We start from the raw sequence: 65,808 nt of genomic DNA on the forward strand, positions 1-65,808 counted from the left end.
TCAGATAATTTACTCCTTTTAAAGTTAAACGTGGTTGTGGCGGTCTTTTTGGGCAACTCCCTATTTATACAAACGGTGAAATCAATAACATTATGGTCACTGCTCCCAAGTGGCGCAGTCACTTTTACATCTCTCACCAAGTCTTGGGCATTACTTAGGACCAAATCCAGGATCGCCCCACCCCTGGTAGGTTCTGAGACCATCTGCTCCACAGCACTGTCATTGAGAGCATCAAGAAACTCAATCTCTTTCTCTCGTCCAGAACACATATTGACCCAATCAATCTGCGGGTTGCTCAAATGGCCATTTCTGAAACATCATCGGCCTCAGACGAAACTGCACAGATGTTTCTCGTGCCTTTGTACATTAATTCCACAGAGTACAAGAAGTGAATGAAGTTGCACTCAATATTCACTGGAGTTTGGACACGTTTATCGATATCTGAGCTCTTCTCTCCATAATGGTTCTGCTGATTTAGCAAACAAACTTGGAGGATTAGCTCAAGCAGCTCATAGATAGTGGGGTCTCTCGGAGTTCTGATACTGGAATCGTTGCTTCCAAAAATCAATACAGCCATTGGTCACCCCTGTTATAATGGAATTGATGAAGCACTTCAGGAAAGTATGGGCTCGGATTCTGTGCACAAGCTGCATGCATGAAAGATGGGCTCTGCCTCTAAGAATGCTTCCTGTTTCACTAGTACTTCTGTTTGCACAAGGGACCATTGAAAATCACTGATCTTGGACAAATAGAAGCTTCAGTGGAAGAAAAAATACACTCAGTGGCAGAGACTATCTAGCATGCAAGAAACTTATCCATAGGATGCAAAGCTTAGAGCAGGGGTGGGGAACCTTTTTTCTGCCAAGGGCCACATGGATGTTTATAACATCATTCGTGGGCCATAAAAAACTATCAACTTAAAAAACAGTCCTCTGCCGAGGGAGAATGATTCAGGCTAGCAAAATTAATGCAAATAATTGTTTTTCTGTTTGAAGTCATGTGGGGAGAGCCTAATCTGGCGCGCACACACACACATGGCCTGCTGCCCTAGGCAAATGCATAGGGCCAGGGCTTTTTTGTAGAAAAAAATCCAGCAGGAACTCAGTAGTATATTAGACCACATCCCCTAATATTAGCATATTAGGCCACACCATCTGGGATAATCAAGTGCAAACTGAACTCTGACAGTAACTTTTCCAGGCCCTGCAGGAATTCTAGCCGGCCAGCCAGGCCCCAGGGAGGCTTCCTCACAGTACATCTGGGCCCTGTGATCCCTGCCTGGCCCTGGAGAGGCTGCTGCACAGTGTGGCTGGGCCCCACAATCCTCGCTGGCCAGCCAGATCCCAGGGAGGCTGCCACATGGCAATCTATGGATCTGTCAGCAATCCCCGAGGGCCACACCAAGTGACCTCGAGGGCCGTATATGGCCCTCGGGACAGAGATTCCCCACCCCTGGCTTAGAGTCATAGAGTTGGAAGGGTCATCTAGTCCAACCCCCTGCACAATGCAGGAATTTCACACATACATCCCCAGTGACTCCTGCTCCATGCCCAGAAGATGGCAAAAATCTCCAGGATGCCTTGCCAAACCGGCCTGGAGAAAAATTGCTGAATGACCTCAAAGTCAGCCATTCCAAAAAAGCCAGCAAGGTCCCTTCTATTGGTTTGCTTTTCTTTGTGAGCTCCCTTGGATTTTCCTTTGATAGGATCAGGGCTTTTTTGTTTTTAAAAAAGGCCCGTAGGAACTTATTTGCATATGACGTCACCATAGTTTCACACAGGTTTGGGTAGAAAAAGCCCAGCACAAATTCATTTGCATATTAGGCCACACCCCTTGATGCCAAGCCAGCCATTCCTGTGCATTCCTGCTCAAAAAAGCCCTGGATGGATGCAAACAGCCTTTTTTGTTGTAAGAACTCCTTTGCATATTAGGCCATAAACCTGAGGTAGCCAAGCTGTTCCCTCCAAGAGTTTACAGGGCTCTTCTTACAGGACCTTGGAAGATTGGCTACGTTGGTGTGGGTAGCTGAATATGCAAAGGAGTTCCTGCTACAAAAAAAGCCCTGGATGCAAATGTAATAAACAGGCAATACATAAATGCATTGGCCCTTGCTTCAGACTAACCACCAATGTTTGTCCCACCCCATGGTCTGCTCTAGGGAGGCTGTGGTTGAACACACCAACAATCTAAGTCACCCAGACTTTTTAGATCGGTAGACTGCAAAACATTATACCAAACGTTTTTTGCATTTATTGTAAAAACACCCCTACAAGACAAGGAGCTACAGTACTAATGTCCCTTTTGGGCAGGTAAAAAAAACTGACACACGTACTCTTTAACGAACAAGGAGTCTCTCAGTCACCTCTAGAAGCTAATCTCAGTCACTGTAGTCACAACAGTGGGTATCCTCAAGACACCTGCAGAAGGGAAACTTCATTCCATCATAGCTTGGAACTGCTGTGTGTATTGAGACAGCCCATCAGCTTGATCCTGAAGTTCCCTTATGGCCTCCGGGCTTGGATATTGCATGGCGGCATTTTTGGTGGCGACCGCCATGCTCTTCAGCAGGCCACAGAACTTGCTGCTGCAGCACAGGACCTCGTTCCGCGTGGCCTTCTCCAGGGCTTCCTGGCACAGGGTGTCTACCAACTTTTGGCCCACCATAATGATCAGTTTGCTCTGCGCAATGAAGACTTCCGGGGCTTGGTTTCTGCTCAGGCTGTCATGTAGAACGCCAATAGCTTTGTGAACAGCACCGAAGTACAGTCTGCAGAGATCGGAGAGCTCCATTTTCTTGGCAGGATCCTGCTCGCTCGGAACATCTGGGTTTGTTTTAGGTGGGGAACCCTGGAGAGGGAGACATGAAATAAGAAAGCTTCAGAGATCCTGGCGATGGTGGATTTCAGGAACGCTTCCTACAAAGCTTCCTTTATCAAGCATAGTTAGAGTTACATTACCTGCCAAAGAAACAAAATTAGAGTATAGTGGCACCTTTGAGACCAACAAAACTTAATTCTGGGCTGGGCTTTTTTTGTAGCAGGAACTCCTTTGCATATTAGGCTACATCCTCCTGATGTAGCTAATCTTCCAAGAGTTTACAGGGCTTTTCTTACAGAGCCTGCTGTAAGCTCTTGGAGGATTGGCTACATCAGGGGTGTGTGGCCTAATATGCAAAGGAGTTCCTGCTACAACCCCCCCCCCCCCCCCGGCAATTCTGGGTATAAATTTTTGTGTGCATGCAACCTTCTTCAGATCTGAGAGAGTAAACTTTCTTCTGTTGCTTCAGACCAACATGGCTACCCACAGAATTACTTACCAGCATAAGACATCCAAAAGTAATACAGCTGATAGTGTGAATTGTTATGGTCTTGGAATCTAACTGGACTTAAAATTGCTATGGTACAAATTGTTATGGTCTTGGAGTCTAACTGGTCACCTCTTACTAGTCTTCACACAGTCAGTTATACACTCTCAGCCTAACCTACATCCCAGTGTTGTTGTAAAGATAAAATGAAGGTGAGGAAAATGATGTATGTCGCTTTGGCTCCCCACTGGGGAGAAAGATGAGGAAGAAAAGAAGTACATAATGAATAATAACCAAGACAAAATGCTATTATTATTACTATTATTCAGTGCTATTATTGTTCATTGCATTTATTTTATAGCATTTAGATCCCGGCTTTATTCAGTTGAGGCATTCTCAGAGAACATAAGAAGAGCCCTGCTGGATCAGATCACTGGTCCTTTCAGCCCAGCATGTGTCTCCCACAGGGGCCAAACAGTTATTTTGAAGGCCCAAAAATAGGGCACAGAAGCTAAGGCCTTTCCAAGATGTTGCCTCCTGGCACTGGGATTCAGAAGTTGACTGCCTCTGAATGTGGAAATTCTTTTTTGTCGGAGTGGCTAGTAGCCTTTGGCAGGTAGGGCTGCCAAGTCCAATTCAAGAAACATCTGGGGACTTTGGGGGTGGAGCCAGGAGGCTTTGGGGGTGGAGCCAGGAGCAAGAGTGTGACAAGCATAACTGAACTCCAAAGGGAGTTCTGGCTATCACATTTAAAGAGACAGCACACATTATTTCCTCCATTGGAAATAATGAAGGATAGGGGCACCTTCTTTTGAGGCTCATAGAATTGGACCCCCTGGTTCAATCTTTTTGAAACTTGGGGGGTATTTTGGGGAGAGGCACTGGATGCTATACAGAAATTTTGATGCCTCTACCTCAAAAAACAGCACACACACACACACCCCGGAGCCCCAGATACCTGTAAATCAATTCTCAATTATTTCCTATGAGAATAAGTCTCCATAGGGAATCATGGAGTGCCCAGCAGACATTTCCCTCCCCTCCCCCCGCTTTCTGATGACCCTGAAGCAGGGAGAGGATCCCCTGCCCCCATCTAAGGATTAGCAACCCTACTGGCAGGTCATAAAGTTGCAAGGAGGATATGAGCCAGAGGCGGCCTACTTGCTTTCAGCAAGGCTGCTATGTCACATATCCTTTAAACATATCCTTGGTCTTGCATTTGTGTATGGTATGTAGAAGCGTAGGGGTTTTTTCCCATTTACAGAATACGTTTTGTTTCAACAACCCCGAAAAATCTAGCAGACTAAGAGTGCACGTAAGTTAAAATTTAATTATACCCCACTTCGCTTTGCCTTGTGGTGGAGGGAATTCTGAAGGAATTTATCGTGTGAAAGGTGGGGTGCTGTGATGTCCTTCCCCATGTGTTTATTCCTACAATCACAGTGTGACCAACCTGTATCTGAACATATTCACAATCTTCAGTGACTTCAGCCCTCGCCCTCTCCATGTTTGGGCTGTTTTCTTTGGATTTATTCAAAACGTTTCTTAGAAGCGAATTATCTTCCGTCCGCCGCTCGAGACTGCCCTTTGCCGTTCTGCGTCTCAGCTCTTGGCTGTCCTTCTCTTGGCTGTTCTTTCTGAAAAGGAGCTTCCCGTTGGCAATGACGATGGATACAAATCTCTTGATGTCATCCGGGATGGTGCGGGCCACCATCACAAACCGATCCAGGTCATCCGGGCTGCTCTGTGGTTTCTTAATGACCAGGACCTCGAGTGACCATTTGCATTTGTTCAGTGCTTCTCTCATTTCCACCAGGATCTGAAACGAAGCTGCGAGGATACTCAGCTGTTTTTTAATTCTCACCTGAAGCTTACTGTCGGAGGCCCAAGCAGCGTTTCCTTCGATGGTTTGAGCAAAGTCCAAGAATTCTCCCAAGGAGACTTTGATGTGGTCGACCGCTCGACGGATTTCCTCAATGTTCCCCTCTAGGTGCTCCTGGTACCTCCACCTGCTGCTCACAAAAATCATTAGACTTGCAATGGAACTGGATACGCCGTGCTGCAGCTTTGTCAAAGTTTCTATGGCTGCGTCAAGCTCCATGGACGTTTCTTTGCTGGGTTCGTCTGAAGACGACGATGGACTAGAGGAGAAGGACTCGGAAGAAGCACTGGAGGAAGTCGAGATGGTGCTGGTCCGGCTCTCTACGCTTGAGACAGACAACCTGTCTTGGTTCAGTTTGGCATCTCTTGGTAACTGTGATGGGAAGCTGTAAACATTGTCTCTGGAACTATCGTTACATTTTTCAATCCCTTTCTTTTGTGAAATAACTCCTTTCGGAACATCGTAAAGGACTTGCTGGTGGTTCTCCTTTTCAGTACTGGAGGGCAAAACAGCTGGAGGAACATCATAGTTTCCATTTTGATGCAGGACTAGAACATCATGTGTGGAGGGTACATCGTAAAGTGGACTCTCTGGAAGAATTAATTTCCTTTGGACAGGTGGAACATCATACAACTGTGGACTCGTTGATGTACATTCCTTGTTCATTGCTGGGATTTTCTGTACATCAGGGTCAAGCCTCGCTGGTGGGATGTCATAAAACAAAAGCTTATTTGGGGACTGGCTCTGAAGAGTTTGTTTTAAACCTGCTTTTTCAGGTATATCGTAGATCCACTCTGATTTGCGAAGGTTCGGCAGTGTATTGTAATGACTCAAAAGCTTCCCTGTTTCTGTGGCTTTTCCAGGTGCTCTTGAAGCTGTTGGGAGTATGTCGTACACCTGGAAGACACCAAAATAATTGCAATTTATGCAGAATTAGGAATGCCCCACAACCTCTCTATAGTACACAACTCTTCCCTTCTTCTTTAATTTCTTGCCTTGACTTAATTTTTCCTTGTGGATTCATCATTTCACCATAAATTATAGTCATTATTCTTCCTTATGTGCTTGCTGTAATAAGCATCTATTGGTGACATTACTAGCGAAATTGAGGCACTGATTCTTCTTAGCATTTCCCATATTTTAAATAAGCTATTTCATAGAATCACAGAGTTCGAAGGAGCCATACAGGTGATCTAGTCCAACCCCCTGCTCAATGCAGAATCAGCCTAGAGCATCCCTGACAACTGTTTCTCCAGCCACTGCCTAAAGACTGGCAGAGAAGGGGAGCTCACCACCTCCCTTGGTAGCTGATTCCACTGTTGAACAACTCTTACTGTAAAAACGTTTTTCCTAATATCCAGCTGGCACCTTCCCATCCTTAATGTAAATCCATTATTGAAAGTCATCTTTTCTGCTGCCAGCAGGAACAGCTCCCTGCCCTCCTTTAAGTGACAGCCCTTCAAGAGAGCCATCATGCCCCCTCCCCTCAGCTTCCTCTTCTCCAGACTGGACATTCCCAAGTCCCTCAGCCTTTCCTCATAGGGCTTGGTCTCCAGGCCCCTGATCATCCTCGTCACTTTCCTTTGCACCCACTCCATTCTGTCTACATCCTCCTTGAAGTGTGCACAATACTCCAGGTGTGGCCTGAGGTTAAGCTCCAGCATCGCAATAGAGTTAATCCAGATCTCCCAGTTCCTCTACTCTTGTCTACACTAGCTCCTACTCAAGCCCTCCTCTCCAGCTCCTGACCTCGAAGGCCCTAGATGTCTGAAACTGAGTTCTGCCAGTCACAAACACTGCCCTGGCCCCCTTATAAGGGCAGCTCCTATTGACAAAGCTCTGGACTTGCTCTCGCCAAGTGGCACTTACATTACCCACAGATGACTTCGGTGTGCAAATTCTTGTTTTTTGCGCGCTTGGTGGGATATCGTAAAGCTGTGGTGACTCTTTCAGGCAATTTTCCACACAGGGGAAAAGTAGGGTGCCCTTCCTGGAGGAGGGCGGTGTGACAAGACCCTAATTAAGGGGAAAAGAGAACAAGAAATTAATATTTCTAGCCGGAATAACATATCCTTTAACCCTTGCAAAGATGACTAGCTTTTTTACTTGACCATGGAGAAACTAGAGAACTTTTCCCAGTCAAAAGTAGGACAAAGGGAAGAAAAAGAGGAGGGGGAGACTGGATTTATACCCCACCCTTCACTCGGAGTCTCAGAGTGATTTACAATCTCCTTTCCCTTCCCTTCTCCACAACAGACACCCTGTGAGGTAGGTGGAGCTAAGAGAGCTCTGACAGAAACTGCTCTTGAGCTGAACAGCTCTGCAAGATTTATGACTGACCCAAGGTCACTCTAGCAGGGAGGAGCAGGGAATCAAACCTGGTTCTCCCAGATAAGAGTTTGCACACTTAACCACTACACCAAACTGGCTCTCAGATATACTAAGAGTGTTGAGAGATGTACCAAGAGTGCTCACTGATATCCAGGGCTTTCTACATCCTTTATCCCTTGATTCTTCCACATTCTCATTTTCCTCACTTGCGTGTCATTATTGCTTTGGGTCCCCCCCCGCCCCCCTTTTCAGCATGTGTTTTGCTCCTGGTAGTGGTTGATTCAATCTTACATCACTGTATGCCAGACATAAAGCAATGTAGTATCAAATCGACCATTAGCAAGAACAAAACACATGCAGAAAAGGGAGGGGAAAAAACCCTGAAGCAATGGGGACACGCAAGCGAGGTAAATGAGAATGCCTAAAGCCCCCCCATGATAGCCCATGCAAGTGTGGGAAAGGAAGTGGAAGGACTGACGGGGAGAGGAAATCGTCTCCTCTGGATCTCCTCCCTTCTCATCATTTCCTTCTCCTACTGTTTGGACTGATCCTGGTCACTGCCCCCTCATGGGCAGTGACAAATTCCAGGTTGGAGAAATTGAGGGCGGGGGGAGGCTGAGAAGGGTTGAGATTATAGAGAGGCGAGAGAGCTCAACAGGGATGTGATGCTGTTACAGTTTGTCCTCCGAAGCTGTTTCTTCCCAGGGAAATGAGCTCTGTAGTCTGAAGATCAACTGTAATTCTGGGAGACCTCCAGGCTTTACCTGAAGGTTGGCAACCTGACTGCTTCACTGTTGGCAGCTTTTGCACCCTATATGATGCTCAAATTCCTCCTGCTTTTGTGATACCTGCTCGTGCTCGGTTGTGGGGAGGGGGGGTTGTGGATTTAATGCCTAAATCAATCTCTTTTTTAGCAAGTCAGATTTTTTTCTGCTAACCTGGAATCCCCGCAGGTTGGCCAAAACCTACAACATGGTTGTGGCTGGGAAGCTTTCCATCTCTTTTTTTTTTTTGTCCACACGGACACCAACCCCTTGCTGTTTAATATAGTAACTGAGCAACTTGAGGCCTGATTTGTGCATGGAAGAGAATGAGATGGCCAAGACCTGAGATAACAGAATGGATAGTATGCAGGGCTTTTTTTTTTATAGCAGGGACTCCTTCGCATATTAGGCCACACGCTCCTGATGTAGCCAATCTTCCAAGAGCTTACAGGGCTCTTCGTACAGGGCCTACTGTAAGCTCTTGGACGACTGGCTACATCAGGGGGAGTGGCCTAATATGCAAAGAAGTTCTTGCTACAAAAAAGCCCCGATGGCATGACCTCAGACTGCAAATAAAGGTTTTGAGGGTCAAAAGCCCTACGCCCTATAGTGATGTCATCTTTTCTTTATTATTTAGGGTTATAACACAGTATGTTATATTTTAATGACTAGATTAACATACTGTGTTATAACCCAAAATAATAATCTAGTCATTAAAATATTGTCCATATTTTTATTAAGCCAGTTAAATGCTTTCAGTGGTTCCTTACTTTTTCCCATTGCTGCTCTGCCTATTTTTTTGCTGCTGTCAACACATTCATAATAAGCTGAAGATCTGTTTCCGTTCAACTAGCATGGCAAACAAGACCTTGGGATCCATTAATGATCCAGGAGGAGTGATTTAAATCCATGAAAACTAAAGAGGGGCTGTGAAATCTGACAAACCAGAGCAGAGCTCATCAGGACTTTCACCAAAAGAAGGCCCATTTGGAGCTTTTGTGGAGAAAAATGTGGTTGCATTTGGTTAGAACACGGAGTTGCAGTGGAAGAAGATGAGCTCTAGATGGCGAAGTGGTCTAATGAACTGAACTTTGGAAGGCAACATCAACAGAACACCTGCTCCCCACCCGATCAATAGCACTCTACAGCAGGGGTGGTCAACGGTAGCTCTCCAGGTGTTTTTTGCCTACAACTCCCATCAACCCCAGCCAGCATGACTGATGGCTGGGACTGATGGGAGTTGTAGGCAAAAAACATCTGGAGAGCTACCGTAGGCCACCCCTGCTCTACAGCAGTTAGATCCAAGTAGTCAACTGCGTTGGTCTGAAGTAGTAGAACAAAGTAGGAGTCAAGGAGCACCTTTAAGACCAACAAAGTTTTATTTAGAATGTAAGCTTTCGTGTGCTCTCTAAGCACACTTCATCAGGCGAGGAATCCAGCACAGTGAGCAAAGCCACACGTAGCTGGTAGTCAGTGGCTCAGAATGCAAACTAATAATAATAATAAATTTTTATTTGTATCCCACCCTCCCCGCCGAAGCAGGCTCAGGGCGGCTAACAAGTCACACTGGTACAAATTTAAGAACTAATGACAGTATAGTAAAATTATCTGGTAGGGAGTGGTTTAGAATGCAAAATGGTAAAAAAAAAAAATTAAGATTCAATGACAGAATAGTAAAATTAACAAATTGAGCAAACCTTTGATCTGAGTAGCATGAGCATGCAAAAGCAATAAAACAGTAGTATGTCAAAATGTGAGAGTGTCTGTTAATGACTATATTGTATTTCTCTCTCTCGGCTTGGCTTCGCGAACGAAGATTTAAGAAGGGTGCAATAGTCCACGTTTGCTGCAGGCTCGCTGGTGGCTGACAAGACCAATGCAGGACAGGCAGGTCCGGCCACAGTAGCTGCAGGGAAAAGTCTGATTTGGGGTTGGTGCTGTAGCAGTGCGATTCTTCCTCAATCTCCTTTTGTCCTCAAGACCAGCTATGCGTGCGTTCTCAAAGGAAGAGACAGCCTGGTGGATGGTGTGCCTCCATGCTTTGCGATCTGAGGCTAGGTCAGACCACTGGTGATGGTTGATGTGACAGGTGCTAAGGGATTTCTTCAAGGAGTCCTTGTACCTCTTCTTTGGTGCCCCTCTATTTCGATGGCCGGTGGAGAGTTCGCCATACAGGGCAATCTTGGGAAGGCGGTGGTTTTCCATCCTAGAAATATGCCCTGCCCAGCGCAGCTGCGTCTTCAACAGCAGTGCCTCGATGCTGGTAACCTCTGCCCGCTTGAGGACTTCAGTGTTGGTCACAAAGTCACTCCAGTGGATGTTGAGGATGGTGCGAAGGCAGCGCTGATGAAAGCGCTCAAGGAGTCGCAGGTGATGACGGTATAAAACCCACGATTCGGAGCCATAGATGAGGGTTGTCATCACAACAGCTTTGTAAACATTGATCTTTGTGCCTTTTTTCAGATGCTTGTTGCTCCACACTCTTTTGTGCAGTCGGCCAAATGCACGGTTTGCCTTTGCCAGCCTGTTGTCAATCTCCTTGTCGATCTTGGCATCTGAGGAGATGATGCACCCCAGGTAGCTGAACTGCTGGACTGTCTTCAGAACTGATTCACCCACAGTGATGCAGGGAGGGTGATAATCTTCCTGGGGTGCAGGCTGGTGGAGAACTTCTGTCTTCTTCAGACTAACTTCTAGGCCGAATAGCTTGGCAGCCTCTGCAAAGCAGGACGTCATATGCTGCAGAGCTGATACCGAGTGGGAGATGAGTGCAGCATCATCAGCAAACAGTAGCTCTCGGATGAGTTTTTCCATTGTCTTGGAGTGGGCCTTTAGTCGCCTCAGGTTGAACAGGCTGCCATCGGTGCGATAGCGGATGTAGACACCATCGTCCTCATCTAGATCTACTGCGGCTCTTTGAAGCATCATGCTAAAGAAGATCGTAAAGAGAGTTGGCGCAAGAACGCAGCCTTGCTTTACACCTGTGCCTATTGGGAAGGACTCCGAGAGGTCGTTGCAGTGTCTGACTTGGCCTCGCTGGTCTTCGTGTAGCTGGATGATCATGCTGAGGAACCTTGGGGGACATCCTAAACGTTCCAAGATTTGCCACAGGCCTTTCCTGCTAACGGTATCGAAAGCTTTGGTAAGGTCGACAAAAGTCACATACAGACCCTTGTTCTGTTCCCTGCATTTCTCTTGGAGCTGCCTGAGAACAAATACCATGTCGGTGGTGCTCCTGTTAGCTCTGAAGCCGCACTGGCTCTCTGGGAGGAGTTCTTCTGCAATGGTGGGCACCAGTCTGTTCAGGAGTATTCTGGCAAGGATTTTGCCTGCGATGGAGAGCAGGGTTATCCCCCGGTAGTTGGAGCAGTCTGACTTTTCCCCTTTGTTCTTGTATAGGGTGATGATGATTGCATCGCGAAAGTCCTGTGGTAATTTGCCTTGTTCCCAGCAGGTGACAAGTACTTTGTGAAGTGAGCTATGTAGTACTGTGCCCCCATGCTTCCAGATCTCTGGTGGAATTCCATCAACTCCTGCTGCCTTGCCACTTTTCAGTTGCTTGATGGCTTTAACAGTCTCTTCTAGGGTGGGGATCTCATCCAACTCTGTTTTCACCGGTTGAAGTGGGGTGAGGTGGATTGCTGAATCTTGAACAACGCGGTTGGCACTGAAGAGAACCTGAAAATACTCCGACCACCGGTTCAGTATGGATGCCTTGTCTGTGAGGAGCACTTGGCCGTCTGCACTATGCAAGGGACTCTGAGCCTGATATGATGGACCATATACTGCCTTCAGGGCTTCGTAGAACCCTCTTAAATCACCAGTGTCTGCACACAGCTGGGTTCTCTCTGCAAGCTTGGTCCACCACTCGTTCTGAATGTCTCGAAGCTTGCGCTGGAAGTTGCTACATGCAGCGCAAAAGGTTGCTTTTTTCCCAGGACAGGAGGGCTGAGCAAGATGTGCTTGGTAGGCAGATCTCTTTTTTGCCAGTAATTCTTGGATCTCTTGATTGTTCTCATCAAACCAGTCCTTGTTCTTCCTTGTGGAGAACCCGAGGACTTCTTCAGAGATCTGCAGGACGGTAGTTTTTAGGTGTTCCCAGAGTGCTTCTGGAGAAGGGTCTGTGGGGCAACTGAGGTCCTCAATTCTTGACTGGAGTTTTGCCTGGAAGGCAGATTTAACTTCAGCTGACTGGAGGCTGCCAACCTGAAACTTCCTCCGAGGGATACCTCCTCTCCTGGGGGTGGGTTTAAAGTGAAGACGGAGATTGCAGCGTACAAGACGATGATCCGTATGACATTCTGCGCTGGGCATTACTCGGGTGTGTAAGACATCTCGAAGGTCTCTCTGGCGCACCAGAATGTAGTCGATAAGGTGCCAATGCTTGGACCGTGGGTGCATCCAGGTTGTCTTCAGACTGTTCTTCTGCTGGAAGATAGTGTTGGTGATGGTGAGCTGGTGCTCCATGCAGAATTCTAGCAGGAGGCGCCCGTTGTCATTGCAGTTGCCAATGCCGTGTTTGCCAAGTACTCCTTTCCAGGCTTCCGAGTCTTTACCTACTCTGGCATTGAAGTCGCCAAGGATGATCACCTTGTCCTCTGTAGGGGTCTTCCGTACGAGGTTGCGTAGATCAGCATAGAACTTGTTCTTTTCTGCAGGATCTGCTTGAAGGGTTGGGGCATACACACTGAAGAGTGTTGCATGCTGCTTGTTTTGAAGTGGGAGGCGCATGGACATGATGCGATCTGAGTGACCTGTTGGAAGGTTTTCGAGTTTGGAGGCAATGGAGTTCCTGACCATGAAGCCAACGCCAGAAAGGCGGCTCTCAGCCTTTGACTTACCCGACCAGTAGAGGGTATAGCCAGCACCGTGTTCTTGAAGACTACCTTCCTCAGGGAAACGGACCTCACTGAGAGCTGCTATGTCGATATTCAACCTGAGAAGTTCGTGGGCAATGAGAGCAGAGCGTCGTTCAGGGCGACCACTGCCTACTGTGTCAAGCATGGTTCTGATGTTCCAACACGCAAGCTTTAGTCTTTGCACACTTTGTGAGGCAGGTGCATGCCTTTTCTTTGTTGTTATTTTTCGACTGCAAGTAAGGATGCCCGTTGACCGCGGCTAGCCAACTGGGGTGGGGGAGACGAGCTTTGTTTAGGCCACCTTTTCTAGGCCCCTCTCCGTGTGGAGCAAGCAGTGCTGTCCCTAGATAGGGCTGCTTGGTCGTTCAGGGTGCTGCCGAAAGATGCTTTCGTCTCCGGGTTAGCATCAGGCGACCAATATCCTGAACCGCCTACATGCAGGATCGGGACTGCGGCTTCCAGTGGCACCTTCCACCTGCCGTTTCGCCCCTTGCCTATCGCTGCAGGACTTGATGCGTTGTGGGTTGTGTGTGTGGATATGCCCTTCAGGCCTGCGCAGAGGAATTTTTTAGGTGAAGCGCAGTGTGCGCGGTACTGGCTCCACCCTTTCACCTGGGGGTCATCTGCCATGGCCCAGTAAGCCGGGACGCCGGTAGTGAGTCCTCCAGGTGGTAGGTGTTACATTAACGAGCTCTATCTGCCCGGGTTTGATGTTAGAGTTTTCCTTCTCTTAGGCTGACGAAGTTGGTGGGCCCAGCCTGCCCATCCGGTTATACCGCCGGACAATTCGGTCGCACCATGACGCAGCAAACTCTGTGAAAACGGGGGGGACCAGCGAGAAGGTGTTGCTACGGATGCAGTAATGCAGGAGAGGCCATTGCAGTGACCATCTGCCAGGCATAGCCAGACAGTGACCACGCGGCGTTCACTACACCAGGAGAGGAGAGGCTATGTATTGCGCATGCACTTTCCCTGGGGGGGTAGGATTCCCAGAGGGAGCCCACCCCCCAAACCCCCCCTTGTATTGTATTGTATTATTGTATATTGTATTGTATTAAGCCTGGGTCAAAGGAAGGTATTTATATCTCAGAAGATTTCCCATCCAACTAATTTACCTTTTAACATGTAACATACATATAGTTTGCCATAGGAGAAAAATACATTAAAATTAGTGGGAGATGGTTTCAGTATATGTAATGGGATAAACAGCCAATATCCCTGTCTGAGTATGTCAATACAGCTAAAAGAGAGATACACTGGATAGTGATGTTCTTGTCCACCTAATTTACTTTTTAACATGTAAACATCATTCAAATTTGCCATACTATTCTGTCATTGAATCTTAATTTTTTTTTTTTTACCATTTTGCATTCTAAACCATTCCCTACCAGATAATTTTACTATACTGTCATTGGTTCTTAAATTTGTACCAGTTTGCATTCTGAGCCACTGACTACCAGCTACGCGTGGTTTTGCTCACTGTACCGGATTCCTCGCCTGATGAAGTGTGCTTAGAGAGCACACGAAAGCGTACGTTCTGAATAAAACGAAGTTGGTCTTAAAGGTGCAACTTGACTCTACAGCAGTGTTTCTTGACTTGGGACAAAATACTTCCTCTAAGCTGTGGAGTCTTTGTGAGCAAAAATGCTACTTCATGAGCCACTGGCATTAAAGTTGTGGGCTGCATTAGCTCAGCTACTGCATAAATTAGTTCGTTCTGGGGCCATTTATCCTGAGAGAAGGCAAAAATGTGTGAGCCAGAGGCTAAAAAACCTCTATGAGCTAGCTATCTCAGCTAAGAGGGAACACAGCTTGGGACCCAAAAGTGGATCATTAAGCCTCTGAAAGTAGGTCATGGGCCAGCTCTTCCTAATGGCCACCTCTGCTCTTTCTGTTTTTTCTCTTTGGTACTTTGGAAACCAAAATCTGACCATGGAAACAGCATCTTCCACTCAGACATGCTTAAGTGAAACGTGTCCTAATAGTTACTAGGGTTTTCTTCAGCTCTTAGAAGGGATTAGAGGGAATAATGGAGAAGACAAAGGCAATCAGAGGCTGGAATGTAACCTTTATCACACACAAAGGCTGTGTAGGTTGGAATGCTGCTTGTTTGGGGTTGCTGCTTTCTCAAAAACATATGCTTAGCTATTGTAAAAAATGGAATGCCGAATTAGATGGTACCAAGGTCACAGTTTGCCTAGGATGCAGAAAACCTCAAACCTTGGGCCACCAAACTGAGTGAGAATAAAACAAACCCTACCACTGAAACAATGTTATTTAATCTGGATAGTTGATCAGATCTTCAGTAGTCAGTCAGAAGACCACACAGGCAAGATCCTTACCTGTCCTCACACACTTTCTATAACCATTTGGTGGCCACCAGGAAAGGGAGTAGGCACCACACCGGAAACCCATCTTAAACCATGTTTCCAACAGTCATGAAGACTTTGTATGTGTGATTAGACCAGGTCAATTGAGAGCACTAGGGAATCAGAGCCATGGAGACTAAAGGGAACACCAACGCCAAGAGACCATATCAGGGGAAGTTCTCAGTCTCTATGCCCTGTTGCTACACCATCAGAGGAACCGGTTGGCCACTGTGTGAGACAGGATGCTGGACTAGAAGGACCACTGGTCTGATCCAGCAGGGCTCTTTTAAATTATTTTTTAATCTATCTACCATTATTAGAGGTTATCCGCCACCCAGGTAAAGAGACTCACCTGTGAGAATAAGGCTTCATGGCGCTGTGGTGATGGGACATCATATATATCGCTTTTGTTACCCAGTGTTGATGCCCAGCTCGCTCTCGGAAGCGTAAAGAGGTGCTGGAGAGGGGGGAAAAGAAGATGAAAGAAGTAGGACTTGCAGGTTCTGCAAAAAGGTTCTGTCACTGTTGTTGAAAGAAGCCATTAGTGGGCTTTCGTTAACCTTCCATTGATAGTCACTGACCCTGCCAGATGGCTTTCATCCTCCAATACAAGCTCCAAGTCTGCTGCTTGAAGCTGAGTTTGTTTTTCACAAAGTAATTCCCGCCTTGTACCTTCTGTTTGACTGTTGTGCCGAATTACTGATGTGTGAAAAATGGACCCACGAGGGGGGAAAAGAAACAAAACCTTTTGTGGCTACCAGAGAGACAGGCCTCAGAGAGGAAGACAACAAGGAAACCGATCTGGTCACAGTTAGGAACCATACTTTGCAGAGTCAAAGAAAGCTACCCATTATTTTCCCCTGTAAGTGTTCCTACCATAGCATTTCTGGAGTTGCTCTCTCTCCCTCTTTGTGTGGCTAAATAAGTAGGGTTGCCAACCTCCAGGTAGCCTCAGATGAATTTCTGAGGAGGAATTATTTTTCTGAGGACTTCCATTATAACTGCATTTCTCATTTGCCTTGCATTGTTGATGTTGCATTTGTCTATCATTTCTCATTTGCCTTGCATTGTTGATGTTGCATTTGTCTATTATTTACTGAAGGTTATGATACTTTATGCTTTGTTATGACTTGAATATTATGCTGTGTGGACAACTTCTATTTTATACTTCATTGTACTAAACATTTATCATTTGCTATGTTTTGCTCACAAGCTGCTCTGGGTTCCTTCCCAGTGAGGAGAAACCTGGACAGCCCAGGCAAGCCCAATCTTGTCAGAACTCAGAAGCTATGCAGGGGCAGAGTTGACTAGTATTTGGATGGGCGATCTGCAAGGAACACGAGGGCTTTGATGCAGAGGCAGGTAATGGCATGGCAACCCACCTGTGAAACATCTTTTGCCTTGAAAACCAGCCAAGCTCGCCACCTAGTGGTGCATATCAATAAAAGAGAAGACGACTGCAGATTTATACCCAGCCCTTCTCTCTGAATCAGAGGCTCAGAGCCGCTTACAATCTCCTATATCTTCTCTCCCCCCAACAGACACCCTGTGAGGTGGGTGGGGCTGAGAGGGCTCTCACAGCAGCTGCCCTTTCAAGGACAACTCCTACGAGAGCTATGGCTAACCCAAAGCCATTCCAGCAGCTGTATGTGGAGGATTGGGGAATCAAACCCGGTTCTCCCAAATAAAAGTCCACGCACTTAACCATTACACCAAACTGGCTCTCCAGAGCTAGCTGCCAGACAATCTTAGGATCTCCTGGCTAAATTACGCACTCTCCATACAATAACAATAGTGACTGGGAGAAAGGTGAAGTGTAAGTGAAGTAAACAAATAGATGTCTGAAAAAGCTACCAATTCGCGTGGGGGGGGGACCCTAGTAGAATTCTCTTATGGAGCAGTATACCACCAGATCCTAACATAATCATAAATAAACTGAATCAAATTTTGCCAAGATAGGTTACATTTTGGGCACACTGAGGGCTTGAGTTACGAAGAAATGCAGGGACCTTGCAACGTTGCACAGTGAGGTATTCTTGACCGCCAGAGTCATATTCGAGGATCTCAACCAGACAGACTGTACCCAGCTGCTCAGAGAACAGCTGATTGCCCACCGGCTGTTTCAGAGCAATTCAGCCCACCCTGTTTCTATTCCTGCCCTCAGCTGGCCTCTTTGCCTCCCATGTTCTTTCAGTATGTGTCCTGGTAGAGCATTAGGGCACAGTTGTTCCTTGCAAGCAGCAACTGTGACGTGGTGCGGGATGCCATCCCCAGGAAACTCACAGTTCTAAGGATTAACATCTGAGAGATCTCACTTCCTCAAAGAACCGATAAGCTTCAGTGGAAGACAGCCAGGATTGCTGTTCATCATTAGCCTTATCCATCCCTTGAGAATAAACAAGCTGCCTTGATGCTTCAGACTAACATCCATGTAGTTCTGCACCAACGAAAAGATTCTGGAAAAGCTTCAATGTTTGGTTCCAAGAGGAGGAGAGAATGTTATTGGAAACTACTTGGGGGGGGGGGGTGTGTGGAGGGTGTCCATTAGAAAGAAAATCTTAGTAACAGTGAAATTAATGAACAAACAGCAAATCTGCTAGTCAGTATGGTGGTTTCATTCCTCATCCTTATTTTCCCATGACTTTACCTGGTAGTTTAACACTAACTACCATCCTGAGGTGGCAAATGTATTCAGTATGTTAGCAACACATGGTTCAAAATTCTCTTTGCCTCCTCTGAACACAATGCCAGTAATTTTCATTGGATAATACCCCAAAATATAGTGCTGGGGGAGGGGGATTTTGTCAGTTCATACCAAATTCTAGCATTACAAGAGAGAAAAAAAATAAAATATATAAAATTCTTTCTCTTAATCATCTGTTTTTCCCCCACAGCAAAGAAACTCCAAGAGGTCTTTAGACTTTTCCTAGCAGAATGTTCTTTTATTATTCTAGTACATGAGGGGGGGAATTCTTCTAAACACTGAGAAGAAAAAGAACCAGGCCTTTAAAAAAAAGAAAGAAAAAAAAGAAGCAGAAACGTACAGAAACCGTTCCAGCTGGCTTGGTGTCAGGGGTGGGGCCTAATATGCAAATGAGTTCCTGCTGGGCTTTTTCTACAAAAAAGCTGTGTGTGAAACACTGGTAATGTCAGGGGTGTGGCATTTAGGTAGGAAAAATCTAATGCATGGTTGTAGGATGGGGGAGACTTGTCTTAGCAGTAGTATGTGCAAAAAGGATCTTGGGGAATCCTAGAATGTTTTATGACACAATGAGGAATCCTAGAGTGCCCTATGATATAGTGATGTCATCTTCCATTATGCAGCCAGGCGTGATGTCATAGGATGCTTCTCTTCCCCTCACATAGCGAGAAGACTCTTAGAGTGCCCTATGCCCTATAGTGATGTCATCTTCTGTTATGAAGCCAGGCATGATGTCACAAGATGCTGTCCCCCCCCCATTTTCCTCACCTAGTGAGAGGAACCCTAGAGTGCCCTATCATAGTGATGTCATTTTCTGTTATGCAGCCAGGCATGATGTCACAGGATGCTATCCCCACCCCCATTTTCTTCCCACCAATCAACTGAGTGCCAGTTGGGGAGCACCAAAAGGGGTGCCTGAAAACTGCACCTTGTGAAAATCAACCGAGAGAAAGAGCAGAGTGGGAAAGCAAATATAGACAGACAAACAGATAGATATATTTGTGGGTCTCCATGATGGCTGTTTGCAGCTCATGGCTACTCTCCCTTTCAAGGCATGGCTTCCTTCTTTACCTGATTTGATGAGCTCAGAGTCTTTTCACTGAGCAGTTTTGCAGCCAAGGCCGGCACTTGGTACAAGTCTTGGTTTGGCAGGGAAGAAGAGCGAGGCTTAATCCAACTGTCCATTCTCTCATAGACGGGAGCTGCTGGGCCTACAGATCTGTGGGCAGAGGGAACCTGATAGATGGTTCCTGGGCTGGTTTGCAGGCCTGGAGAGTTAGGCAGGTTCGAGGGGACTTGGGAAGGGGTCAGTAGCTGAAGGCGATTGGCAGGAGCGAGGCCTTGCTTCCCATGGAGGGAACATTTCCACCATCCTTCGCTCCCAAGGGGATCCTGCTCGAGAACCGTTAGGATGTCCCCTCTGCGGAAGGCCAGCTCATCGGGACACTCCGCTTTGTTGTCGTATAGTGCTTTCGCCAAGGCGCTCTGAGGAGAAGAAGGAACACACAAAGGCGATCAATGACTTCTTCTGTAGGTGCTAATGTACACATTTAAAGCCCCAACCAGGACGAAGTATGAGCTGCAGTTCAACTTCATGACCTCTGCGATGAACCCCAGAACCTATTTCTGCCCCAGCATCTGGTTCTTTTTCAAACTAGCCACGGGCGCCACAGAATTTCCTGATGTTTCTGAGCTGTTAACAGAACCGGGGGGGGGGGGGGGGTGTCAAAGCTGCTGAAATGATTGAGATTCTGAGGTCGCCCCCTTCTGCTTCCCCCCACAGCAGTGCCCCAAACCTATGTGGTTATTAGTCAACCTTGTTTTGCCAGTTTAAGATTAGGAAATTCCTGAAGATTTGCGGGCAGAACATAGGGGTGGGATGCCATAGAGTCCAGCCTCCAGAGCTGCCGTTTGTTTCAGGGAGAGTAAGTTGCCAGCCTTCAAGTAGTCTAGTCTGCAAACACTGAGGAAGCACAGTGTGTGAGTTTGACCAGAATACCACAAATCTCAACCGATTATTAAATGCTACCAGTATAACAATACCTATTTGCAGGGCTTTTTTGTAGGGGGGGGGACAACAGGAACTCATTTGCATATTAGGCCACACCCCCTGACATCATTGTTTCACAGGGTTTTTTGTAGAAAATGCCCAGCATGAACTAATTTGCATATTAGGCCACACACACCCAATGCCAAGCCAGCTGGAACTGCGTTCTTTTGTGTTCCTGCTTTAAAAAAAGCCCCTCCTATTTGACTAAACCAGTGCAGTAGCATCTGTTTACCAGAAACTGTCTTCCATTAAATCATCCATTGTACACTCTTGACTTCACATATGATACAATCCTCTCTATATATACCATATACTCATATGCAATTTACAGTGAGCTTAAATATAACACAATTTATAAGGCTACATTAAGTCCACTATGTACTATTTGAAAGTCCCATCTCTTTATCCTCTCTCAGAGTCAACAAAGTGTCACCCTGAAACACTCTCTGGGTTCAAGCACATTTCTGTACTCTTCTTCAAGGTCACGGTTTCAGAAAAAACCTCAACTTTATTCCAAAACCACTGCCTTAATTGCTTCTCATGCAGTTTACGATCATTCCATGGATTCTTGAATGTAGTAGCTGCCTTGTCAATTTCACATTCCCAAGGCAAGGTTCTCCCTAGATTGTGAAACTGACAAGACCCAAACCACTCGGTATATCCATACATCCCTAATATTCCTGTCCAGCACAGTGTATCCTTTGTGATTCCCTTCATAACGATCCTTTCAGCCTACATGCCTATAGGGCAAAATGCAGACCCCTTTGCAAATCATTAATTGCTTTAAATCTGTTTCAAATGTATTTGAAACATTTTTATCCTGCCTTATCTCCTTGGACTCAAGTTTGTATAGACATATGTGTAAACATGCAGATAATTCGCATCAGCTCACCTTGGAGGTAGGGCTGGCCCTAGACTGTCCGGCACCCTAGGCAAGGCTAACTTCTGGCGCTCCCCCACCCCCACATTGATAACATCACTGAGTCACGTGGGAGGCGCTCAATTAAGCGCCCCAAGAAGGCCGGCGCCCTAGGCAATCACCTAGCTTGCCTAGTGGCAGGGCTGGCCTTGCTTGGAAGTTCCATCTACTTTTATAACAAAGTGCTACAAAATATATTATTTATTTATTATTTATTCTTTTCAATTTATAGCCCGCCCTTTCCCAAATGGGCTTCGGGCGGATAGCAACCATCAATAATACAAGATTAAAATCAAATACATGTAATAAAACAACATACAATCTAAAAGCAATATAACAATCTGAAAACAAACTCCAGTTCTGCAGTGAAATGCACTGCATGTGAAACTGCATATGAAAGAGTAATGTTGATGCCATTAAGCAGCACTTTGCCAAACCTTGTTCTAAAGGCTAGAGAGGGGCGGCCAAACTGGGGAGCCACATGGAGGTCTTTCACACATTATGTGCCTCTCGAAGTCCCCACCACCCTGTTGGCCAGCTTGGAGAAGGCATTTCTCTCTTTAAATCCATTCTCGAAGCCAAGCCAGCTGGCAGCTTGGAAAATGCATGCAAAGTTAAAGTTGCTTTCTTTCCACCCCCACTTCCTCCCCTCCATCTATTTTCCTTCCTTCCTTCCTTCCTTCCTTCCTTCCTTCCTTCCTTCCTTCCTTCCTTCCTTCCTTCCTTCCTTCCTTCCTTCCTTCCTTCCTTCCTTCCTTCCTTCCGATGTTCATGTCTTGTGGCTCTCAAATGTCTGGCATTTATTCTATGTGGCTCTTACATCAAGCAAGTTTGGCTACCCCTAGGCTAGAGTAACAACTCTCTTTTCCACAGACACCCTCAGGCTGCTTACACAAGAGATTAACCATTGGTAGTGTTTCTCCCTTGCTGGTTCCTCCACTCATCTGTTCCTTCATTTTTACCTTCACCCCTGCTACACAGTTGAGTCATCCACAAACCACCAAGAGTGTGATGGCAGGTTAAGCATCAGGGACTAGTGTAGTACTTTCAAAAATCATCACACAATGTCCCTGCAGCCCTTAGCGCTAACAGTAGGGTGTGTTGCACTAATATTGTTGCAGAAAGGCTCCCGGTGAAAGAGGAAAGGGAAGTGAGCTGTAGGACACCAGATAATGGTATTATACCACATACAGGATGCAACATTAAAGAAGTCTGCTTTGCTTGGAAATGGCCATCAGAGAGCAGCAACCTTCAAGGAAGGAGCTGTGGCTCAGTGGCAGAGCATCTGTTTGGCACACAGAAGGTCCCATGTTCAATCCCCAGCATCACCCATTAAAAAGGTCAGATGGCTGATTAATTGAATGCCAGAGACCCTGGAGAGCTGCTGCCAGTCACAGTAGACAATAGACTTTGATAGACCAATTATCTGATTGAATATAAGGCAGCTTCATGTGTTCATCTTTCTGGGGTGACTCAGCGGCAGACTGTGTGTGCTGCATGCAAAAAGTCCCAGTTTCCGCACCTGATCTCTCCATTTAAAAGGACCAGGTAGGAAATTATGTGAGATGCCCTGGAGAGGTGCTGCCAGTCACAGTAGACCAGGTAGACCTGATCTCTCCATTTAAAAGGACCAGGTAGGAAATTATGTGAGATGCCCTGGAGAAGTGCTGCCAGTCACAGTAGACCAGGGGTCCCCAATCTTTTGGGCACCTTTGGAATTCTGATAGTGTGGTAGGTGCTGCCACAATAAAGTTGCCAAGTCCAATTCAAGAAATATCTGGGGACCCAGTGTGCCCTCTAAGATGAGTTAGTGTGAACTAGCTCACAGATTTTTAGCCTCCAGCTCACACATTTTTGTCTTAGCTCAGGAAAAATGGCCCCAGAGCAATCCAATTTATGCAGTAGCTCACAACTTAAATGCCAGTAGCTCACAAAGTAGAATTTTTGCTCACAAGACTCTGCAGCTTAGAGGCAACACTGCAGGACTTTGGGGGTGCAGCCAAGAGCAAGGTTGTGACAAGCATAATTGAACTCCAAAGGGAGTTCTGGCCATCAAATTTAAAGGGAACGCACACCTTTTAAATGCCTTCCCTCTGTTGGAATTAATGAAGGATAGGGACACTTTCATTTGGGGCTCATATAATTGGACCCCCTGGTCCAATCCTTTTTGAAAATTGGAGGGTATTTTGGGAAGAGACGTCAGATGCTATGCTGAAAATCTGGTGCCTCTACCTCAAAAAACAGCCCCCCCCCCCAGAGTCCCAGATACCTGCAGATTAATTCTCCATTATACTGTATGGGAATGGTCTCCATAGGGAATCATGGAGTGTCTAGCAGACATTTCCCTCCCCCCACCACCCCCACACACACCATTTTCTGATTACCCTGAAGCGGGGGGAAGGCCTCCAAACTGGGAGATCCTCTGTCCCCATCTGGGGATTGGCAACTCTAAGCCACAAAATGGCTGCCTCAGTTCACCCTTAATCACAACTGTGCTTGTGCTGTGGTGGCAGCTGCTGCCAAAGCAACTGTATTTAAAAATCTGCAGAGCCAATCAGAAGCCCTGCTGGGCTAAGGCCCTACCCGGCCCTGTCCACTTTCTAAAAACACTTGATGGGCATCAGGAAAAGTGTCAGCAGGCACCAGGGTGTCCACGGGCACCAAGTCGGGGACCCCTGCAGTAGACAACAGTGACCAGTGATCTGATTCAGTCTAAGGCAAGTTCACATATTCAGCCTTATGCCTGATGCAGAGAGGTTTGAAACGCATTCGACAGTCTGTAGTCTCTCTGCAGTGCATCATTTCAAGCAAGAGTTTCTGCCTCTACCCACAGTGGTACGGAGAAGGTCATGAAGTTGGTGCAAAGCAGTGGCCTAAAAGTTTCCAGAGCCTGCTGCTTCTACCGGTTGCTGTGGTTCCTTGGTTTTTAGCTCTCTCACACCTTTATGTGAACATTTAACACCCCATGTACCTGTGACTGATGTTTTGTAAAACTTTTTCTTCTTGCCTTTGCTCTGGGGTCTTGTTTCTCCACCAATTTTTTCCCCTTTTAAAGCAGATTTCACACACATCTACCAAAGTGACTGTCTTTCTCACATCTTTCTCACATCTACCAAAGTGACTGTCTTTCTCAAAGTGACTGTCTTTCTCAAAAAGTGCAAGGTGGGGAGGGGGAGTCCAGAAATAATTCAGTTCCTCCCATTTGTATTCCAAACACACATGCCCAGCACCTCCCCCCCACCCAAAAAACCCCCCAATCCTTGTTTTAACCCACAACAGCTCATCAAACCTGACACGAGACACATACAGGTAGTTCAACTGGTTTTTATTCCTCCCATCACTGTGCTACTTCTGTGCCCCTGGTGGGTTTCCTTTGCCCTTCCTGTGATCTATCCCAAACTGGATTTGCTGAGAGATGATGTGGCATTAAAAGGCTAAGGTTCAAGTCCCCATTCATGCGGCAAAAGATCCTTGGGTGATCTTAAGCCAGTCATACACTATCCACCTAGCCTACCTCGCAGGGTTGTTGTGAGAATAAAACAGAGGAGAGGAGAATGATATACAAGCTGCTTTGAGTCCCAATTGAGACAGAAGGTAGGATAGATACAGATGAAATGAAATGGGGGGGAAGACCTCAACAAAGCCAAAATGGACGCAGCAGAGCAGAAGGGATGATCTGTTGGCATCCATGGTGACACCATTTCCCTACCCAAGTCTACAATGACAATTTACACCCCCAACACACACAGAGAGAAAAGGTGAGATCTTTTTAAATTAGAAAATGACATGTTGATGCTACTGTGTACACTCTGTAGGGTTGCCAAGTCCAATTCAAGAAATATCTGAGGACTTTGGGGGTGGGGCCAGGAGCAAGGTTGTGACAAGCATAATTGAATTCCAAAGGGAGTTCTGGCCATCACATTTAAAGGGACCACATGCCTTTTAAATGCCTTCCCTCCATTTGGAATAATGAAGGATAGGGGCACCTTCTTTTGGGGCTTGTAGAATTGGACCCCCTGGTCCAATCCTTTTGAAATTTGGAGGGTATTTTGGGGAGAGGCACTGGATGCTATGCTTCATATTTGGTGCCTCTACCTCAAAAAACAGCCCCACTAGAGCCCCAGATACCCACAGATCAATTTTCCATTACATCCTCTGGGAATCAGTCTCCATAGGGAATAATGAAGTACTCAGCAGACATCCCCCACTCCCATTTCTGATGACCCTGAAATGGGGGGAGGGCCTCCAAACCGGGGAATCCCCTGCCTCCACCTGGGGATTGGCAACCCTAACACTTTGTGTTACCTCAGAGTAGTAGAGTGGTAGAATCAAGCTTCCGTGGTTGTACGTTGTAGATCTATTAGCTGTGTCACCTCCCCCAATACAAGGAACTTTTCCTTATGGCAAAGGCTCCTTGCATGGAAGGAAAGTTAGCAGGATGAATCTGAGAGACCTAACCTAGCCAGGGTGGTGTAGCAGTTAAAGGGGGTGGGCTGTAATCTGGAGGACTGAGCTTGATTCCCCACTCCTCCTCCATAGGAAGCCTGCTTGGTGACCTTGAGCCAGTCACAGTTCTATCAGAACTCTTTCAGCCCCACCTACTTCACAAGATGATGGTTGTGGGGAAGGGAAGGCAATTGTAAGCCACTCTGAGACTCCTTAAGTTGGAGGAACACGGTATAAATCCAGGTGGGTAGCCTTGTTGGTCTAAAGCAGTAGAATGAAGTCTGAGTTCAGTGGCACTTTTAAGATCAACAACATTTTATTCAAGTTGTGAGCTTTCATGTGCACACACAGTTTCTCAGACAAAGTTAATATTTAAAAACCAACTACTACTACTGCCTTCCTCTTAGAGTTGCCAATCCCCAGGTGGGGGCAGAAGATCCCCTGGTTTGGAGACCCTCCCCTTGCTTCAGGGTCGTCAGAAAGTGCAGGGAGGGGAGGGAAATGTCTGCTGGGCACTTCATTATTCCCTATGAAAACCGATTTCCATTGGGTATAATGGAGAATTGATCTGCAAGTATCTGGGGTTCTGGGGAGGCTTTTTTTTTTTAGGTAGAGGCACCAAATTTGCAGCATAGCCTCTTCTCAAAACACCCTCCAAGTTTCAAAAAGATTGAACTAGGGGGTCAAACTCTATGAGCCCCAAAAGAAGGTGCCTCTATCCTTCATTATTTCCAATGAAGGGAAGGCATTTAAAAGTTGTGCTGTCCCTTTCAATACGATGGCCAGAACTCCATTTGCTGTTCAGTTATGCTTGTCACACCCTTGCTCCTGGCTCCACCCCCCCAAAGTCCACCGATATTTCTTGAATTGCACTTGGCAACTACCTCCACCACCACCACCACCCCCCCTTGACTAGTTTCACAAATCCTGTTGCCATTTCTCCATCTCTCCAATGCAGCTGGGGGGGGGGGGGTTATTTTGGAGGCTGAGTACTATTCCACAATTAGAACTCCACAAGTTCATTTATCTAACCATTGGTGTAAAATTGGGTACAGCAGCAAAAAGAAGCCTTGTGAAAGTCTCCCATGAGTGACCTGAGGGCCCTTCATCTCTGTTCAACAAAGGCTTTGATTTCCTTACTCAGTCTAATTTCTCACAGGACCCACGTTTTAGAAACTTTAATTGGCTATACTTAACATCTACCACCCTACAACCCTTTACTGATGGTAGTTAATTTCCTCATCCTTCAGACAGGCTCTTCCTTGATTAGTTGTAATTTATCCAACTTCATTCCACATTTATCTTCGACTCATGAGTGGTGAGGCTGAAATCTCCGACTCTGCTCATCATCCATGACGTGTAACAATATAATCTGCTCCAGTCCCTTATCTTACCGGATTTATGACACTAAGCCTCTTTCTTTTTAGGTTCATTTTCCTTCATCTGCCTTTCTCCCCACTGGGAACTCAAAGCAGCTCACATTGTTCTTCCTCCTGCACATAGAAAATACTTTTGTGCCAACATTGCTCACAGATCCAGGGCAGGATGTGTGTGTGTGTTGAATCCCAAAATTTCTCAAACTAAATAGGATACATCACCTGAACTCCAGTCTGAGCTGAGAGCTCCTGCCCCTAGAGACTGAGTTCTCCCCAAGAGGTAAACCACACTGGGAACAGGAGGCTTGTATTTTTAACCCCTAGCATTTGCTAAGGAGCGACAGCTGCTCTTGGGAGTAGAGGCAGAAGAAATATGTTGGCCGGCTCAGAGGATGAAAGTAGCCTATTGTAGACAGCACCAGTTTCTTTTGCAAGGATAGCCTCAGAACAAGGGAGCTCTTGTGATGCCTGGATTTGCAACAGCCTCCATTGCTGACCGTTCCTGCAGCTGTCAGGAGAAAGACAGCAACAGTTCTTGTTCGCCTCCTGCAGCACTTGACTGCCAAGCAACCTGTCTCTTCTGGCCAAGCCACCATCAAGATTTTGTTTTGATGATTCAGAATGGCCCTTGAACTAATGACTGCGTTTAGAGTGCATTTCTGTACAACCAGCCAGCAAATGCACTGTGCAAACACACACGCATTTGATCTAGTCCAACAGGGGATGTAACTTAACTTGGCTTCAACATTAATGGATCCAGTGATTGTGAGGGGGGAGAAGAGGAGGTTGGATTTATAGCCCACTGTTCACTTAGAGTAGTTTACAATCTCCTTTCCCTTCCCTTCCCCCCTGTAAGGCAGGTAAGGCTGAGAGAGCTCTGACAGAACTGCTCTTCAGAGAACAGCTTTGCTGAGAAAACTTGTGGCTGACCTGTCACACCAGCAGCTGCACGTGGAGGAGTGGGGAATCATAAGAACATAAGAAAAGCCATGTTGGATCAGGCCAATGGCCCATCCAGTCCAACACTCTGTGTCACACAGTGGCCACAGTGCCATCAGGAGGTCCACCAGAGTCCTCCCACTGTGACCCCCCAAGCACCAAGAACACACAGCATCACTGCCCCAGACAGATAGCCACTGATGGACCTCTGCTCCATATGAGTAGTCTTTTTGCTGAAATTTGCCCCCGACTGATTCCCCACTAGCCTTATGCCACTCTCACACTTCTCTTCTCTGCAGGGCTTCCATCGGATTTCACACTATTATGATGATGATGATATTGGATTTATATCCCACCCTCCACTCCAAATCTCAGAGAGGCTCACAATCTCCTTTATCTTCCTTCCCCACAACCCCCCTGTGAGGTGGGTGGGGCTGGAGAGGGCTCTCACAGCAGCTGCCCTTTCAAGGACAACCTCTGCCAAAGCTCTGGCTGACCCAAGGCCATTCCAGCAGCTGCAAGTGGAGGAGTGGGGAATCAAACCCGGTTCTCCCAGATAAGAGTCTGCACACTTAACCGCTACACCAAATAGGCTCCCACTATCTTGCCCCGGGGCTGCAACTAGCTTCGCCTTTTTTGCACAGCGAACAAGATCCTCTAAAAACTGGTTTCTGTTTGCTGTGCGAAAAAGGCAAAGTGAGTTGCAGCCCCGGGGCAGATAGTGTGAAATCCTACAGAAGCCCTGCAGAGGAGAGGAGAGTGAAAGCAGGATAAGGCTAGTGGGGAATCGGTTAAAGCAACGACTAGATTCACTTATCAAGGCAAGAAAGAAGGGCTTTAGAACTCTGAATTACATAGATCCGGGATTGCACGAAGTGGAAAGCCAAAGCATCTTGTTTTGTAATTAAATGCTATAAAAGGAAGTTCACCAAATAGAACTGACCTTTGGTGGGCAGAGAATCATGCTGTTCATTGTTCATTGCATCAGTGGAAGAATGAAATAAGATGGGGGGTGGGGGGAAATGATGGGTGTGGACAACATGGGTTGGAGAAAGTAGACAGTGATTTGTATTTTTCTCTCTCTCCCATAACACTAGAAGTCTTGGGCACCCAATGAAATTGATGGGCAACAGTTTCCGGACGGACAAAAGGATGTACATCTTTATGCTGAGAATAAATCAGTTGTTGAATGTCAGTGCCGAAGGATGTCCTGTTTCTTAATCCTCCAGAGTGTCAAGTCGGCCACTGTGTGAAACAGAATGCCGGGCTTGATGGCCCACTGGTCTGATCCCCGGGGCTGTTCTTATCTTCTCAGTTGCTCCCTGCTGGAGTTTGAATGATGCAGAAGATGCCAGGTTCAAGCCCACCTATCTTAGAAAGGTATGGTGCCAGAGCAGGAGAGCTTTCAGCATTGAGCTGTGTGGACCAACACTTCCACACACACACACACAAACACACACACAGAGTGCAACCACATTCCACAAGGTCAATCTGCTAGCAGTTAGTGCATTATCGAGTTCAAAACTACCTTGCCTCTTGTGTAACAGCTATCTCCCCAAAAAAACATGCTCATTTCCTGGGCAATGACACGATGCACTTGATGACAGATCTCTGAGCAGGACTTCAAATAGTATGGAAACTGCAGTGTAATCCTAAACACAGTTAACCCATCTGAGTCCATCAACTAATGCAGGGATCCCCAGCAGTGTCCCTTTCTTGCTGCTTGCCAAATGTTTTTAGAAAGTAGGGGGGGCAGGTTCTGATTGCCCATTTGAGATCTGATTAGCCATAAAGATGAAAACAATATTTCAGCAACAGCTACTACAGTCAGTGCCGGATTAAACCGTGTGGAGGCCCCTAGGCCGTTAAAATCTTGAGGGCCCCCTCACAAATTATCTCAGAGATAGAGTGCCCGCCTCACTGCCTACAGCCCCTGCTGCAGCCTGCGGGCACCTTCTTAAAAGCCCCTTTAACTGAGCTGTGGGGGAGAGGTAGAGAGAGGCAAACTTGGCGACAACGCCAGCAGCCGCCACACCAGGCAAGTCAGGCAAAGAGCGGCTCAGACACTGGCTTTTTGTGCAGGCTGAGAGGGCTGCAAGCAGGAGGGAAAACGGGGGGAAGCCAGTCCGGGACTCCTAAAGGCATGGGGGCCCATACCAGTGCCTACTTGGTCTAATTGTTAATCCAGCTCTGACTACAGTATTGGTTTTATCCTCTCCCTCTGACTTTTCTTTCCTAGTATTTTTTTTCAAATTTCCCCCATTTATCACCTGTACTTGGGCTTTCCAGGTGGCCATTTTATGGTTCTGTTCATCACGTTGTGTCAGAATTCAGCACAAGCTCACAGGATTGAAAAGACTGAGGAGCTGTGAATTAATGGGCTCACAAGAGGGCAACTCTTAGAACTGTACTGTCACTCACAAACCGTAGCACATTTCTCCTAGTGCAAAAGTAACTCAACGTGGCACATTTCTCCTTGTACAAAAGTAACCAAAGTATAACCCTCAACTTGATTCTATCAGGTCCAATCCTATTTTCTTTCTTACCTAGACTGTACCCTGCAAAGATGATTATTTGTGAGCCAGCTTCCTGCTATATTTCCCCCCTCCCAGGTGGCTTGGAGGGACACATGTACCAAAAACAGTGCAAGCGTTTCAATAAATCATGATTCATCCTCACAGCAAGCATCACCTTTCATTCACCTACAAATAAGGCCAGGGAAACAGTTTTTCTTCCTCTGCTGCCCCTGCTACAGAGGCAGATCAATGAGTCACAATCCAAAGAGGAAGCACATGATGACTTTTTTTTTTTAATTACCCCAGATCAGCGTAGTCCAAATATAGGGCCTGAAGCACAATGCCTTCCAAGTTTCACTGGTGAAAAGAAGAACTTCATTTGCCCAGTATCCAAGCCATCAGTCCCAGATCTGACTGGCTGTTTCAGGTCTATAAACCGGGGTGGAATTCTAGCAGGAGCTCCTCTGCATATTAGGCCACACACTCCTGATGTAGCCAATCCTCCAAGAGCTTACAAAAAAGAGCCCTGTAAGCTTTTGGAGGATTGGCTACATCAGGGGTGTGTGGCCTAATATGCAAAGGAGCTCCTGCTAAAATTCCACCCCTGCTATAAACGAATGACAACTCTCCATCGTAGGGTTGCCAGCCCCACCCATGCTACCAGCAGGGTATGGGGAGATACGGTTAGCAGATCCAGGTTGGAAAGCTCTTGGATATTTCAGGATGGAGCCTAGGGAAGATAGAGACCTCAAAGAAGCATAATGCCACGAGTCTATTTTCTCCAGGAGAACTCTCTCTGTAATCCAGAGATGAGCTGCAATTCCAGGGGATCATGAGGTCCTTCCTGGAGGCTGGCATCTCTACATCCTCAATTCTGCAGTTCCTAGGGCCACAGAATTCCAAAGATGGTCGCAAGCTCAAAAAGGTCGGGGACCCCTGCTCTATCTGCTCCACTTGTCTGAGGGCACCATGAAACCTTACAGCCTCTGTAGGTCCAACTCATGAGCAACAAAGTCCAACGAGTGAGACCAGTTTTCAGAAATGAAGCAAGCCTGCACCATGCATGAACCCTATGCTGGGGAGCCAAATCTAACATCTCGGTTGTCCCTTTGAAACAATCAGACACTCATCAACGTCAAATTTCATTGAGGATAGAAACAACTCAACCAATGGACTGGATCCAGCCAGCTTTTGTACTCAAGTCACACAAGCCCTTCTTTATTACTGTCCTCTTCCCACCTGGCTTTTGTTTCAGGCAGGCCCCATGATCCCCAGCCTAACCTTTTTTGCATGGTCAACATACGGTTGCTAGCCTCTAGGTGGGGCCTGGAGATTTCCCGCTTTTACAACTGATCTCCAACAGGTAGAGATCAGCTCCCCTGGAGAAAATGGCTGCTTTGATGGGTGAACTCTATAGCATTCCACCATGCTGAGGCGCCTCCCTCCTCAAACCCTGCCCCCTCCTGGATCCACCCCCAAAGTCTCCAGGGATTTCCCAACACAGACCTAGCAACCCTCGGTCAATAAAGACCCCCTTCCATCTATTTGCAGCAGCAGAAGAGCTGGCTGGCTACAACTCAAAGTCAGATCACCTTGTTAGTCTTCCATCAGGAAGTGACAGTACAGATTCTACTCATCACTTGGTAAACTTCATTTGAACTTTAGTGTGCACGCAGACTTCTTCAGATACGTTTGTAAAGATGTGTGTGTGTGCACAAAAGCTTATATCTTGAATGAAACTTAAAGGTGCCAGTGGACTCAATCTTTGTTCTGCTGCTTCAGACCAACACGGCTATGCCGCCTGAATCTATCTTTGTTTGAACTGCTGCATTAATTTCTGTGAATCAGAATCTAAAGAGCTGAGAAACTTGAAAGCGCTGAGGAGAATAAGGTCCAGAAGGTCAGTGAGATGGCTGGAAGAAGGAACTGGATGTTCTTCACATTAATATAATGATATAAGCAGGAAGGGAGAGCTAAAATTCATACGTATCTTTCCTAAAGAGGAGTTAAAAGCCCTGACAATATACCAGTGGTGTTAGAAATACTGTCAATGAATAATTGTGTATGTGAAGACCAAACAAACGTCATTCTTCAATATCTCTTGCTGTGGGTTTGCAAGCTATTATGTTTTTAATCACAGCACACTTTCTCCTTACATCCACATTTCTCCACCGATCTCTGAAGCGCTGAGGTATTATCTCATGGAAACACAATTTCATCCCTGTCACTTGAACACACTGTCCATTTTTAGCAGCCCCCATGAGAAGGGCTAACGGGAAACCTTAACCACTTTTGACAAAACCACCACTGCAACAAACAAAGCCAAAAAGCAGAAGCCTTTTGAAGATTATTATTCTGGTTAGCACATGAAGAAGGCAGCCGGAAGGCCCCATCCCTCCCCCACGCAGCGTCTCTGTGTCTACACTTAGAAGGTGTTTGACTATATGTAGAACAGCCGATCAATACTTGACTGACTGGGACCTAGACCAATAGCTGGGACCCTATTATCTCTTCCCAGTGTTGAAAATTGCACTGAATCAGACTGTTAGTCCATCAAGGTCAGTATTGTCTACTTAGATTGGCCACTAGAAGTCTCAGCTAGAGGTCTTTCACATTACCTAGTACCTGAACCTTTAAACTGGAGATGCCAGAGACTGAACCTGGGACCTTCTACACACAAAGCTCTGCCACTGAGACACAGAATTGTCATCTGTTTAAGGCTAGAATTACCAAGTCTGGAATTAAACAAGATATAGCCCAACCCAAGCTGAGTCATATCAGATGCATTCTTTGAGATTACTATGGGAACCAAAGAAACTTCTTTGATCCCCTGGCCTAGGAAATATCCAGTCACTTTACCGCCTCCATTCTGTATACGGTTGCAAAGTCCATTTTAAGAAATATCTGGGGACTTTCGGGGTGGAGCCAGGACACTTTGGGGGTAGAGTCAGGAGCTATGCTGAACATTTGGTGCCTCTATCTCAAAAAACAGCCCTCCCCCCGATACCTGTGGATCAATTCTCCATTATACCCTATGGGAATTGGTCTCTATAGGGAATAATGGAGTGCCCAGCAGACATTTCCCTCCCTACCCCTGCTTTCTGATGACCCTAAAGCGGGGGTAGTATAGGGTGGGATATAAATCCCTCCTCCTCCTCCTCCTCCTCCTCCTCCTTCTTCTTCTTCTTCTTCTTCTTCTTCTTCTTCTTCTTCTTCTTCTCAACCCTACTTCTGTAGCAGCTTTTAATTTTTCCTCTCTATTAATAAAGGATGGCAAGTACCTTCCAAACCACCCCTACCCTTCCATTTCCTTTTTGAGGTTAGCCATGGTGACTCAAAGCAGTACAAGAATAACAGAAATATGTGCTTCTGCAGCAATCATAGAATCATAGATTTGGAAGGGACTTCTAGGGCCATCTAGTCCAACACCCTGCACAATGCAGGAAACCCACAAATACCTACCCCAAATTCACAGGATCTTCATTGCTGTCAGATGGCCATCTAGCCTCTGTTTCAAAACCTCCAAGGAAGGAGAGCCCACCACCTCCTGAGGAAGCCTGTTCCACTGAGGAATCGCTCTAACGGTCAGGAGGTTCTTCCTAATGTTGAGCCGGAAACTCTTTTGATTTAATTTCAACCCACTGGTTTTGGTCCTACCTTCCGGGGCCACAGAAAATACTTCCACACCATCCTCTATATGACAGCCCTTCAAGTATTTATTTATTTATTTGATTTATATCCTGCCCTCCCCGCCAAAGCAGGCTCAGGGCGGCTCTCAACATAAAATCCCACAAACAATTAAATTAATAAGTATTAAAATTACACATTCAGTAATAAAATAGATATACAATGATTAAAACAGTTCAAGTACTTGAAGATGGTGATCATATCACCTCTCAGCCGCCTCCTCTCCAAAATCCTTTGGTCAAGCAGCCTGAATCTAGGTTTCCGCCTTCTTATCACCTTATAACCACTTGACTTAATCACTCACATCGTTTGCAAGCAGTCCTGTTTACCATCCAAACCTTAAAGAACCACTTAGGAGACAGGCCACAACTCAAGGGTAGAGCATCTGCTTCACATGCGGAAGGCCCCAGGTTCAATCCCTGGCATCTCCAATGAAAGGATATGGCAATAGGTGAAGGGAAAGACCTCAGCCTGAGACCCTGGAGAGCTGCTACCAGTCTGAGGAAGCAATACTGATGCCAGAAGGAGGAGGAGGAGACGACAACATTGGATTTATATTCTACCCTCCACTCAGAGTCTCAGACCAACTTACAATCTCCTTTATCTCCCTCCCCCACAACAGGCACCCTGTGAGGTAGGTGGGCCTGAGAAGACTCTCACAGCAGCGCCCTTTCAAAGACAACCTCTGTCAGAGCTATGGCTGACCCAAAGTCATCCCAGCAGGTGCAAATGGAGGAGTGGGGAATCAAACCCGGTTCTCCCAGATAAGAGTCCACACACTTAACCACTACACCAAACTGGCTCTCATAAGGCAGCTTCATGTGTATATTCAATAGTGTTCAGACCGTACTGATGGGGGCAAGTGGTGTGTGTTTGGAAAAAGGGAGGGAAAGTTATTTCCGTTTCCTCTTGGCCAGAGCCCAAAAGCCACATAACAATGTTCTTACTAATTGTTTTGTCATTTTGTAGCTACCTAGGTTCTTTTATCCCCCCTGCCCTTTCTTCAGGAACATAAGAGCAGCCACACTGGATCAATCCAAAGGCCCATCAAGTCCAGCATTCTGTTTACACATTCTGCTTATTGTCTGCAGCATTCTGCCATTTGTCTCCAGAAAGCCCACAAACAGAATGCTGCAATAGCATCCTCCCATTCATGCTTCTCAGCTCCAATAGCATCCTCCCATTCATGCTTCTCAGCTCATCCAGGGATTGTTATGCAGCTGCATTTACTATTCAATGGGCAAGGTGGGAAAGGAGGAGGGGGAACCTTCAGAAAGGTTCAGGAGCTGTGCTTCTCTGAGCCCCTGCTGAATTCAAGGCCTGCCAGCAACTGATATAAACAGGCACTTTGCCTTTGAGACTGGAGGGAGCAGATATCTGTCATGACTAGCCCCGTCCTCCCTTCATGTGTTTTCCTTCCCCCTTTGACACCTTTCAAGTTGGTGGCCATCACCACATCCTATGGCAGCAAGAGCTTATATAATGCTTCCCTTCCATTTCACCCTCATAACCAGGGCTTTTTTGGGGGGGGGGGTAGGAGGAACTCCTTTGCATATTAGACCACATACCCCTGATGTAGCCAATCCTCCAAGAGTTTACAGGGCTCTTCTTACAGCGCCTACTGTAAGCTCCAGGAGGATTGGCTACATCGGGGGGGGGGGGGGGTTAAACATGCAAAGTAGTTCCTGCTACAAAAAAAGCCCTGCTCATAACCACTTGGTAAGCAGAGCCAGATAAACAATTAGACCAAGTAGGCACTGGCCTAAGGGCCACCATGCCTTTAGAGGCCCCGGGCCAGCTCCCCCCCACCAGTTTCCCCCCTGCTTGCAGCCCTCCCAGCCTGTACAGACAGCCAGCAACTGAGCTGCTCTTTGCCCAGCTTGCCTGGTGAGGCTGCCTCTGGCATTGTTGCTAAGTTTGCCTCTCTCTGCCTCTCCCCTGCAGCTTAGTAAAAGGGGCTTTTAAGAAGGTGCCTGCAGGCTGCAGTGGGGCCGTGGGCAGTGGGGCAGGCGCTCAGACTCTGAGATAATTTGCAAGGCCCCCCCCAAGATTTCGACTGCCAAGGGGCCTCTACAGGGTTTAATCTGGCACTCTTGGCAAGATAGGTGAGGATAAAAGAACGACAGGGCCAATGTTGCCAGGACCTGGGAGGAAAGATGGGGATATGGGACAGTTTGTAGCAATTGTCACTTTCAGCAAACCTTTCATTTATTTCAATTTCCTCCTAATTGTCTTTTTTCTTTCCCCTGGGAGAGAAATTCCTGCCCCTCCCCCCCTATGGCTTATATACTCCCTGAAGTTTTATATCCCTAACAGCAACTACAAAACACGAGTGTTCAAATGCAAGCCCCCGTAGGCTGAAAAATGAGTCTGGTTCTTCACTTCAATATTGGAGAGCCAGTTTGGTGTAGTGGTTAAGTGTGCGGACTCTTATCTGGGAGAACCGGGTTTGATTCCCCACTCCTCCACTTGCACCTGCTGGAATGGCCTTGGGTCAGCCATAGCTCTGGCAGAGGTTGTCCTTGAAGGGGCAGCTGCTGTGGGAGCCCTCTCCAGCCCCACCCATCTCACAGGGTGTCTGTTGTGGGGGAGGAAGGTAAAGGAGATTGTGAGCCGCTCTGAGACTCTTCGGAGTGGAGGGCGGGATATAAATCCAATATCATCTTCTTCTTCTCTTCTTTTGGGGCTGGCCAAAGTCAAATAAAGCTTGTCAAGGAGGCCTCTTTTATCTGAATGGTGGAGAATGAAAAAGATCACGATCTACACCGCAAACTGCACATCACGTTCAAGAGTTCATGCTGGTGTGTCGGAATCCCAAGCTCGAAATCTTGACTGCGAAGAGCAGCTGTGCTGGATGAGACCAATGGTTTATCTCGCCCAGTGTCATGTTTCATGCAGTGGCCCACCACATGCCCCTGGAAGGTCTACAAGCGGCACTCAGAGGGTGAAACTTCCTCCAACCAGCTGTAGCTCTGAACGCTGGCAAGGAGAGGGCTACTGCTTCGAACACGGAGACTCCATATAGTTAATAAGGCTCCAACAGCTATTGGAGGCAGGGACAGCCCTGCCACTAGGCAATTGCCTAGGGCGCCAGCCTTCTGGGGGCGACTAATTGGATGCCCCCATGTGACTCAGGGACATTATCAGTGTGGGGCAGGGGGGTGCAGAAGTTAGTCTTGCCTAAGGTGCCAGACAGTCTAGGGCCAGCCCTGATCGGTGGACCTGTGCAAATCACACCATCCTGCCTGTCTGCATCGAAATAATACCACTGCAATTAAACATGAAGAGTGCCATTTGTCAGGTAAATGCCCTGATGGCTATTATCACCACCAAAGTATCAACAGTCAATATTTGATTGGACAAGAGGCATTAACTGCAAAAGAGGGAGCAGGGTACTCTTTCAGGACATGTTATTAAGGCATTAGGGTTGCAGATTCCCAGGCGGGGGCAGGGGATCCCTCAGTTTGGAGGCCCTCCCCCTGCTTCAGGGTCATCAGAAAGCGGGGGTGGGGGAGGAAAATGTCTGCTGGGCACTCCATTATTCCCTGTGGAGCCCAATTCTCATAGAGTATAATGGAGAACTGATCTGTGGATATCTGGTGCTCTGGAGGGGGCTGTTTTTGAAGGTAGAGGCACAAAACTTGTAGCATAGCATCCAATGCCTCTCCTCAAAAGACCCTCCAAGTTTCAAAAAGATTGGAGCAAGGAGTCCAATTCTATGAGCCCCAAAGAAGGTGCCCCTATCCTTCATTATTTCCAATGGAGGGAAGGTATTTAAAAAGTGTGCGGTCCCTTTAATGTGGTGGTCAGAACTCCTTTTGGAATTCAGTTATGTTTGTCACAACCTTGCTCCTGGCCTCACCCCCAAAGTCTCCTGGTTCCACCCCCAGATATTTCTTGAATTGGACTTGGCAACCCTATAAGCCATGCCTGTCAGCATCCTTGATGTGGGGACAGGAGTCCCCAATGTGATGCCCATCAACACCTCTACTGGTGTCCCCCAAGAGCATTTAGAAGGTGGGCCAGGCCAGGTTTCTGATTGGCCATGCAAATATTTTTAAATGGCTGAATTTGGCAGCGCTTCCGCCACAGCACGAGGATCTTTACTGTGTGACTGAAGGTAAGCTGAGAACCAGGGCTTTTTTTTTTTTAGCAGGAACGCAGTTCTGGCTGGCTTGGTGTCAGGAGGTGTGGCCTAATATGCAAATGAGTTCCTGCTGGACCTTTTCTACAAGAGAAGCCCTGCTGAGAACATAGTTGGAGTCCAATGGCACCTTTAAGACCAACAAAGTTTTATTCAGGGTGTGAGCTTTTGTGTGCTGCCACACTTCCTCAGACCACCTGGAATGAAACCTACCAGTCCCTACAGATAAGGCAGAGGTTGAATACCAAATTAGCATGCAAGCATACAATATAATTAAATGTTTCTAACAGATGCAAACAGGAATAACAAGCTAAGTTTATAAGGTCATTATTGTTTAGATTTAATTCCAGGGGGAAACAGTGAGGTAAATAAAGATGTCAGAATTGGCAATAGATGCTTAAATGCATCTTTCTTAATTATGAAGTGTTAAGAGCAATCATCTGACCCTGCTGTTACGCTACCATCTGCTAGGGTTCAACTGGAGGGGAACAACATCACAAGGATATACATATGTTAGAATTGGAAACGGGTGTGTCCTTGATGGTGAGAGTCAATGTCACTAGGTTTCTTAATTGTAAAAAGTATGCTCCATTGGTCTCCTCTCAAGCATGGGTAAGCTGTGGCAGACATTTTGTAGATGTGCTCATCACCCTGCATCAAAAGGGTCGGGGACCTCTGCTATAGGATATCTGACTTCAAAGAGCACTGTGGCTAGCTGTTTTTGCCCCCAGTACACTGAGAAGAAGATAAACTGGAAGCCATCCAGCTGAAAAGATAACAATCAATAACTGATCAAATCGCACTGGGTTTATCTTTATCTTTATAAGTATGAACCAAGGATTACAATGTGGGTAAAATATCCACATAATAGGGATGGGGACAGATGGGGGCCTTCTAGAAACTTGAAAGAAGCCCCATGTTTGAAGGGAAACTTTAAAAAAAAATTGGGAGAGATTTAAAACGCAAACATAATAAGGTACAGCAAGAGGTGGAATTCTAGCAGGAGCTCCTTTGCATATTAGGCCACCTCCACCACCGATGTAGCCAATCCTCCAAGAGCTTACAAGGCTCTTTTTTGTAAGCTCATGGAGGATTGGCTACATCAGGGGTGTGTGGCCTAATATGCAAAGGAGCTCCTGCTAGAACTCCACCCCTGGGCACAACAATTTGTAGTTTTAAGAGATGAATTCCCACTAAGATCTTGAGAGACACTACTCTGAGATCTTATTTTGGGGGTTGCTAGACAACTAAGTTAATATTGCCATGGAGTTTTGCAAGCATGCGGCGGGGGCGGGGGGTGACTGAAAAGGTTAGAAATGGAGGCAAAGGTCCCTGACATGGATAGCCCAAGCAAGTCTGATCTCATCAGATCTCGGAAGCTAAGCAGGGTAATTTCTATCAAGTACTTGAATGGGAGACCTTCTTGGAATACCAGCAGTCTGGATGACAGAGACAGGCTGAATATCTTCCAGGCCCCCAGTGGGGGGGTCAGTCACCATGACTTCCAGGTGCACGCACACACAAAAAAAAATACAAAAAATACAAAAAAAATGGAGGAAAAGGAAGGAATAGGAAAAGGGGGGGGAGAGAAACTGAAGGTAGGGAGAAATTTAGAAGGTAGGTAGGTGGGTGGGAGGGAGGGAAGAAATGAGGAGAGGCTGCCAATGGGGAGGAAGGAAAACTGAAAATGTAAGTATTCTTACTATCCTTAATGATGCAGAATTACATAATAGGATCCAATTTACAGCAAATGATACACAGTAGTACAGACTACTGTCCCTAGTAATCTATCCAAGTAACTTTTGTGAAACATTTTGTACAGTGCTACACTATAGTCTGAACAGAAAAGTCTTCTTGAATAATTCAGTTTTGCATACCATCAACTGCTGACAATAACCTTTTCGTTCCCTGAATAGGTCTAAAGAGATCAGTCTTTGCATAAAACAATAAACAGAAGGACACAGATCCAACACCAAAATCTGCAACTTTCAGAACCCAACGGATTTTTTTAAACCTTGTACCCCACTTTTCTCCCCAACGGGCACACAAAGCAGCTTACAACACAGTTCAAGCCTCCTTTGCATTATCCTAACGAAAACCTTCTGTGAGGAAGGGTAGACTGGGAGATTGACTGGCCCAAGATTCCATGAAAAAGGGCATGACCACACGATACACCCAGCATTTATTGGGTCACAAGTGTGTGATCTTGCAGATTGCAATCAGATGTACATGGGGGGGGCATACTTTTAAAAACATTTGTTTGCTCAGTGCAGGGAAGGGGCACTGCCAGGGGGAGAGAAGAAGCTTCCAGTTTCCCTCGCACCCTGCTTCCACCAGCAGAAAGAGTGGTGGTTGGTGGATGGGGCTTTTCACCCAGAGATGCTAGCCCTGAGGTGGGATCTGGGTCACCTCTAGACATCAGTTCCCTTGGAGAAAATGGCTGCTTTGGAGGGTGGACTCTGGTACTGTACTCCACTGAGGTCCCTGTTTCCCCCAGGCTCCACCCCCAAATCTCTAGGAGTTTCCCAAACTGAACCTGGCGACTCTACCCTCCCTACCCCCAGCTGGTGGTCAGGAGGGACCTGGCAACCCCATTTTCACTTCATGTGCCCTAGAAAGGACTTTGGCTGTTGCTTTTCATCATTGCAGAAACTCAGTTTTGAAGCAGTCCTGTTGCTCTCTCTGCTTATATCTTCACAACAACCCTGCAAAGTAGGTTAAGTTAAATAAGAGAGACAGACTCAAGGCCCCCCACCAAGCTTTCATGGCTAAATGAAAACTTGAATCTTGATCTCCCAAATCGTAATCGGAAGAATTAACCACTATCCCACACTGGCGCGTTTGCATTTTGTAAGGTCTTCCCACTCCGGTATATCCAGACTTTTTCCTCCGCTGGCCAATGTGTATTGTGTGGGTTTTAAAGGAGGAAATCTACTGCTGCAAGGAACCTGTTAGACTTTAAGGTCCCTGGGAGGCCTCTTTATTGATTTGCTTTGGTGGGCGACTCCTCTGAAGTTTGCTCAACTGTTTACCTTTTTAACAGCATACCTCTGGGCAAACAAGCAGCCTTGGAATTCCTGCTGAGATAAGGACTGAGGCTCTCAGACAAGTCAGTTGGAAACAGCATCCTAAATCGAGTCCATTAAATGTTCACAGGGCCCAAAGGAACGTCCTCAACTGGTACCCATTAATTTGAAAGGCTTGCAGAGCGAAGGCAGGGGAGGAAGAGTGGAATGCTATAATCATGAAAGCTGCTACACGGCTTTTCCTTGGGCCGCGATTCTTCACTTACTCAGGGCTAAACTGCATGGAGTGCTTACCTATGGGTAAAAATCCACAGTATCCTCATCACCACCACCAAAGCAAGCAGGGTGAATTCAAATCAATGAGCCTGAACTACTTTACAAAACTTTTTAACAAAGTTTGAGTCCAGTGGCCCTTTTAAGACCAACAAAGTCTGTGAGGATAAAAGCAGGGGTAACCTTATATGCCACTCTGGGTTCCTTGGAGGGAGGGAAGGGAGAAAATGAATAAATGAATGAATTGAGTGAGTGAGTGAGTGAGCAAGTTAGCGAATCAATGAGGAAGGAAGGAAGGAAGGAAGGAAGGAAGGAAGGAAGGAAGGAAGGAAGGAAGGAAGGAAGGAAGGAAGGAAGGAAGGAAGGAAGGAAGGAAGGAAAGCTTCAGAGTACTCTGACACATCATCCTACGGACAGCTGGATCTGAACATAAGTCCTATTTCTCACAGAGGTCAACCACATGCCCTTGCCAGTCCACAAGCTAGCTCTGAAGATAATAGCCCTCTCCTACCCATCTACCCACATGGTCAATAAACCCTGGTATTTAGTGGCATGATATGCAGAATACCATAATCTTTGCCCTACAGCCACCATATGTAGTGGTTAGAGCAGGGATGTCAAACATGCGGCCCAGGGGCCATATCAGGCCCCCAGAGGGCTCCTATCAGGCCCCCGATCAACTGGCTCTTGTCTGCTTCCTTCTCCCTTTCTCTTGCTTCCTTCTGCATCTCAGCTCGCTTTGCAAGACTTGCTAGATTGCACAAGAGCTGCAGAGCAAAGCCTCAGGTTTTCTCCATTCGTTGAGACTCCTCCCCCTCCTAGTCCCCTAGGGAAGAAAAGAGCCAGAGCTTCTTTTGCCCAGTTCCCTGGATCCCATGGAAGAAATACAAAGAAACCACCCTTAAGGCCAACAAGTTTTAAGCATGTTTTAAGTTTAAAAAAAAAATCTTTAGTTGTGTTTGTCTGTGTCCTTTAAAAAGTTTATATCTCTGCTACCCAGGGCTTTTTGGATAGAAAAAGCCCAGCATGAACTAATTTGCATATTAGGCACACACCCTGATGTCGCCATTGTTTCACATAGGGCTTTTTTGTAGAAAAAGCCCAGCAGGAATTCATTTACATATTAGGCCACACCCCCTGACACCAAGTCAGCCGGAACTGTGTTCCTGCTCAAAAAAAGCCTTGCTGCTACCTAATCTTAAATAGGTACACACATGGCCCACCCCAACATGGCCCAGCCCAACAAGGTCTCATTTATGTCAGCTCTGGCCCACATAACAAATGAATTTGACACCCCTGAGTTAGAGGGTCGGTCTAGGACTGGGGGTGGGAGAGTGTGTTTGCATCACTCTTCTACCATAAAGCTTGCTTGGGCCATTCAGTTCTCCCTAACCTACCCTTATAGGTTTGTTGCAACAATAAATTGCAAAGGGAGAAAACTGATGTATTCCATCCTAAACTCCTTGGAGGAAATGTTCTAGATAAATAAATATTATATCATCTATGACTTCCTTTTGAAAAAATATTCTGCTGCTACCCATAAGCAATTCGGCTCAAACAGTATTAGCTTGGTAGCGCTATTTGTGATTTTTCTGGATAGCTCTGTGGCTCTCTGCCCCTATGCTCTGGCACCCGTGCAACATTGATTTTTGTTTCATCTTTCCATCAAGTCTTCCTCCCGGCTGAGTGTGCAAGGTGGCTACCTTATCCATTAATACTGTAGTCAAAATAATGACATTCTGACATTCTGACAGCCTAACTTGATCTCTTCGGATCTTGGAAGCCACGCAGGGTCAGCCCTGACTAGTATTTGGATAGGAAACCACCAAGGAAATCTGGACTTGTGATGCAGAGGCAGGCAATGGCAGAGGGGGTTTTTGTAGAAAAGGCCCAGCAGGAACTCATTTGCATATCAGGCCACACCCCCAGGTGCCAAGCCAGCTGGAACTGCGTTCCTGTGTGTTCCTGCTCAAAAAAAGCCCTAGTCAATGGCAAACCACCTTTGAATATTTCTTGCCTTGAAAACCTTACAGGGCCGCCATAAGACCACTGTCAATTGACAGCACTTTCCATCATGTTAAAAGAAAACAACCACAAAGCAAAGATTTGTCTCTGTAAAGGCTCTGATAGGAGACACAATTCCACTGCAGAAGCACAACACACTCAGAATTTGAATGTGATTTTCTGACATCTATGTGGTTTGAGATTTTGCTCTTAAATTTGACTGGGAGCAATACTTCTTTTTAAAAAAATGGCAGCACTCCAATGCAGCAAGGGAAGGGCATGTATGGAAGCAAGCCGACATCTCTTTAGCCAATGCCCTAAATACTTCCGTGCAATGCTCACCGGGGCTCCATTGAACTGGCTAGATGCAGCTTTTAATATTGGATGGGAATTAAAATTATTGTCCGCAACCTGGAGAAAAAGGTGGCTTACCCCCTTAACAAAAGCTTAATGGGGTGTTATTTAGTAGGTTATCTTATTTGCCCCCATACCATGAGAAGCATCCCTTTATGTGCCCATTTTCACACATTAAGCCTCTGTTTAAAGGGCCAGGACACTGCTGGGAATCCTAATGTGCTAGCAGATGTGCAATGAAAACTGCAATCAGAGCCTTAGAGCTTATATCCCATTGATAAATCTTAAGATAGTAAAGTTCAGAATCAATAGGCCAAATGCATTTTTATCTTATTTTTTCTATTGTGCTCTTTCTCTAAAGAGCTCAAGGCATGGTACATGGTGGTAAACAACGTCACCTGGTAAATAATACCCCAGTTACCCCTGCTAAAGGGACTGGACAATTTTGTCCAGGCAAACCTGCCATTGGCAGCCTACTTGGCAACCCTGCCATTTTCTCCTCACAGCATCCCTGTGAGGTAGATTAGGCAGTGGAACAGTCAGGGCCAACCCTAGACTGTCCGGCACCCTAGGCAAGGCTAACTTCTGGTGCTCCTCCCCCTGCACTGATATAATGTCATGGATTCACATGAGAGCACCCAATTTGGCACCCCCAGAAGGCCAGAGCCATAGGCAATTGCCTAGTTTACATATGAAGCTGCCTTATACTGAATCAGACACTTGGTCCATCAAAGTCAGTATTGTTTTCTCAGACTGGCAGCGGCTCTCCAGGGTCCCAAGCTGAGGTTTTTCACACCTGTTTGCCTGGACCCTTTTTTGGAGATGCCAAGGATTGAACCTGGGACCTTCTGCTTCCCAAGCAGATGCTCTACCACTGAGCCACCGTCCCTTACCTTGTGGCAGGGCTGGCCCTGGGGACAGTAACTGGCCGAAAGTCACCAGCACACTTTGTGACAAAGTGGTCTTTGAACCTGGGTCTTCCTGGTTCTCTGCCGAAAGTGGGAATGCTACACCGCTCTGGATTTATCAGCTTGATTTCAAACTCCTAAATCCATCACCAATCCTAATTTTAATTTATGCCAGAAAACTGAAGTTTGGAGAATTCACTTGAGAATCAATCCTCCCCCATCTAATATATTTTAGTTCTAGCAGGTAATGTCCTTAGAACTACTTTCTTGTATTTTGTCAGCAGTGACAATGAAGGAAACTGTTCCTCTTTTAAGCACACCAGAGTCATCCCAATGACATTGATTAGCAGCTGCTTCCAGCCTCTTCACACAACACTGTAACTCATTGCCGCGAGATACAGCAGGGCCCCCAGCTTTAAACAAAGTCATCACACCAAAACCAGCTCTCACTGGACTGTACCCCATTTCAGTCTGCAAACGGTGACTCATTTACTGGAATGCTGCCTCTCCACAAAGTGAAACTCTCTGCAATGCAGAAGAGTAGCAATTCAGGGGAAAGGCTCTGCCAAACCAATTCTGCAAAAACAACAATATTATCCATCAGAGAGGTAGATGGCTGAAAGGAGGGAGAGAAGGAAGGTGTGAGTGTGGCAACTGGGCCACAAAACAAGCATTGCAGAAGGCAGTTGTCTGTGCTGAAACAGAAAGTAGGCACAGTCCACCAGGAAATCTCCTCCGCCAGATCCACTGGATCCACTTCCAGGCATTTGTGCTGCTCCCATTTTGTAATCCCTAGTCCAGTGGTGGCCAAACTGTGGCTCAGGAGCCACATGTGGCTCTTTCATACATATTGTGCGGCTCTCGAAGCCCCCACTGCCTGGTCAACCAGCTTGAAGAAGGTATTTGTCTCTTTAAATCACTTCTCCACGCCAAGCCAGCTGGTGGCTTGGAGAATGCTTTTAAGTTAAGCTTTCTTTCCACCCCTCCCTCCCTCCCTCTTTCCTTCCTCTGGCTCTCAGACATCTTTATTCTTTGTGGCTCTTAGTTAAGCAAGCTTGGCCACCCCTGCCCTAGTCCTACCTCATTGTTTACTGGAGGCCTTTGCTATCTGCTTGAATTGCTTTGGAAGAGACTATGGCTCAGTGACAGAGCATCTGCCCTGGACGCAGGCATCTCCACATAATCTCTAGGGTTGAAAGGACGAGCTAGGAGCAGGCAGTGTTCTCTCTAAGCTGAGTTCATGCTCACAGTTTTTTAGCCTCCGTCTCACACATTTTTGTCTTAGCTCAGGAAAAATGACCCCCAGAGCAAACCAATTTATGCCAGTAGCTCTCAAAGTAGAATTCCTGCTCACAAGACTCTGCAGTTTAGAGGGAGTATAGGTAGCAGGTGATGGGAAAGACCTCTGCTTGACAACCTGGAGAGATGCTGCCAGTCTAAGTAGACAATAATGGGCCAACAGTGGACCAATAATCTGATTCGCCCCACAAACATAAAAAGGAGTCCTCTGACACTGAAAAGACTTGATTTACTGTGATGTACCAAAGGTCAGGGCTTTTTTTTTGGTAGAAAAAGCCCAGCAGGAATTCATTTGCATACTAGGCCACACCCCCTGGTGCCAAGGCACCCGGAACTGCGTTTCTGTGTGTTCCTACTAAATAAAAGCCCTGCCAAAGGCTGATATGTAGAAAATCAACTAGTCTTTTCGTTATCACAAGCCTTCTTTTCATCGTTCCTCATGGCTTGTGCCCCTGGCGTGGATCCTTTTACCACCACCACCACCCCAAAATAAGGAATGGGGGGGGGGGGGTTTAGATATTTGTCACTGAGCATTTGCCAACAGACACCCAGCTCATCAGAAGCATCGCAGTTCAATTGCAAGAGATTTTCAGGCTAAAATTAAGAAGGAAAATCTGCAGTACCTATTGGGTTGGACCCAGACTAAATAGTCTTATCAGTGACCATGAAATCCCCTCCCCCAACCCACATCTTCCTGAAATGCTGCTACTGGGGGAAAGGAGATCTCGTTTAATCTTGTTGTACACGATGCAGTTGTATAAAGTGTATGATCTGAAGTATTTTTCAATAAAAGTTTAAAAGGTAAAAAAAGAACAACATGCACACGTGGAAACTGCCAGTTTAGTCTGCGCCTCACGCATTACCTCTCCAGAAGAAACAAATCCAGAATTAAGACACACCCTTGCGCAGCCTTGGCAACCTCTCCGAGACCTACGGGTTGAGCACGGGCAGGAAGAAAAGAGATGCTATCCGGGATTATTAAATTCTCAGCAAACCCTTAAAGAGAAGTGCCTCGGAAAGAACCGAATAATCCACCGGCAAGGATCAAGGAAATGTCCCTGGCTGCATCCGACACAGCAGAAGTGTAAAACACCAAACAAACAACGCCCAGTACTCACGTTGATTTTCATGTTGCTGTCTTCGCCTAAACTTCTCTCAGTCCATCACCTACCCAGACCCTCTAGGAGGCAAAAAGAAAAAAAAAGGGGGTGGGGGTGGGGAGAATGAAGTCTTGCAAGTTTTGTTTGCAAACCTCCGGAGTCTAATTGTCTCTGCAGTTCTTGCCCAGCATGGGAAATAGTTTTTGTCTTGCTATTTTTTTTTAAGTGAAGTGAAGAACCCAGAGATCGGATAGGGTGGGGTGGGGTGGGCGGGGGAGAAGGTTCCTTATTTACATAGTCTTTTATCTCCGGAGCTGCCATTGGCCGGGCCTGATCAACATGCAAATAAGGACATGACATATGGCTCTCGAGGCGGCCTCCCCTGTCCAGGGGGAATGATAAAAGCAAACGAAAAAGCCTTTAAAAAAAAAAAAATCGTCACACCCGCGAAAAATGCTAGGAATGCCGCGCAAGAGGATGAGCCCTGCAGGATCTCTCTGCATTTGGTTTCCGGATTCTCATCTGCGAATCTGAGTGGACGTTTGAAGACAAGCAGACCAATAAAGCAATACAGGCTGGGTTGGAAATGGGCCCGGGGTGCTCGCTTTGCGGTTTCTCCCCCCCCCCCCCCCGTGGGCTCTATCATGCAAAAGCAAATCTTTAGAGGATAGTTAGTTGGCATATTGCAAGATGCAAAGAGAGCGCGCGAAAGGGAGATAAAGGTTCAGCAAGAACAAAGCCGGACAGGTCCCCATGAAAATGAAATACTTTCACTGGGGGCTGGCTATTCAAATTGGCCATCTGGTCTTCCTAGCTGGAATCTGCTGCTTAATCGCTTTTTTAACACACGCACCCCCACCGTCATTGCACAACCGTCTCCGGTTCCTTTACCCGTTTTCTTTGTCTTGGCCGCCCCCCCCCCCCGCTTGAATTAGTCCTTCCTCTTTTAATATTTCCCCCTTTTTCTTTCTTTCTTTCTTTCTTTCTTTCTTTCTTTCTTTCTTTCTTTCTTTCTTTCTTTCTTTCTTTCTTTCTTTCTTTCTTTCTTTCTTTCTTTCTTTCTTTCTTTCTTTCTTTCTTTCTTTCTTTCTTTCTCCCCTCCCCTGCAGAAAACTCTCTGAGAATAAAATGCAGGTCTTTTAGGAGAGAGTATAAAGTGCATTCGTTTCAAGGGACAGTGATGGAAAATTGAAAGTTGTGTTGGGTGTGGGCCTATGGCTTTTACTTTTTTTAATCACATCAGAAACTCCTTCCTTCCTTCAGAAAGTTCAAGGAGAGGACATAAGTGTTCCTCCGTTTTATCCCCTGTGAAGAAGGTTAGATAGTCATAAGAACATAAGAGAAGCCATGTTGGATCAGGCCAATGGCCCATCCAGTCCAACACTCTGTCACACAACGGCAAAATACACAAAAAACAAGTGCCATCAGGAGGTTCACAAGTGGGGCTAGAAGCCCTTCCACTCTGCCTGCCCCCCCCCCCCCGCCCCCACAAGCACCAAGAATACAGAGCATTACTGGACCAAAGTGAACCAGGAATATTGATAACAAGTCAAGGATTTGAACCAAGTTTACCAACCCCAAGGTGAGGTCTGGAGATCTTCCACTTCTACAACTGATCTCCACAGGGCTTCTTTTGAGCAGGAATGCAGTTCCAGCTGGCTTGGTGTCAGGGGGTATGGCTTAATATGCAAATGAGTCCCTGCTGGGCTTTTTCTACAAAAAGAGCCCTGGATCTCCAGGCTAGAGATCAGTTCCCTTGGAGAAAATGACTGCTTTGGAGAGGAGATGCTATGGCATTGTACCATGCTGCGGTCCTTCCTTCTTGAAACCCCGCCCTCTCTAGGCTCCACCCTCAAAATCTCCAGGTACTTCTCAACCCAGAACTGGCAACCCTAATTTGAACCCAGGCCTTTCCCTGTCAAAAACCCAAACACTCGATCTGTTATACCAAACTGACTTTCTCAGTAATAATTAATGTACCACTTAAACATTTAGTGCCAGCCTCAGTTTCCTGAATTTCAAGTGTTGTGGGAATGCAAATAAAAGTTATAAATGCATTTTGCACGTTAAGTGTTTAAAAAGCCAATCCTTTTCACCTGGTCTATAAATCATTACAATCTTTAGATATAAACCAATTAGATATCTCACAAGGCTGTCGGAAAATCTCCAGGTTCTCTCCATTTTGTCTAAAGAAGGAATTATTTCATCTGATGCCGCCTTATACTGAATCAAACCTTTTAGCCCATCATGGTCAGCATTGCCTACCCAGACTGGCAGCTGCTCTCCAGAGTCTCAGGCAGAGGAGGCTGAAGCTGGTTCCTTATCCATTACTGATTTGTGAATACAACCAAAAACACTGAGGAGAGTTTGAAAGCTCTGAATCCCAAAATAAGGTCTAGACTGCCATATATCATGCACCCCCATGTTCAGGGGACTCTGCCCTTCAAGAGGACATGTGCTGCCTCACGGTCCAAACAGTGGTTCTCATGCCAGCTGCTTCAAAGCAAGGTGCCCCCAGGACACTCAAACAGGTAGACGCTGGGGCCAGGCTGTACCCCAAAACAATATTTGGACCACTCCAAGAAACACATCCCCATGCTCGGGACACTCTCCCCTTCAAGAAGACATGCAGTGGTGCCTGGTCCAATGAGGGGTGTATGATATATGGCTGTCTAGATCTTATTTTGGAGTTCAGAGCTTTCAAACCCTCCTCAGTGTTTTTGGTTGTATTCACAAATAAGTAACAATTAAGGAATAAATAAGAAACTGTGAATAAGCAACCAGCTTCAGCCTCCTCTCAGGCAGAGGTCTTTCACATCACATACTGCCAGGGAGTGAAACTGCGACTTTCTGCATGCAAAGGAAAGGCTCTTCCACTGAGCCAGTTATTCAAAAGAAAGTCCCTGGCAATTCTGTGGGCTTTTCTTGGAGCCTGCTCTGGTATGACACTAACTTCATGCAATAGATGTGGGAGGAGAAGGAGGAACCTTTGGGTCTCTCACCCATGTGTATCCTCTGCACCCCAGAAAATGGAACAAATAAAGCACTTTCTCTTTTCTTTTACAGCATCACAGCAAGCCTGCATGCCCCACAGAGCTTCCTGAATTCTCCATACCACAAGAAACAAGGTTACCAACCTCCAGATGGTGCATGGAGTTCTCCAAAAATTACAACTGATCTCCAGACCACAGAGATCCGTTCCTCTGGATGAAAGGATAGCTCGGGAAGGGGGGTTCTATACCATTGAGCTCCCCCCTTCCCCAAACTCCACCCTCCGCAGGCACTGTCCTCATATCTACTGGGATTTCCCAAGCCAGATCTGGCAAGAGATTGATTATAAGGTTGCCAACTTCCAGCTGAGGCCTGGAGATCTCCCACTATTACAATTGATGTCCAGATGACAGAAATCAGTTTCCCTGGAGAAAATGGATGCTTTGGAGGGTGGACTCTGTAGCCTTGTACCCTACTGAGGTCCCCCCCTCCCCAAACACTGCCCTCCCCAGGCTCCACCTCCAAAATCTACAGGTATTTCCCAACCCAGAGCTGGCATTGCAGTCCTACAGAGTCAGTTTGGTATTGTGGTTAGGAGCAGAGGTCTCTAATCCGGAGGACCTCCCTCCTCCTCCACAGGAAGTCTGCTGGGAGACCTTAGGTCAATCTCAGTTCTCTAGAACTCTCTCAGCCCCACCTATTCACAAGGTGCCTGTTGTTCAGAGGGGAAGGGAAGGAGATAGTAAGCCACTTTGAGATGCCTTAGAATAAACAAAAGCAGCAGACTCTGACCTGGAAAACCAGGTTTGATTCACCACTTTTTCACATGAAGCCTGCTGGGTGACAGTCACAGTTCTCTCAGAACTCTCTCAGCCCCAACTACATATCACAAGGTGTCTGCTGTGGGGAGGAGAAGGGAAGGAGATTGCAAGCTGCTTTGAGACTCCTTAGGGAGGGTAGAGAAAAGCAAGGCATAAAAAGCCAACTCTTCTTTTTCTTCTGGTCACCTTTTCCATTGCACTAATAACAGCAGCCAAAAATAGTGGCCCAACTCTGTCAAGAGGAGGAAATGATTTGAAAGTTCAGAGGAAATGTCTTAGTGGAGGCATGGCTCACCATGCTGCTTTCCAAGAGGCTTGGAAGAGAGGTCAAGCAGAATAGCTGCTTGGTCTTGCAGCAGGTGTCAGCAGGCCCATATGGGTGCCAGCCTCCAGGTGAGGTCTGGAGATCTCCTGGAATTACAACTGATCTCCAGACTACATAGTTCAGCTGCTTCCCTGGAAAAAATGGCTGCTTCACAGGGTGGACTATATCGCATTAAACCCCATAAGGTCCCTCCTTAGTATAGTGGGTAAGTGTGCAGACTCTTATCTAGGAGAACTTAGTTTGATTCCCCACTCCTCCACATACAGCTGCTGATATGACCTAGGGTCAGTCACAAGTTCTCACAGAGTTGTTCCTCTCACAAGCAGTTTCTGTCAGAGCTCTTTCAGCTCCACCTACCTCATGGGGTGTCTGTTGTGAGGAGGGGAAGGGAAAGGAGATTGTAAGCTGCTCTGAGACTTCTTCAGGTAGGGCACCAGTCTTCTGAGGGTGCCACACACCCCCATGTGACTTGGTGATGTTATCAATGTGCAGGGGGAGGGAGAAGTTAGCCTTGCCTAGGATGCCAGACAGTCTAGGGCCAGCCCTGAGGGTGGGGTATAAATTCAATGTCTTCCTCCTCCTCCTTCACCCCATCCTCTCCAGGAATTTCTCAATCCAGAGTTGGCTACTTTAGGAGGGGGTGAGGGCCTTGTTAGGGTTGCCAAGTCCAGTTCAAGAAATACCTGGGGACTTTGGGGGTGGAGCCAGGAGCGAGGTTGAGACAAGCATAATTGAACTCCAAAGGGAGTTCTGGCAATCATATGCTTTCCCTCCATTGGAAATAATGGATAGGGGCACCTTCTTTTGGGGCTCATAGAATTGGACCCCCCTGGTCCAATCCTTTTGAAACTTAGGGGTTGTTTTGAGGAGAGGCACTGGACGATGTGCTGCAAATATGGTGCCTCTACCTCAAAATACAGCCCCCCCCGCCCAGAATCCCAGATATCCATGGATAAATTATCCATTATATTCTATGGGAATCTGTCTCCATAGGGAATAATGGAGTGCCCAGCAGACATTCCCCCCCCCCTGCTTTCTGATGACCCTGAAGTGGGGGGAGGACCTCCAAACCAGGAGATCCTCTGCCCTCACCTGGGGATTAAATAACCCAATATGAATAGAGAATCACAGATAAATGACTAGCAGGGGAGCCCCTAAGGGTTCTGTGATTAAACCAGCCTCCAATATAATAAACAAATTTTCATTGAAATTTATAAAGGAAACATAAATAACCACTTAAAGCAGTGAATTGTACATAAGGTGAAGTCATACAGTATGCTCAGTCCTTTATAAGGACAAAATTAGGTGCAGTATTATAATATGCACAGTCTTTCTTGGGAACAATAGGCCTCCAAATGGTTTCAGCCAAGAACTGGCAAAGTAGAGTCTTCTTCACAAGTCAAACTGCTGTAGAAAAAAGCCAACAGTAGCAGACAGCTACGAAGGCGGCGCCTCTCTGCCTCCGTTTCTCTGAAGCTTCCACAGGCTTAATGCAAAAGATTACAAAGTTGACAATGGAAATCAATCCTTCAAGTACAGTGAAAGTTATGTTTATAATGAGCTGCTTCCCTAGTCATGTACACTTTATCCCCAGCAAGCTGTGTTCTCATTTTACCAACCTCGGAAGGATGGAAGGCTGAGTCAACCTTGAGCCAGCTACCTGAACCCAGCTTCCACCGGGATCAAACTCAGGTCGTGAGCAGAGCTTGGACTGCAGTACTGCAGCTTATCACTCTGCACCTTGTGGCTAATAGCCACTGATGGACTTCTGCTCCATATATTTATCCAATCCTCTCTTGAATCCATCTATACTTGTAGCCGCTGCCACCTCCTGTGGCAGTGAATTTCATGTGTTAATCACCCTTTGGGTGAAGAAGTACTTCCTTTTATCTGTTCTAACTCAACTTTTGTTGTTGTTGGTCTTTAAATTGAGTCCAGCAGCACCTTAGAGCCCAAACAAATTTTCAGGGTGGGAGCTTTCAAGACTCAAAGCTCCCCTTGTCAGACAGTGGCCTACTATCACATCAGATGAAGGAAGCTCTGTCTCTCCAAAGCTTATACCCCCTTCCAAGTTTAGTTGGTCTCAGAGTGCTCCCAGACTTAAATCTAGCTATGCTACTGCAGACCAACAGGACTATGGTCTGGAACGGTTAGTCTTTAAGGTATCTGTTATATATATGAATCTCTGTGTACCAAATGGTGTTCCTACCTGGCTCATTGGAGCTTAATGGACTGAGCTTGAGGATTTAGGAACAATGGGCAGGAGGTTCCAAATCCCAACTGCCCTGCCCAATCACAGGCCCCCTGCTAGTTCGAATGACCCAATAATGAGCTAGTGCGGGAACCCAGTGTTCTATATAGTTGGCCCAGCGGGTACCACTCTCCAGTCCAGGTAGTGCAGCCACCCACCATGCTGTACTCAATGAAGGTATCACAACTACCTCGCCTCTTTAATGCCTAAGAACCCACTATATTATAGTATCACTAGACTCTTGCTACATCTCGTTACAATCCCGTCTGTTCCATCTCCATCCCACCCTTTATCTGGGGAGCTCAGGACCCTTTGAGCATGGCTCTGCTTTTTTCCATTTTATCCCCACAACAACCCTGTGAAGTAGATGAGACACTCAGAGAGAAAAACTGGCCCAAGGTCACCCAGCGAACATCACACCAAAGTGCAAACATCTGGCCCAAGGTCACCCAGCATCAAAGGATCTCTAACCAGTATACCACACTGACTCATTTCCCTCTACAGCTTTGATATCTTGTCACTGGCTGCGATCTCACACACTAAATAATGCACTCTCAATCAGGGCCAGCCCTAGACTGTCTGGCATGCTAGGCAAGGCTATATTCTGGCACTTCGCCCCCCCCCCCCCACACACACACTGATAACATCACCAAGTCACACGGGGAGCATCCAACTTAACGCCCCCAGAAGGTCAGTGCCTTAGGCAATCGCCTAGTTTGCCTAGTGGCAGGGCTGGATTTCTAACTGGATTTTACTGTGTGAACTGGCAAAATTTAGTTGGAAAGGGCATTATTTAGTGTGGGTGATCACAGCCTCTTTTCCTTGTTGAAGCTAATGTGGGAACCTTTCACAGTAGCAAAACATTTCAAACTACTCAAAGACAATTTCTTCATTTTCTCTCCTGCACGAACACCCCCTTGCTCACAATCTCAGCAGCAGAATACACAAATATAACAAAGATGATGGGTCAAAGCAAATGTGTGCTCTGTCCTGCTGGTTTTCCAACACATTGGTTGTTAAATAACACAGAATTTCTCACAACGCTGATCCCCTGAACCTCACAGCTCGGAAGCCAGGGACCTACCTTGGTGAGAGTGAAAGGTCCACTGTTTCTATCCATCGTTGCTCCTAGTAACTGCAGCCACTTCCTTTATCAGCATCAACTCTCACTGTGGAACAGCTTGGTTGTGCAAAGTCTGAGTGCGCCAGGAACTTTCTCAAGACAGAAGCATCCGCTAACTTCATTCTCCAAAAAGTATTTACAGGACTGAAGAAGAAGGAAAAAATGATAAAGGGAGATTCTAGAGCAGCCAATGCATACCCATGTAGCCAAGGTCAAGCTTCAGAGAAGGTCTGGGGGTTGCAAAGCAGCAGAATCCTCCCGACTGAAGCCTTTCTACAAAACACCACACACAGGAAAAAGAAAAGGGACCCTTTTTTTTTGCTTTGCTTCATCTTCCTGTAGTTCCTATTTTAGACAGCTGATAGGAAGAAGGGCACGACTCTCTCGCTGCAGGCATCTTGCAAGGACATGAAACATGGCTTGCTTTAGAGAAATGTGGAGACTTCTTAAAAAGAAAAAAAGAGCAACTCGTGGCCATTGATCACGTTAGGCAATATTTTCTGAATTGTGGATCGCGCTGGACAGGTCAGGTGATGGAGGATGCAACCTAACTTCCATGGATGATTGGTGAATGACAGCATTTGCATTTAGCTGTATCAGAGGCCGCTGTATTATCCGTTTATGCAAATGTATAGGATGTCCTTCAGCAAGGCAACTTGTGGGACAGCAAGAAATTAGTATGCACTTATACTATGCTTTTCTCCCCAGTGAGGACTCAAAGTGTCTTACAGCATCATTCTGCCCCTCTTCCATTTTATCTTCCGATCCTGTAAGGGAGGTTAGGCTGCGAGACACTTCCCCTCCCCAAACCCCGCCCTCCTCTAACTCCACCCCTAAATCTCCAGGTATTTCCTAACCCAAAGCTGGCAATCCTAATCAAATACCAAATGCCAAAAACACCACAACAGCAGTGCTGAGAAGCTGTAAGGCAGGTGTCCCCAGCCTTTTAAATACCTTTGGAATTTTGAGGGAAGTGGGTGAGTGCCATCCCTAAATGGCTGCCACAGGCAGTGCAGCCAAATGGACTACCTCCTTCCTCACATATCACAAAGGAAAACCTGAAAGGAAAATTAAACCACACACTGACTAAGGAAATGGTCCCCAACCTTTTTGAGTCTGCAAGCACCTTTGGAATTCTGGCACAGTGTGGTGGGCAGAGCCACAAAGGGGGTACCATAAAATGGCTCCCCCAGCTTACCTTTAGTTATACGGCAACCTTCTGCGGTAGTGGCAGCTGCAGCCAAATAAACATCCAGAAAGCTTTTGATAAAGTTCCTAATCAAAGGCTCCTTAGTAAGCTCGAGAGTCATGGAGTAAAAGGACAGGTCCTCTTGTGGATCAAAAACTGGCTAATTAATAGGAAGCAGAGAGTGAGTATAAATGGGCAGTCTTTGCAGTGGAGGACAGTAAGCAGTGAGGTGCTGCAGGGCTCAGTACTGGGTCCCATGCTCTTTAACTTGTTCATTAATGATTTGGAGTTGGGAGTAAGCAGTGAAGTGGCCAGGTTTGCAGATGACACTGAATTGTTCAGGGTGGTGAGAACCAGAGAGGATTGTGAGGAACTCCAAAGGGATCTGTTGAGGCTGGGTGAGTGGGCGTCAACGTGGCAGATGCGGTTCAATGTGGCCAAGTGCAAAGTAATGCACATTGGGGCCAAGAATCCCAGCTACAAATACAAGTTGATGGGGTGTGAACTGGCAGAGACTGACCAACAGAGAGATCATGGGGTCGTGGTAGATAACTCACTGAAAATGTCAAGACAGTGTGCAATTGCAATAAAAAAGGCCAACACCATGCTGGGAATTATTAGGAAGGGAATTGAAAACAAATCAGCCAGTATCATAATGCCCCTGTATAAATTGATGGTGCGGTCTCCTTTGGAATACTGTGTACAATTCTGGTCACCGCACCTCAAAAAGGATATTATAGCATTGGAAAAAGTCCAGAAAAGGGCAACTAGAATGATTAAAGGGTTGGAAAACTTTCCCTATGAAGAAACGTTAAAACGCTTGGGGCTCTTTAGCTTGGAGAAACGTCGACTGCGAGGTGACATGATAGAGGTTTACAAGATTATGCATGGGATGGAGAAAGTAGAGAAAGTAGTACTTTTCTCCCTTTCTCACAATACAAGAACTCATGGGCATTCGATGAAATTGCTGAGCAGTTGGGTTAAAATGGATAAAAGGAAGTACTTCTTCACCCAAAGGGTGTTTAACAAGTGGAATTCACTGCCACAGGAGGTGGTGGCGGCTACAAGCATAGCCAGCTTCAAGAGGGAGTTAGATAAAAATATGGAGCAGAGGTCCATCAGTGACTATTAGCCACAGTGTGTGTGTGTGTGTATATATATAGAAATTTTTGGGCCACTGTGTGACACAGAGTGTTGGACTGGATGGGCCATTGGCCTGATCCAACATGGCTTCTCTTATGTTCTTATGTTAACTCCAAAGGGAGTTCTGGCCATCACATTTAAAGGGACCACACACCCTTTAAATGCCTTCCCTCCATGCAGAAATAATGAAGGATAGCGGCACCTTTTTGCGCGGTTCATAGAATTAGACTCCCTGGTCCAATCTTTTTGAAACTTGGGGAGTGTTTTAAGGACCAGATACTATGCCAAAAATTTGATGCCTCTACCTAAAAAAAAAAGCCCCTCCCCAAGCTCCAGATACTCACAGATCAATTCTCCATTATATCCTATGGGAATTGGTCTCCATAGGGTATAATGGAGTACCCAACCAGCAGAAATTTCCCTCCTGCCCCCCAGTTTCTGATAATCCTGAACTGGGGAACGGCCTCCAAACCAGTGGATCCCCTGCCCTCAACTGGGGATTGGCAACCCTACCTCACCACCCCCCCCCCACACACACACAGCAGGAGAGGTGTCAGATGATAGGCACTATGGAGCCAACAGGCACCGTTTTGGACAACCCTGCTTTAAGGCAATGTCATTGAGGGGACTAAAACACCCCCTTAAAAAGAGCTCATTAGAAATCTGTTGGACAACTACTGAAACTTGAAGGAAGTGGGACAGTGATATTAAATGTTATGGATGAAAGTCAAGAAATTAAAAAGAGTTACACTAACAAAGTGTGCATTTGCCCCTGAAGCTGTCTGCAACCTAGTCTCAACAAAACGAATTGTCAGAAGAAATCATGAGATTGTACTCAGAAAGACAAATGAAAATATTGTTGATCCTGAATTTGGAACTGTACTTATGCTTGAAGTAGTTGATGGTCTTCATTATCTAAAGCTTGTTGATGTTGTTGATGATGATGATGTACAAAATGATGATGAAAATGTTACTGATTTAATTAATGTTGATGGGCCATTTTATAATACCATGCAATCTGTATGTAAGCATAAATCATGTATTTTCAAATGGCATATAACCTTGGGTCACCGTAATATGCAAAGTGTGGAAAAATTATTGAAGGAATGTAACATTGATGTTGTTTATTGTAATCAAATGCAATCTGGTTGTGATGTATGTCTTAAAGCAAAAGGTAATGCACCAAAGTACACAGGCAAGAATAATGTACACAATGAACAATTTCTAGAAATGATGTTCTCAGATCTTGTGAGACCAATTAAAGAATCAGCTGGAGGAAACAGATTTTTCTTAGCCTTCATAGAAGCAAAATCAAGATATGCCTTTGTGTACTTAATTAAGAGTAAAGATCAAGTTTTTGACAAATTTAAAGCCTATGTTGTAGCTGTGAAAAACAATTTCTGCAAAGTTCCAGAAATATTATTTACAGACTATGGAACTGAATATAGCAGCAGTGAGTTCCAAAGGTTCATAGAACAAAATGGCATTGAATATAGAACTACTATACTCTATTCACCACAACAAAATGGCGCAGCTGAGAAACTAAACAGAACCATTCAAGAAATGGCTCGTCCTACGCTAATGCAGTCTGGACTACCCAATTATATATGGGTTGAAGCTGTGAATAATAAAGTAACTGTAACTGCTTTATATTTGCATAACAGAGTGCCTTCCAAAGTCACAGGCCAAACACCATTTCAGATATGGTATGGAAAACAACCTGGTTTAAAACATTTAAGACCATTCGGTTTTAAAGCATACACATTTGTACCAAAGGAGAAAAGGGGAAAACTAGACCCCAGAGCAGAACTTGGTATACTTGTGGGCTATGCTACTGGTGGAAGAGGATACAGAATCTTAGACCCTAACACGCGTAAAGTCAAAGAGTGCAATGTGGTGCACATAGATGGCAACGGTATATTGCAAGCTGCTAAGCAAGCTGACTCCATGATACAGACTGAGCAGAATCCAGTAGAGGATGTTCTTTTCATTGACTTGGTTACCAGACAACCTACAGAGACCACCTGTGATCAGGCAGGTCCACCTTCACAAGGAAGCATCAAATCAGAAGAGGAAGCAGGAAGCTCTAGACCAAGGGAAGCTGAAACCACAACAACTACTGTAAGAATGTCAGCAAGGAGTAACAAAGGTGTACCTCCACCAAGACTTGGCATTTGTGCAACAGTGCAACCTGCCAAAGTGCCGTCAACCTGGAAAGAAATAAGTCGACTACCTGATCCAAAATGAAAGAAATGGATGGATGCAATGAATGAAGAAATACAGTCCTTACATGAAAGGCAAGCTTGGACACTTGCAGACCTACCTCCTGAAAGAGAAGCTATTGGCTGTAAATGGATACTCAAAGTAAAATACAATCCTGATGGCAGCGTGGAACGATATAAAGCACATTTAGTGGCAAATAGATACAAGCAAGAATTTGGAATTGACTACACAGATACCTTCGCACCTGTCATAAGTTATGTTGCTTTCAGAACACTGTTAGCAATAGCAGCCTCAAGAGGTATGCAGGTTGAACACGTGGACATTAAAACAGCTTTCCTCAATGGAGATTTGACAGAGGAAATCTACATGGAACAACCTGAAGGAACTGAAGATAAAGGAAAGGAAAAACTTGTGTGTAAACTTCAAAAAGGAATTTATGGATTAAAACAAGCAGCAAAAGAATGGTCAGATAAACTAACAGAACTACTAAAGAAGCAAGGATTTCAGCAAGGAAAATCAGAACATTGTTTGTTTACAAGACTCAAAAATGGACAATACCAATATGTACTGATGTACGTTGATGATCTTATTTTATGTTGCTACAACAAAGAAGACATTAAAGAAATAGCTGATGAACTGAACAAAGATGTAGAAGTCAAACAACTGGGAGACATAAAACATTACCTTGGAATACAAATAGAAAAAAAGAGCTGAAGATGGAAGTTTTGTGCTGAATCAAAAACACAAAATTATGGACTTTGTTGAATCCATGGGAGTAAAGAAACATGGAAACATAAGCACACTGCTTGAACCAGCCTACTTAACTTTGAAAGAAGGAAAATTGCTTGAAAACAGTCGTGAATATAGAGAAGCAATTGGAAAACTACTGTACTTAAGCAGAATCTCAAGTCCAGATATATCTGCTGCAGTTGTAATCTTAAATAGAAAGACAAATTCACCAAATAATCTTTATTGGAATGCAATAAAGAGACTGGCAAGATATCTATTCAAAACTGCTGATTACAAGTTACTAATTCCAGCATGTGACAATCCAAGACTAATAGTCTACATAGACGCCAACTTTGGGAGAAATGAAGAAGATGGAAAATCAACAAGTGGCAATGTATTCTTCTATGGAGATAGTGTGATTGACTGGAACACTAAGAAACAAAAGATTGTAGCTCAATCTACTGCTGAAGCTGAATGTGTGTCAGCCCAAAAGGCATGCAATGAACTGGAATGGATTATTTTTCTTCTAAAGGAATTTGGAATAGAGAAACCCAGACCAATACTGATGTATGATGTATTAATGTCTTCTTTGTTGTAGCAACATAAAATCAGATCGTCAACGTACGTCAGTACATATTGGTATTGTTAAATAATGATTATAAACTATTTCCAAGAATCTTGGCAGAACGGCTTAAACAACATTTGATAAATTTTGTAAAGGAAGATCAAGCAGGGTTTCTTCCCAAAAGACAAATAAGAGACAATATTAGGATTGTTGTAAATATTGTAGAATATTATGAAAGACATCCAGAAAAAGAAGTAGCATTATTCTTTGCAGATGCAGAGAAAGCATTTGACAATTTAAGCTGGGACTTTATGTTTGCGGTAATGGAAAAGATGGAGTTGGGAGAAAGCTTTATAAGAATGACAAAAGCAATATACTCTGGACAAAGGGCAAGGTTGTGTGTTAATGAAATCCTTACTTCTTTAGTAGTTCTGTTAGCTTATCTGACCAAGCATGCATAAGTATATGCAAAGCTGAAAACATGAAATTAGACAACATATTGTCATCAAATGTTTACTTGTGCAAAAGATGATAGAGGATGGACTGATCGATCTACAGTATTGCCCTACTGAAGAAATGATTGCTGACATCATGACAAAGCTGCTTGACAGACTGAAGTTTGAACGACTATGTGAAAGCATGAACTTAACTGAAATTGCTAATGACTGAAATGTTGTAGCTTGAGTAGAGGATTGTTGGAAAGCAAGCCATACACATTTCATACATTATAGGGTTAACTGTTTGTGTTTACGTAAAAGAGGGATGTGATGTACTTAGATCCAATTAGGATGTCTCTGTTCTAAACCCGGGAAAGATGTAAACATTGCATTGGTCAGAAAGTACCTAGGTGTGAAAAGCTTTGATTTCGTATGCAAGATCAATTGCATGGTTTCCTGTTCCCAAAATTGCTTTCTGGGTAGAAGAAGCCAGAAGACAGACTCATAAATTAGCCATGTAACTGAGGAGATGTAGTTTACCAAGCTAGTGAGTTAAGTTTTATTTCTTTTACTCCCAAGTACCTTTTCCTGATGTTTTATGCTAGTAAACTTTATTTCTTTTGCTAAGCAATCATCTCTGACTGTCTATGCAAACTCCAAGCCTTTAATTTCAACGAATCCCAACAAAATCCAACACAAAAGAAATGGTAGGTGACACATACACAAATACTCCAAGAGCTTTAAGCAACTCTACAGCTAGATTTGAGTCCAGTAGAACCTTAGAGACCAACAAGTTAGTCTCTAAAGTTATATGCTGAAATAAAACAAATATACAAAAAACTACAGCAGTTGAGTAGGGTGTGAAACAGGAAGCCCCCGACTGACCACAGAATATGGTGTGATGAACTGGTCTCATGGCAACATTAGAAGAACCCAGCCGAAGCAGACCAATGGTCCATCTAGTTAAACATCCTGTCTCACACAGTGGCCAACCAGTTCCTCTGGAGGGCCAACAACAGTGCATAGAAGCCATCTTCCCCTGATGTTGCCTCCTGGCTCAGAGATTTAGAGGCTTAGTGCCTCTGAATGTGGAAGTTCCCTTCAGTCACCGTTGACAGACATATTCTATGTGAAGCAGTCTAATCCCCTTTTAAAGCTGTTTATTCCTGTGGCCACCCCTATGTCCTCTGGCAGTGAATTCCACATTTTTATCGCTCTTTCACTAGATGGCCTGAAACCAGCCACCCCATCTCAGCCCCACATCTTCAGTGTGGGGATACTGATGCTGCCTTGCCATATATAGAGTGCCCATGCAGAGGTCATTAAAATACCAGACAGGCAGCACTCAAAAAGAGCACTATATAAACATCAAGCATCCTTATTGTCCCACCCCAGGTCACAGAAGCCTCTCAGGGAGAGGCCAACTCATTTGTATGTGTAGACAGCACAAAGCATCGGTCATCAATCAAGAAAGGTCTGCAGCCAATTCTCACATGCCCCATAAACTCCTCTCCCGCTTCTGCCTTGTTCCCTGCAAACAGGATGGGCTCCAAATCTCCCAAGGAGAATTCACATTTGGAGGAGGTGCAGAAAGTGACTCCTGTATTCTCCTAACATAAAGCAACATGTATTGGTGGCACAAGGAATATATTGCAATTTCAAACAAACAAACAAACAACCTTCTTCCTTTCTTGATCTTACCTCTCCCCATCTTTCTTGCCACTTTCTCTCCCCCTCCCCCTTCTGCTGGGCACATCTGCTTAAGCCAGGCTGAGACGATAGCAAGCAGCAGGGGAGAAAAAGGAAACAGATGTTGGTTTTTCTGATTAATCAAGGGGGCACAGACAAGAGAAGAGTTAGATCTGTCACCTGGAGCAGCTTCCTTTCAAAGTTTGTGTGTGTGTGTTTTTTAAAGCCCTAGAGAAGCAACCTTAATTTCCTTGGTAATGACTTTGTATGGGCTGTGCAGAATTTTTTTGACACACCTATTTGTTATCAGGAGCTAGATGGAGCATGCATGTTACTCCCATTCTGCAGTCACACCACTGGCTGCCCATCAATTACAAAGCTCAGTTTAAAGTATTGGCTATCACGTGCAAAGCCCTTTATGGCCTGGGACTCTGTAGGGTTGCTAGCTCTGGGTTAGGAAATACAGGGGAGATTCTGGGGGTCTATTATGGTTCCTATATTAAACTGCTTTGCAAGAATGCAGTCTTTGAACTGCAGTTACCTCTGAAAAAGCTTCAGTGAACCGATAGTATAAGCTGGCAAATATTGGATAGACTGAGTCATCCTGTGGAGATGAGATCATATCGGAATGCCTGTGGATAACCTGCACAACAACAGAGGTATTGGATTCACTTAGGACTACGTGCAAGGTTTTAAGATTGGCTAAAGACAAAAATACAAAGAATAAAGACTTCTGATACATGAGATCTATGTCTCCCAGGACAGAGGAATTTGAAAGAAAGAAAATTGTTTCATGTGATGGTGGGAACAGTGGAAAGGATCTGAGTTCTAATGGAAAGTTTGGAATAATTTTGTGATTAGTTGTGGCATACTGAGGATATATATTCAAGCACAGTCACTTTAGTACTGAACCTTATTTAAAAATATATTAAATACAATAGACATTGTTAATCAGTATAATTTGACTTGGAGAGCCAGTTTGGTGTAGTGGTAAAGTGTGTGGACTCTTACCTGGGAGAACCGGGTTTGATTCCCCGCTCCTCCACTTGCACCTGCTGGAATGGCCTTGGGTCAGCCATAGCTCTGGCAGAGGTTGTCCTTGAAAGGGCAGCTGCTGTGAGAGCCCTCTCCAGCCCCACCCACCTCACAGGGTGTCTGTTGTGGGGAAGGTAAAGGAGATTGTGAGCCATTCTGAGACTCTTGGGAGTGGAGGGCGGGATATAAATCCAATATCATCTTCTTCAACTTCTTGTGGACTTCCATGGTTCAGTGCATTTGGATACCACTTGGAGGCTGGCAACTCTAGATATCTGTGAGAAACCTTTTCTCTTCCATGATTTGCAATGACAGCTTTGCTCATCTGAGCAGGGCCTTCTGCAGGTACCAACCTGCAAATGAGCAAAATCAATAACTGCTCTGTTCATGTGCCTTCTCTGTTGTGCCCCCTGCTTTGTGGAATGGCCTATCTGAGGTCAGGAAGGCTCCCATTCTCGTGGCTTTTCACAAACTATGCAAAACTGAATTCTTCAAGAGGGATTTTCTACGTGGGCTATAGAGTACCATACAAAATGTGTAACAAAGTTCCATAGACAAATTATTAGGGGCCGTGAGCTATACTAGTGTAATCTTTGATAACATTATCAAAAAAGAGACCATGGAAAAGACAATAATGCTAGGAAAAGTTGAAGGCAGCAGGAAAAATGGAAGACCCAACAAGCGATGGGTCGATTCAGTTAAGGAAGCCATGGCCCTCAGTTTGCAAGTCCTGAGCAAGGCTGCTAATGAAAGGACATTGTGGAGGTAAACTGATTCATAAAAAGGGTAAAGGTAGTCCCCTGTGCAAACTCTGGGGTGATGTTGCTTTCACAATGTTTTCACAGCAGACTTTTTATGGGGTGGTTTGTCATTGCCTTCTCCAGTAATCTACATTTTCCTCCAAGCAAGCTGGGTACTCATTTTACCGACCTCGGAAGGATGGAAGGCTGTCAACCTCAAGCCGGCTACATGAACCCAGCTTCCGCTGGAATTGAACTCAGGTCGTGAGCGAAGCTTGGACTGCAGTACTGCATCTTACCACTCTGCGCCACAGGGCTCTTAATTGATTCATAGAGTCATCATAAATCGGAAGCTACCTGATAAGACTACACACACACACACATCATTTAGTGTGTCATGTTAATGCTTATGTTTTGCTTCAGTTTTGTTTTTTAGACGTCTGGTTAGTTCTACAACCCAAATCCTCTTCCGTTGTTTATTGAATGTTCCACCCCATTGACTCACTCTGTAATCCACTTTGAGTCCCAGTGAGAAAGGCAAACTGTAAATAACAAGTTTGGCTTAAAATGGAAGTCACACTTCTCTTGACAATCAACGTTTATGCATATTGGAATTTTCTCCATAAGTGAACAGATCATTTCTGAGACTCCCTACTTTCAGATGCCAAGAAACCCAGTGAATATTCTTTCCCAGATGGTGACCAACAATCTTCTTTTTCCAGGAACCAAGCAGTGAGACTGTCCTAGGGATGCCAACTTCCAGGTGAGACCTGGGGATCCCCTGGAATCACTGCACATCTCCGGACTAGAGATCATTTCCCCTGGAGAAAATGGCTGCTTTGGAGGGTAGAGTCTATGGCAGCAGTCCCCAACCTTTTGGGCACCAGGGACCGGTTTTGTGGAAGGCAATATTTCCACGGACCGGGAGCGGGGATGATTTCAGGATGATATAATTGTGCACTTTATTTCTATTACATTGTAATATATAATGAAATAATTATACAGCTCACGGCCTGGTTGCTAACAGGCCACCGACTGAGACTTGTCCCTGACCTGGAGGTTGGAGACCCCTGGTCATTGGGTTCAATTGTATCGAATTGCATTGTATTCAATGCCCAAATCTCCAGGAGTTCCCCAACCTGGATCTGGCAACCCTACTCCTCATCCCCTGCCGGTAGGCAAGGAGGACCTGGCAACCCAAGACTGTCCTATCTGGGTCACACATGCAAGGAAATGAGGTGGTAGAGTGGGTTGTACTGTTCCAGACTGAAGGAGATGACTACCAACCATGAGTGG

At 45.8% G+C, this 65,808-nt stretch overlaps 1 protein-coding gene across 2 annotated transcripts; it reads right to left on the minus strand.

The window, feature by feature from the left end:
- Positions 1 to 2,302: 2,302 nt before the first annotated feature.
- On the minus strand, positions 2,303 to 54,905 carry CASS4 (Cas scaffold protein family member 4). Of its 2 annotated transcripts, none has more exons than XM_060230756.1 (6): positions 54,724 to 54,905; positions 19,282 to 19,695; positions 15,862 to 15,966; positions 7,056 to 7,202; positions 4,758 to 6,083; positions 2,303 to 2,847 (listed from the first exon to the last, which is right to left on the minus strand). In XM_060230756.1, the coding sequence occupies exons 1-6, from the start codon at positions 54,757 to 54,759 to the stop codon at positions 2,434 to 2,436; spliced, it is 2,442 nt and encodes an 813-aa protein (XP_060086739.1). In that variant the 5' UTR covers positions 54,760 to 54,905; the 3' UTR covers positions 2,303 to 2,433. The 2 variants fall into 2 exon arrangements, with proteins under 2 accessions (XP_060086739.1, XP_060086740.1); XM_060230757.1 differs by lacking the exon at positions 54,724 to 54,905 and adding an exon at positions 47,270 to 47,355.
- Between the last annotated feature and the right edge of the window lie 10,903 nt (positions 54,906 to 65,808).

Source organism: Heteronotia binoei, chromosome 2 (assembly GCF_032191835.1).
Source record: "Heteronotia binoei isolate CCM8104 ecotype False Entrance Well chromosome 2, APGP_CSIRO_Hbin_v1, whole genome shotgun sequence".
Classification (NCBI taxonomy): domain Eukaryota; kingdom Metazoa; phylum Chordata; class Lepidosauria; order Squamata; family Gekkonidae; genus Heteronotia; species Heteronotia binoei.

Excerpts from the sequence above, each read along its gene's own strand:
- CASS4 (XM_060230756.1), bottom strand. The coding sequence starts at position 54,759 with ATGGATAGAAACAGTGGACCTTTCACTCTCACCAAG. Across the intron at positions 7,203-15,861 it reads ATGAAGCCTTATTCTCACAG|GGTCTTGTCACACCGCCCTC; the intron begins GTGAGTCTCTTT and ends CCCCTTAATTAG. Across the intron at positions 2,848-4,757 it reads GTGAATATGTTCAGATACAG|GGTTCCCCACCTAAAACAAA; the intron begins GTTGGTCACACT and ends CTCCCTCTCCAG.